The sequence below is a fragment of the Cricetulus griseus genome, chromosome 4, assembly GCF_003668045.3.
Source record: "Cricetulus griseus strain 17A/GY chromosome 4, alternate assembly CriGri-PICRH-1.0, whole genome shotgun sequence".
NCBI lineage: Eukaryota > Metazoa > Chordata > Mammalia > Rodentia > Cricetidae > Cricetulus > Cricetulus griseus.
The window spans coordinates 205006059-205077351 of record NC_048597.1 but is presented as its reverse complement, the minus strand read 5'-3'; the positions used below and the strand labels follow the sequence as shown (position 1 = coordinate 205077351).

The window sequence follows — 71293 nt, the reverse complement described above, 5'->3', positions numbered from 1 at the left end:
GTGGTGGTGGTGCACCCCTTTAATCCCAGCACTCGGAAGGCAAAGGCAGGTGGATCTCTGTGAATTCAAGGCCAGCCTGGTCTACAAGAGCAAGTTCCAGGACACCTAAGTCTACACAGAGAAGCCCTGTCTCTACAAACAATAAAAAATTGTTTTAATTAATTAATTTTAAGACAGGCACTCACTATATAGTCCTAGCTGGCCTGGAACTCACTATGTAGAGCAGGCTGACCTCAAGCTCACAGAGGTCGTCTGCCTCTGCCCCCACAAGTTCTAGAGTTAAAGGTTGGATCCACCATGCCCAGCCTTTATTATTTTCTTAACTCATGATTTCCTATCCATTATTTCACAGGTAAAAAATTGAATGCAGATGCCATTTTTCCAAATGGATGTCACCTATCTCCATGGTCAGACAGACTATCTAGAAAGACACTGCTCAGTGTGCTCAAACATTTTTTGTTGCCATCAATCCCCTTTTCAGGTTCTAAAATTCATTAAGGCCACTTAGCAATGCCTATCCTGTCACATAAATCAGCTTCTTTTCTCTTTTTAGTTTTACGAGTCAGGGTTTCTCTGTGTAGCCCTGGCTGTCCTGGAACTAGCTCTATAGACCAGGCTGGCCTCGAATTCACAACAATCCACCTGCCTCTGCCTCCTGAGTGCTGGGATTAAAGGCGAGCACCATCACCACTGCCTGGCATAAATCAGTTTCTAAATTATGGGTTTCATTCTGTCCCTGATGCCACTAAATCACCAAGGTTTCACTGGTAGCATCATGACTAAGGAGGTCATTGCTGCTGGATACCCCCTTATCTGAAATGGCCTAAGACGAGGAAAAAGCTACCATGCCCAACTTTCTCAGTAATATCCAACTGTGATGAGCCTATCCATGTCAAGATGGTGGGGTCCCCTTGTGCTGGGCACCAACTTGATTGAGGGCTGATAACATCAAGAAGTGGAGGAATGAGCATCTGCAAAACTGATGAATGGGAAAATGCAAAAGTGGTTGGTTGTGAAAGTGTAGTAGGCTAAGGACTGTTGAAACAGACCTAAAATCATAGGCCCTAAAGCTTTTCAAACCTAGTGTGGTGGTATAGGCCTGTAATCCCAACACTGGAGAGGCAGGAGGATTGTTGCAAGTCCAAAGCAAGCCTCACCTATAGTGAGTCCAGGCCAAGCAGGGCTACACACCAAGACCCTTTCTGAACCGCAAGTCCCCATAGGAAAAAAAACAGAATTAAAATTGGCCCAGGGCATGGGTGATGGAATTGCCTGGTGCCAGTGGAGGAGGCTCCAGCACAGGAAGCTTCACAGGACTCATTGAGTCACCGTTCTTCACATTTCCTGACCTCTGCTTCATCAAGTTCAGAACTATAGCACTGCTACAGAATGGACAGAGAAAAAAAACAGGAGTTGTTCTCGCCCCGTTTGGCCAAACTGTAAATAAACCCATTTTCCTCCACCAGTTTCTGTTTCAAATTTTCTTTGGAAAATGAGGTAATAGATTTATGGGGTTCCATTTATCTTAAATTTCCTATAGCACCCTGTGGTGGTTAGTTTTTTGTCAATTTGACACAAGGGTCATCTTGGAGGAGGGAACCTCAATTGAGAAAATGCCTCCATTGATTGTAGGCAAGTCTGTGGGGGCATTTTCTTGACTAACTATTGGTATGGGAGAGCCCAGGCCACTGAGGGTGGTGGTGGATCTGGGCAGGTGGTCCTAACTTGAATAACTAAACCAAGGGCTCTCGCCAGTAAGCAGCATTCCTCCATGGTCCCTGCCTCAGTTGCTGCCTCCAGGTTCCTTCCCAACCTGAGTTCCCTCGGTGATGGACTGTAATCTAGATGTATGAACCAGTTCCTCCCAAAGTTGCTTTTGATCATGGTTTTCAAAGCAAACTAAGACATCCCCCCTTCACCTTTTCTTAACCTTCCTTTTCCTTATACAGCTGGTATACAAACTCTAAATCTAGACTGCCTTTTGTCTTTTCTGTGAATTCTACTTATACAAATAAAAACCCGCCTTTTCTCTTGCTAGCCTTCTTGTCTGTGTGACTCACAAGCCAACAAGAACTGAATTTAAGAGGGCTTGGAGAGTGTTTCCTCTTTAACCACAGGAAAGACTGTTTTCATAAAGATGAATGGCATGAAGGAATGAGAAAATGAGGACCAAAGAAATAAACAATGGAAACATTCACTTGTGATGGGAATAAGATTCTTCCCGAAGGGCTTAAACGTGTTTGCATTAAAGGGAAGTCTCTGAAGCAAACCCAAGCATCTTTTCAATGTTTGGAACAAAGACTCTCCTACAGAGGAGGAGAAGTGATCATAGTAATGCCATCCTGTCCTGACTGTATTCCCTTAGACAGTTCTCAGCCCTCTACCCAAACCCACTCCCACAATGGTCACATCTACCCTGCTGACACACTTGAATTTCCATGGCCTTGCCCATGGTCCAGATGTGTTAACCAAAATAATTGACATAAACTAGAATAATTGAAGAAGATCTAAGTCAAAAATAATTTTTGTGTTGTGTCTGAAGTAAACTTCTGCCAGGAATGAATGTTTCAAGGTTACTTTGTCATGTGAATTATGGTCTTTGTGATTTTTGCATTTAAAAACACTATAACCCTCCCTGAGCTTTGAGACCAAGTGACTCTAAGGCATGAGGTTAATCTTAATTGTAAGAGGGCCCCCAAGACCTTAGCACAACTGACTCCATGATGGAAGTACCATTCAGGCTACATAATGAGTCCTAGGCCAACTTGGTTTAAAAGATGAAACTGCCTCAAAGCAAGCAAATAAACGGATTTGGATTTCAGCTATCTTTTCCATAAACAAAAGCCTTTGCAGATCCCAATACCCACGGCTGGTGGTGCACACTTTTAATCTGAGCAGCAGAGGCAGATGGACCTCTGTGAATACAAAGCCAGCCTGGTTTAAACTGTGAGTTCCAGACCAGGTGGAGCTACATAGTGAGACCCTGTCTCAAAACAACAAACAAAAGCCCGGGGTGGTGGCCCACACCTTTAGTCCCAGGTTTGGGAGGCAGAGGCTGTCGGAACTCTCTGAGTTCTAGGCCAGCCTGGTCTACACAGCTAGTTCCAGGATGGCCAGGACTACACAGAGAGGCCCTGTGTGGGAAAACCAAAACAAGGCAACAATAAACAAAACCATGACGAAAAAGTTAAGGTCCTAATAAATTTGAAGTGTAAAGAAATCCAACAAATAAAGAAATAAAGAAATAAAGAAATCCAAGATGCGGGGCATAGGGGTACACACCCTTAATCCCAACACTCCGGAGGCAGAGACAAATGAGTCTGTGAGTTCAAGTCCAACCTAGTCTTCAGAGAGTTCCAGGCCAGCCAGGGTTACATAGTGAGAAAAACCTTATTAAAAATAAATAAATAAAAAAGCAGAAGGAAGATAAAGAGAAGAAAATGGAAGGAAGGAAAGAAAAAGAAAGAAATAGAAATCCAAGACTCCCATGCCCAAATTGAGACCCACTGAACCGGATTCCTGGATCTCTAAAGTCGTGACTTGTACCAAGTCACACACACCTCCTGTGGCCAGGCTTTTTGTAAGATATGGAGGTTACGGTGATGGAAGAGCCTTTTCTCCCTACTCTGATAGTTCACATTTCGGAGAGAGGAGTCTAATGAAGGCAGAAACAAGGTGATTTCCGAGAGCTCCGGGTTTGGTAAAGAAGGACGCAGGGCAAGGCTCTCTCACTGTCCTCTGCCAGCTCTGCAGTAAACGCCCGAGGCCACCACGGACGATCAGCAGGCCCCGCCCCTCCCGCGTGACGTCAGCGGGCCGCGCCAGGCCATCAGCGCCGCCTTCCTCTGGCTGCGCGGCGGGACCTGCGGGAGGCGCTGTGGCGTGCATTTGGGCCCTAGTGAGCCGCCATACCTCCCGCCTCAGCGCCCAACGTCCGCGTCGCCGTTCTGCGCCGCCGCCATGGCCGACGTGGAGGAGGGCGAGGAAACCTGCGTCTTGTCCTCACACAGCGGGACTGCGGGCTCCAAGTCGGGGGGCGACAAGATGTTCTCCCTCAAGAAGTGGAACGCGGTAGCCATGTGGAGCTGGGACGTTGAGTGCGATACCTGCGCCATTTGCAGGGTCCAGGTGATGGGTAAGCAAAGCGCTGCACGCGAGGCCGGGGCCGTGACGCGGCCTGCTGGGCGAGCTTCGCGGGCGACGGGGGGGGGGGGGGGCGAGCTGCCCGCGCTGGGTGAGTCCTGCGGGGAGGGGCGGGGGGCGTGGCCGAGGAGACAGCTGGACCGTCTCTCGGAACCCGTGGGAACCTCCGGGGTTGTGTTGGTAGCCCAGCGGCCCGCAGACCTCACAGCCGAGCCCTCTCGTGGATCTAAGCGTTCATTTAATTAATTAACTAATTAATTGATTAGTTAATGATTTTGGGGGGGAGAGACGCTCATGTTTCCCAGGCTGGCTTGGAACTTGCCCATTTAGCCGAGGTTGGCCCTGAACTCCTGGTGCCCCTGCCCGCACCTTCCAAATTCTGGAGATGACGAGCCTGCGCCACCGTGCGGATCTTGTTTCATGGCTCTGTCGCCACCGAAATGATGCGCAGCCATTTGTATGGGTTCTCTGCAGCTATTTGGCTGGCTTTTAAAATTTACATTGACCGAGTCAGATAGAGCTCGCATGTCTTGAGGCGAGGGACAAAAGAGTATTTTAGATTTATGGGAATCCAAGGATAGAAAAGCCTTTGCTTGATTCAGAAACATGAAACTTAATTATGTCCCCTTCCCACCCTTTTGTGCCCTTTCGAAGAACCTTCTTTCATTAGTAGTCCATTTTTTTGTTTGCCTGTTTTTTCGAGACAGGGATCCTCTGTATTATTTTGGAGGCTGTCCTGGAACTTGCTCTGTAGACCAGGCTGACCTTGAACTCACAGAGATCCTCCTGCCTCTGCCTCCCAAGGTGTGCACCACCAACGCCTGGCCTCATTAGTAGTCCAACATTTTAGTATTTTGAACGAAAATGTTGGACCAAATGAAACGTATCAAAAAATCGTAATCTCGTTGAGTTTTACATAGTTTAAGAGCTCAGCCCACCTTGAAAAGAACCCTGTTTCTGTCAGTTTCTCTTGGGGGGGGGGGGGCCTGGTGGTTGTTGACAGGGTTTCTCTGTGCTGACCAGGCTGGTCTCAAACTCAGATAACCGCCTGCCTCTGCGTTTCTAGTGCTGGGATCAAAGGCGTGTGCCACCATCGCAGCTCTTATTTATTTCTCTTTTAGACTCATTCAGTCTTGTATAGTCCAGGGTGGCCTTGGACTCCAGATCTTCCTGCTTCCTCCCAAGCGATGAAATTTGTAGAAATGTCTGTGGCATGATGGGGATTGAATTCCTTCAGGCTAGGCAAACTACCAACTGAGCTGCATCCCAGCTTAACATAGGTTTCCAAAGTGTCGGTTAACACCTGTAATGCTCTGGAGGCCGAAGCAGGAGAGTTTGAGACCAGCTTCCAGCAAAAACAAAAAAACAAAAAACCAGGGGCTGGAGAGATGTTTCCGAAGAGTGAAGATTGTCCATACAGATTTCCCACACCCACATGGCAGTTCACAACCCTCTGTAACTTCAGTTCCAGTTTATCCAACACTATTCTGGCTTCAGAGGGCACTAGACACATACGGTGCATAAATGTATGCAAGTAACATAAATTATGTGAGAGTTTATTAAATTGCTGTGGGCTGCAGAGATGGCTCAGTGGTTAAGAGCATTGACTGCTCTTCCAATTCCAGGGAATTGGACTTGAGTTTAATTCCCAGCACCCACATGGTGGCTCACAACCATTTGTAATGCCAGTCTTAGAGACCTGAGGCCCTTCTCTGTGGGCATTGCATAAACATGGTACACAGACACACAGGCAGGCACAACATGCATACACATAAACTATTAACTGGGAGTTGGTGGTGCGGGCCTTTAGTCCCACCACTCGGGAGGTGAGGCAGGATCTCTGCCTTCGACAATTCTAGCATTAGAGTTCAGAGACCACCAGAGCTGGAGCCAGGCACAGGTGTGTCATGTGCTTGAGCCAGTGTGAGAAGAGGGAGGGAGTAGTTTCAATCCACACTAGATGTTTATTTTTATTATTATTTTTTTTAACCTTTTGAATGCCTCTAGCCCTGGTACTAGCAACACATTGTAACAAAGCTAGTTGTGAACTCACAGGGGTCCTCCTGCCTCGGCCTCTTTCTTTCTGGATCTGGAGAAATGGCTCAGTGGTGAAGAGCACATACTGCTCTTAACATACTTAGCACCAAAGTTGTGCAACTCACAAACTGCTAGTAACTCCAGCTCCATCGGTATCCAGAACCTCAAGGGCACTTGCATGTATATACCCACATTTAGGCACACATACATAATTAAAAACAAGCCTTTTCTGTCAGTGTGAGCCTCCTTTTACCTGATTTGCACTGCTTATACATTTAAAGAATGAATCAGTTTCATTGGTCCCTAAAGTATTGTACAGATTGAATTTTAGAAACTTGTAGCATACTCTTAGGTTTCCATTTCTAGTGTTTACACTTAAGTAATTTATTTAAGTACTTTGGCATTGTGTGAATACATTGAGGATTGGGGGTTCGGGCCTTCCTAGGCTACATAGTTTGAGGCCAGCCTGAGCAACATGAAACCCAGTCTCAAAACAAAGGAAAGGAATTTTGCTTACAAAAAAAAAAAGAAAAAAGAAAAGAAAAAAAAAAAACCGGCACATGCCTGTAATCCCAAACTTTGAGTAGAGGCAGGATTTTAAGGTCATCGTCTGCAGTGTGGCAGTTCAGGTTAGGGCTAGCAGGGGCTGTGTGAGACCCTATCTCCAAAACAAAAACCTTTATTGATTCCTCAGCGGATTCTAGATCTTTATGTGTGTATGAACAAATAATGAATGAGTATAATCACAATTGTGTCTAACGGTTGGTCTGTGTGAGTGAGCAAGCTGGTGAGCTTACAATAATTTGTTATGGTATAGTTGGCATCTTTGAGTGACTTTCTCTAATGCCACTGCCAAACTATCCTGACATATGAACTTGTAAAAATCATCATTAGCCCTTGTGAAACATTGGTCATAAGTGAATTAGTAGAATGCCATGTATTTTATTTCTCTTTAAGTAGTTATTTTTAGATGAGAAACTAATAATACGAGACTCTTATCTTCATCTCTGATCCTCGGGGCTTTTGTTTGACTTTGAAGATCTGGGTTTCCAGTGTTGCCTCCTGTACCTCAGATGAGATTTGCTTTGTTTGCTTTTAGATGCCTGCCTCAGATGTCAAGCCGAAAACAAACAAGAGGACTGTGTTGGTATGTGGTAATTCTTCCTCCTGCCTTTTCAATTGGAGGTTTTCTTCCATCTCTGTGGGAATATTTGAATTTAGAATTAAAATTGACTTTATTAAACTGGCCTCGATAACCCAGGCCTGTAAACCCAGAACTGGGAAGGCTGAGGCCAGCTTTCGCTATGTAGTGAGATCTGTTTTCCAAAAAAGAAAAGAAAGAAATGGCTTTGTCAGTACATAAAAAACCATAAAGCAGTAATTAATTATTATTACACATACTCAGACATTTTAGAGGCTGGTAAGATGGCTCGAGGGTAAAGGTCCTTGACTCTTAGACCTGATGACCTAAATTTGATCTCTAGAACCCACTTAAAAATGAAGAGAGCTGACTCCACAGAGGTCCTCTGACCTCCATGGGAAGCTGTGGCATGCATGCCCTATCCTATACACTCAATTAGAAATAAAAACAAAATCAGAATTAAAACTAAAAGGGAAAGAATTCACCCATCTTTCTAATAAATGTTTTAGTTCCCAAAAAACTTAAATGAGATCAATTTACTAAGCAGAAAGAAATACATTTTCTGCTAAGAAAACCACAGGGCCAGGAGTGGTGGCACACACCTGTATTCCCAGTGGATTGCAGGAAGGTCACTGCAAGTTGGACACCAGCCTGTTCTATCTTATTGAATTCCAGGCAAGTCATGGCTGTGGAGTGAGACCCTGTCTCAAAAACAAAAAGAAAAGGAGGAAGTAGCACAGAAGGGAGGGAAAAAAGAAAGAAAGACAGATTTCAAGACTTGAGCATGTTGCCTACATCTGTAATCCCAGCACCTTGCAAGCCTGAAACAGGGCAATTACCATAGCCTACATAGTGAATTCCAGGCCAGCCTGGGCTGTATAGCAAGGCCCTATCTCAGCAAAGAACCCTGATCACAAGGGGATGCCTCTCCAGCCACTCTGCAAATCCAGCTGTCAGGTGAGGAGCTGCACTGCCTGCTGGCATGGTAACTTTTGGATTGGTTGACTGCTTTTGGGTTTTGGTTTCCATGTGTGGTCCTGACTTGACACTTGCTATATAGTCAAGTCTGGCCTTTCACTGATCCATTCCCTGTGTTGGGACTTCAGGACCACACCCAGCTGGAAGCATAATTCATCACTTCTAGAAAAACAGCTCAGTAGATGTGCCATCAATATCTGATGATGCTTCCATGCCTACTATCTGTTCATAACAGCCCCTATAAGCTGAGAGCTTATAAAATGTTGTATCTTGGTAAATAAAAACAAGGAGGATGTTATAAAGAAAGGAAAGCACAAATGATCCCTAAGTGCACCCCATGGTTGAGGAGGTCTGGGATCTACAACAGACTCAAATCCTTTAATCTCCTAACTTCAGAACACAACAAGCAGAGCTGTTTAGGAACTAGGGGTTGTGACTTCACTCCCAAAACACAGTGGTACTTTTTATTTGTTTGTTTTGATTTTTTGAGATAGGATTTCTCTGTGTAACAGCTCTGGCTGTCACAAGAGAGAGATCCATCTGCCTCTGTCTCCCAAGTGCTGGGATTAAAGGCAAATTTCACCACACCCAGCCAGTGCCATCCATCTATCCATCCGTCCGTCCATCCATCTATCTTCCCTCCCTCCTTCCTTTAATTTTCTTCTCATTCATTTGTCTTTCACATCATTCCTCCTGATCCCACCCATCTCCCCCCCATTTTTTTTTTATTTTTTATTTTTTTTTAGAAAAAAGGAGAGGGGAAAAAGGGAAATCTCCTCATGGAAGCTGCAGTGTGGTATAGTGAGTCGTGCAGTAAACTTTATAATTTTACATGCAGGGTTCATCCCAAAGAATAATTGGTCTGGTTTGAGGCCCCTGGACTCTGCTACATACCATCAATGCTGGGCTCTCATTAGGATTCTTCCTGGACATCCCATTGCTGTCCTGTGTCATGGAGATCCTCCAGCCCCGGGTCCACAGGACCGGTGTGTGTGTACACACAGACACACCCAGGTCATAGACGGGATGGGTATTAGGTAGACCAACACATAGCCCTGGTTCTGGGCTTCAGTAGTTGGCAGGGATGGTCAGCCCACCAGCTCGCCCTCGTCTTCACCACCAGGGTGAGCTCTCCTGCATTCAGTGGCATATTTCTTAAGTTCAACCTCACTCTACTTGTAAATATTTTTGTAGATAGAAAAAAAAAATGACCACTTAGCCAGTTTTTTTCAGGATTATAAGCCATGGCTATTTTATTGTTTTTTTTTTTAACTATAATTTTGAACTTAGTAATTTAATTTTTAAGAATATTTCAAAATTTTGCTTCCATTTCATACATTCATACAGTGTATGTTGATTATGTTCACCCTGCCTATCCCTCCCATGAACTCCCCCTCCATGTGTCCCCTCCCACCTGCATGTCCTCCTGAGCTTAACCATTTAAATTGAACTATGTCATGTCAGTTGATTGGGGGAGGTTGTTTAATTGATTGATTGGTTATTTTTGAGACAAGGTCTTGCTTTGTAACCACATTGACCTAGAACTGGCAGCACTTCTGCCTCAGTACTCAGATTACAGGCATGCACTGCATACCCACCTACTCAGCTGTTGTTTTTTATTCTTCTTCCAGTGGTCTGGGGAGAATGTAATCATTCCTTTCACAACTGCTGCATGTCTCTGTGGGTGAAACAGAACAATCGCTGTCCTCTCTGCCAGCAGGACTGGGTGGTCCAAAGAATTGGCAAATGAGAGGTAGTAGAAGGCTTTCCTGGTGTGGTTGTGACCCTGGATGATCTTGCTGCCAAGTGACCGGACGAAGGCTATAACACTCCAGCGGATCAGTTCTTCAGATAGAAAGGGTGCAGTCTTTTGAGACTCATCCAGGGCATGGCTTAGCATTTTGTCAGTTTAATTTTGAGAAGTTGTCTACAAGAAAGATAATTTATTAAAAATGGCCTTTCCTACCTCTGTGGTGTGTGTCATACATACTGCTTAGAAGAGCTATAAGAGAGAATGCCAAAAAAGGTCTGTGAGAGAGAGCATTGCATCTACTTTACAGAAGAGAGTTTCTGTGTTTATGTCTGATTGGTTTTGTTATAGTAACAAATAAAATGCATTTCGAAAATCCAACTTCTATCCTCTGCTCCTAATACTTTTTGTTAGGAGAGGGCAGCCCATGGTATCTTTATTTGCTGTAAGTGGCGATTTTGATTTTAGATCAGTGAAGAATATAAATAAAATGTAACTTTCAGTAAATGGGCCTTTGTCTCCTAAGTTCTCCATCTTTGACTCATCAAGGAAGCTTGGATCTGCACTTGCCTCACTTTTCAATCACTTAGGGTTTCTTGTTTGTTTTCCCTCGAGGCTGGGTTTCTCTGTGTTACAGCTCTGGCTGTCCTGAAACTTACTGTGTAGACCAGGCTGGCTTCAGACTCACAGAACTCCATCTGCCTCTGCCTCCAAAGTGCTGGGATTACAGGTGTGCACCCAGTTCAATCACTTAAAGAGGTATTTTCTGTAAGTTTGTGTTGTGTATTTTAATCAAAATATTAGTGGAAAAACACCAGCACAACACTGGCATTTATTATACAATATCTTAATAAATGAAATATTTTGTTTTGGGTTATTAAATTTTTATCTATGCCCTTAAACTTATTTGTTAAGTAAATTGAAAACATTGATACACTCTTTATTTGGCATTAAAACTTAATTACTTGGAAATACACAACACTTAAATTTTATCAAACTCATCCAATGAGACTGGTAAGATGTCTCAGTGTGCAGAGTGCTTGCTGTGCGAGCCTGAGAACAGACTTCTTCTGTTCCTAGAACTCTTGTGAAAACCTGGGTGTGGCAGCCCAGCCCTGGTACTTGGGAGGTGGACACTGGTAGGTGGATCCTTGGGGGCTTGCTAGCCAGCTAGCAGCCAAATTGATGAGCTCCTGAGTTCAGTGAGAGACCCTGTCTCAAAAAGGTAAGATGAGAACAGTGGGAGAAGATGAGTCATTAGCCTCTGGCCTGTGGACACACCGTACACACAAACATGTACACACAGAATCTCATTCAAAGGTGATTTGGGCCATTAAGGTTTTTTATTTTGAAGTGGTGGTTACAAATAGGAACTTCAAAGAGTCAGGCTGAAGAGATGGTTTAGTGGTTAAGAGAACTTGCTACTCTTGCAGAGGACCCAGATTTGGGTGCTAGCACCCATGTTGCAGCTCATAAGGAACCAGCACCCTCCCTCATCTGAGCCTCTGGGCACTATATTGCATATAAAATGTGGGGATGCACATACATGAAGGCAAGCACTCATGCTCTTAAAAAGTTTTTAAATGTGTTTAGAACAAAAATCCAGAGTTAACAGAGGGTTTCCTCAGTGGGTGACAGTTTGAGATAGGGTCTCACTAGAGCCCTGGCTGGACTGGAAGTGAATGGAGGTGGGCCTCAGACTATGACAAACCTCTGCCTGTACTAGGGTTACAAGTGTGCACCTCTATGCCTGGTTGAGTTATGGTTTCTTTTATATTGGCTCTGGTTTCTCTGAGACTTTATTTTTTTCAGCAGGCCCCTGAAAAAGAATGGGTAAAATTTTTCTAAAATTTCTAGGTATTAGAAGTCTACACATTTTTGGTCATTAGTAGCTACTAGTAGCTTTTTTGACCCTTTTTGTTCTTGTTTTTTGAGACAGTTTCTCTAGTTCTGGCTGTCCTGGAACTCACCCTGTAGACTTGAACTCACAGAGATTCGCCTGCCTGCCTTTCTCTGCCTCCTGAGTGCTGGGGTTAAAGGTGTGTGCCACCACTACCCAGCTTGACACTTTTTAAAGCTTGGAGTCATGAAGTGTGAAGAAGAGTGACTCAGGTCACTTTGACAGTTTGTAAGTAAAATCTGGAGGATGATGGTAATGACTTGGTGTTCACCCAGCAAAACTCTTAACAAAGCCCTATTTATGCTACACATCAGCATCTGAGGGTAGAGAGGAGGAGGGACTGAGACAAAGTTCAGCTCCTAGGCCCATGCTGGCCTCTTACCACTCATCTACACAGCCAGCCAAGAGTTCCCGTACATACTGTTCTACCAGAAAAAAACATGGTGAGGCATTTTAGTTGTTAGTCCAAAACCAAGCAGTATTTTCTCTCCAAATGATTAAATGATATTTAATGTCTTTAATTGCATATTAGTAGACATTTAAAACTACAAAAAAATATAAATAGTGGTTAGGTTCTTTGGCTGAAGTCATTGTAAAGTTTTGTACTGTAGGGTGGTAAATAAAGTCTGAGGTATTGGCCTGTGTATCCCATGGTACCATCTCAACATCATAAGCCTCCGAATCCCTGCACTCAACTTGTTCAGTCTCAAAAGTTCAGTTTCTAAAACTCTGGAGGCAGGACTGACTTCCTTGGAAGAATCTTGGGTGTTTGGCAGATGGGGCTGCTTGCATTTTGCTGCCACAGCCTCACAGAGACACCCTAATGGCACAGGAATGAAAGAATTTCTTTAAAAGGTAAGGTTCACTTTGTGCTGGGAATTGAATCCAAGACCTTGTACTTTCTATCTGCCCAAGTGACTGCCATCCTCCTGTTGCTCTCTGTGAAGTTCAGACAGTGAACAACTCCAGCTAATACTAAGAGCCCTGAGCTGGTAAAACTCCCTTGACAGGCTTTTAGGCCTAAATAACAAATTTAAAGTTGTCTTTATTTTTTTTATTTGAAAAAGGGGTAGAAATGCTTTGTCTTTGTTTTTCAAGACAGGGTTTCTCTGTGCAACCCTAGCTAATCAGGTCCTAGCTCTAGACCAGACTAAACTCCAGAGATCTATCTGCCTCTGCCTCCCAAGTGCTGGCATTAAAGGTGTGTGCCACCAATGCCCAGGCTTTGTCATTTTTTTTAAGTTATTTTTGAAGAAGAAATAATCCTGTGGTTCTGACATGAAAATGGCGAGTCTTCTGTGTTCAGTAAGACCATGTGTAGATAATGTTTAAGAAAATTGTGTGTGATGGCACGTACCTATAGCCACAGCAACTGGGAGGCTGACGCAGGAGGATCACAAGCATGGACTATATAGAGAGACTGTTAAACCAAGAAAAAGGTTATAGATTGGAATATAAAGAAAGTAGCACCGTGCTGGGCGTTGGTGGTACACAGCTTCAATCCCAGCACTTGGGAGGCAGATCTCTGTGAGTTTGTGGACAGCCAGAGCTACATACATAAAAACCCTGTCTTTGGGGTGGGGGAGAGAATAGAAAGCAAAATGCTTGGATTCTAAACTACTCCATGTTGATAATGTTAAAGATTTATTTATTATGTGTACAGTGTTCTGCCATCATGATGCCAGAAGAGGGCAACAGATCTCTTTATAGATGGTTGTGAGCTACCATGTGGTTGCTGGGAATTGAACTCAGGACCTCTGGAAGGGCAGCCTGTGCTCTTAACCTCTCCAGCCCCTGTACAGAACAATTTAATGGTATACCAAAATACTGAAAATGCTTAATGTTTGCATGAAGTTACTCTTAGCACTTTTTACTTGTTCCGTAGCTCAGACTAGCCCCTAAGTCTTGATCCTCCTGCCTTGAAGCCTTGAATCACACAACAGTCATACCATCCCATTCTCTCATGGGTAGGTTTTGTTCAGCAGAGTATGTCCCCCAGGGAAAAGATTCTGTTTTGGTTTTTCCAGACAGAGTTTCTCTGTGGCTTTGGAGGCTGTCCTGGAACTAGCTCTGTAGACCAGGCTGTTATCAAACTCACAGAAATCCGCCTGCCTCTGCCTCCCAAGTGCTGGGATTAAAGGCGTGGGCCGCCACCACTCAGTGATTTTTCTGTATTTTGACATTCATAATTGTTGTGGTATATTATTTTAACTATGTAAAGATGTTATATTTATTTATGCAGTGGAATATTACTTCAACTGTAAAAGTGTGTTACTTGGGCTGGAGAGATAGCTCAGAGGTTAAGAGCACCGACTGCTCTTCCATAGGTCCTGAGTTCAATTCCCAGCAACCACATGGTGGCTCACAACCATCCGTTATGAGATCTGGTGCCCTCTTCTGGTGTGCAGATATACATGGAAGCAGAATGTTGTATACATAATAAATAAATAAAATCTTTTAAAAAAAACAGACCACATTCTAGGTCATAAAGTCTTAATAAATACAAAAGAATTTAAATAATTTCAAAAAAAGTGTTACTTTTGTTTATGTTGCATTTGTTTAATTTGTAAAGATGTATCTGTTTCACCTTGCCTGCCCAAGACACCTGATTGATCTAATAAACTGAGCAGCCAATAGCTAGGCAGGAGAAAGGCTAGGCAGGGCTGGCAGGCAGAAAGAATAAATAAGAGGAGAAATCTAGTCATTAGAGAAGGAGGAGGAGAAAACGAGGGAGCCACCAGCCACAAGAAGCAGTGAAAGTAAGATATACAGAAAGAAGGTAATAAGCCCCAAGGCAAAAGGGAGACAAAGAGAAACAGATTAAGTTAAAAGAGCTAGCCAGAAATGAGCCTAAGCTAGGCCAAGCATTCAAAGCTAGTAAGTCACAATGTCATGATTTGGGAGCCAGTTGGTGGCCCAAAAAGAAAAAGCCTGGTCCACACAACAGCTGAGACTTCCCAGGGGGACTGATTTTGACTAGTTATTTCAAATCTTTATACCTCAGTTTCCGTGTGTATTGTAATCCGGCCTCATTGGATTATTGAGGATCCAGGACAGTTACTTTTCTCCTGGGTGTGATTAAATACTTGACAAAGCAGTGTAAGGAAGGAAGGGTTTGTGTAGCTCAGTCTGAGGAGATATTTCATCATGGCAGGCAGGGGAGGCAGCCTGAAGCCTGAAGCAGAGATAAATGTCACTGCCCAGGTTGCTTTCTGCTTTCTGTTCAGTTCAGCACCCTAGCACATGGAGTGATATTGTCACAGTTAGTGTGGGTCCTTCCACCTTAGTCAACCCTGTCTGGAGACTCCCTCACAGGCTCTGAGGTGATTCTAGAACCTGTCAGATTGACAGTATAAACATCACAGGGATTAAGTAGGTAAACTAAGGAGCTGTCTGGTGCTGATGAGGGCTGCCGATCCTTGGCATCTGTGAGAGCTTTAGTAGAAGTGTGTTCTGTGACAGGCAAAGCCCTAAGTAAATAAATAAATAAATAAAGGCAAAAGGCAGAGGAGGAAGTAAACAGTGTGGATGCAACAAGGAGCTAGGACTTAACTACTTTCCAAATAGTTACCGCAATTTTCGGATTTATATGAAGAAAAGATTCTGTAAATATTGAAAGTTTGATTTTAGCTAGACAGTGATCATGCATCCCTTTAGTCACAGCCCTGTCTCAAAAAAGCAAAAGTTTAGTTTAGATTTTCCATTTCTGTAGAGCCTTAAGTCTTTTTTGTTTATTTTGATTGAGACAGGGTCTTGTGTACACTGAGTTGGACTTGACTTGCTGTCCTTCTGTCTCCACTTTCCAAGTGCTGCACCATCACCCAATTCATCCTAGCTGCCTTCTGCTAGAATGAAGAGTGTGGCTGTGGTGCTCTTGATGGAAACCAGGGTGGACAAGAAGCTTCCAAGTGCTGGTCTTTGCAGTGTTTGTATTCCTAAGTGTTTGACGGCAACAGCAGGAGGTGCCCTCTACTGTCACAGCTCAAGCAGGCCCCTCTTATTGGACCCCTTAGCTTTACAAGTGTTTGCAGTTCTTGTGTGTGCCTAGCAGGTCGGGATTCCTTAGCCCTTGGTGGCAGCTGGCATTGCCACTTCCAGGTAGGCCTGGGTGACAAGATTGCTCAGCCTCTGAAGCCTTTGGCAGCAGCCAGCGGTACAGTTCCTAGGTGGCATGTCCCTTTGCCCTGAAGACATGGAGCTCTCTGGAACTCTTCCAGCAACCAGAGCCTACAGTTTCCTTTTGGGGGTTCTTTATGGCCTTCTGTCCTTCAACCTGGGGTGCATTCTCTCTATTTCCCTCTATTTCCACCTTCCTTCTCTGGCTGGCTGCTGGCTCCAGCTGTCACCTCTGCCTCGGGCTGCTGCTTTGTGTTATCAGCTTGGCCCATACTGCAAAAGCAGGCAAGAAAAAAAAAAAAAAAACAGTTGAGAAAAAACAGCCTTTTATTACTAGAACTAGTGACAGTACTGGAGGAAAAGCACAGGGACATGTCTTCCAGCCAACTCACCGAGTGAGCTGGGCAAGCTGCGTACAGTATAGAGAAAAGGAGTTTCCACCAATCACACACACATCACAGGTGAACATGGAGGTTTGTGTTTGCACCAGTCCCATCTGTCTGCTAGGCCACCCCTGTGGCCTAGGTAGAAACGGTTGTAGAGTCAGCTCTGTTTCACCAAGGTTGTATGACACCAAAAACATCTGGAATTGACTTTTGAAAGGCCCTGGTTGAGGCTGAGCCTTGAGCTAGAACAGCCAACTGCAGTTCTCTAGTTCCTCATGGTGTCTGCAGTATGCAAACCGTGGATGCTGGCAGGAGGGTAGACCAGCTGGCTGTTGACTACCAACCCTTGACTCAAGGCAGCCAGGGCAGCTAGAGTCCAGCCACAGCTGATTACGGCGTCAAATTGCCCCACCATCCAAGTCTGCTTACAGGAAAGTGTGTGTGGGGGTGGGGGGGTGCAGTAAGACCATAGGAACTTACATCAACATTAATAGTTTGTTGTTTAACAAATTTTAACATGGTTTAGTACCTGCTGGGTGCCATAGGGAACATGTGCTCTGCTTCTCTGTTCCAGTCTACAGCTGTGCAAATGTATTGAGGTTTAAATTATCTTTTTAATGATGTATATCCTTGTGTGGATGTGTGTGAATGTGTGCCTCTGAGTGCCTTTGCAGGTGCCTGCAAAGCCCAGAAGAGGGTGTCAGATCCTAAGGGTGTGGGTGTTGGGAACCAAACTCAGGTCCTCTGGGAGAGTGGCAGGCACACTTAACCACTGAGCCATCTCACCTGCCTGAATTTATCTTTATTTGTTTGTTTCGAGTCAGGGTTTCTCTGTAGCTTTGGAGCCTGTCTCTGTAGAACCAGGCTGGGCTTGAACTCACAGATCTGCCTGCCTCTACCTCCCAAGTGCTGGGATTAAGGGCATTTGCCACCACTGCCTGTCTCTGAATTTACATTCTTTTGGTAAATCTTGAACTGTTACTGTGCGTCTCTTCTTATAACTCTCACTCTGCCTTTTCTATGATTACAGATACTCGTAATGTGTATTTATTGTATGCCATCTATCTGTATATGTAATAAATAAGTAAATCTTAAAAAAAATCATTTGTGTGTGTATTATGAAAACCTGTTCCTAAATCAGATGTGGTTGTGAATACCTGTAATCCCATCACTCAGGAGACTGAGGCAGGAGAGTTGCTATCAGTTCAAGACCAGGCTGGATTAAGTAATTCCAGACTAGCCTGAGCTCCAGAGTAAAGCCTGTCTCAAAATAATAATAATAATAATAATAATAATAACAACAACAACAACAACAACAACAACAGCCAGGTAGGAGTGGCTCGTGACTTTAATCCCAGCAGAGACAGGCAAATCTCTGTGAGTTCAAGTCCAGCATGGTCTACAGAGTGAGTTCCAGGACAGCCAGGGCTACACAGAGAAACCCTGTCTCAGAAAAACAGACAGACACAAATGAAAGAATAACAGAAAATAAAAGAGAATGAGGAGAGAAGGGATGGGGTGGAGATGAAGAGGAGTAGAAGGAGGAGGAAACTTGTAAAATACTGTCCGAAGTGTCAAGTCCTTGCAGCATCTTTCAGGGCCGGTTCTCTTCTGAGAGCTTTGCATAGTAACTCACTTGATCCTCTAAACCCTTTTAGGACTGGGGCTTGGCTCAGTTTGATCCCTAGAACCCAGGAAACTAAGCCATTGGTTGTCTGCGCTTACCTCAGAGCCATAGAGGCAGAGCCAAGGTGCCCAAGTTGACCTCTGACCTACACATGAATGCATTTGTACTTACATGCCACTTCCACTTTGCTGAAATCAGCTATTTTTAAAGCTTAAAAAATACATAGGAACTGAAACCAAGTGTGGTGGCTCATGCCCCTGATACAAAAGCAAGAGGATTGCCACAAGTTTAGGAACAGTCTGGCCTATATATTGAGACCCTGTCTAAAAAAACAAAAAAACTACAAGAAAAGCGAGAGGCCAGAGAGATGGCTCAGCAGATGAAAGCCCCAGTTGGTAAGTCTGCTGCTGATGGCAGTCTGAGTTCAAGCCTGGGACTCACATTGTGGAAGGAGAGAACTGATTCCAGCAGAGGTACTCTGACCTCCATAGATGCGCCAGGGCATGCATACCCCTACACACACACACACACACACACACACACACACACACACACACACACACACACCCAAATAAAATTAACTAAAAAAAAATGAAAATGCACAGCCCTACAGTTTACCACAGTTGCTACATGGACTAAACTCTCTCATTGAGCTCTAACCCAGGGTGGTTAGAGCTAGGGTAGGTGGGAGCCTTTTTTTAAAACCTGTGGACACATCCCAGACAGCCACATCAAGTCACTGAGAAGCAGCCTGCTGGGACCCACGAAGCAGATCCTCACTAGAGTGAGTGCACACTCACTCACCTTAGACTTTATCTACAGAATGGTGAGAAAGAAGGTAAACGAGCTGTTGAAGCGCCCAGTCCATGGGCATTTGCCCTAGCAGGCCAAGGTGCCCAGCCCCACCTGGGGTCATAAAGCTAGGACTGTAGGGTGGGTGTCGGCAGTCTGGCTCAGGACACGTCCTCCTTTCCAATGGCCTGCACTGCCTCATGAAAGTGCCTTCCTCCAGAATCACCTGGCTGACTTGTTTTCCATACTTCAGCTGAGTCTGGAAAGCCAGCACTCGGGAAGCTGAGGTAGCAGGAACTTGAGATCAGGACCATCTTAGGGTACATAGGAAGACAAAATCAACGAACAAAAGAGCTGCACAGATTTCTTCACTTACAGGTGTGTTTCTAGAGCTCCATATCATGTTTTTTCATCGATTAGCCAAAGCTTCCATGTGTTCTATGCCATTTGTAATGATTAGCTTTGTGTTATGATAAAGTTTAGGAGACGATTAACTTAAAAGGAGAAAAATGCAGGCCAGCAGGATGGCCCAGTGGATAAAGGCACCACTGCCAGGCCTGATAACCAAGTTCAGCCCCTTTATCCTGTCCATCCCCCCACCCAGCGACACAGAATGGAAGGAGAGCTGACTCTGGCAGGTTGTCCTCTGATCTCCAAAGGCACACTGTGGCCTGTTCACATACTCTAACAGATTTTAAGAGGAAAAAAAAAAAGTTATTTATCTCACAGTTCTAAGAGTAAGCAATCACATAGCTTTGGATTTCTCATCAAGGCACGAGATGGCAGTGGCAGACACAACAATCAAAGGAAGACAGAGGGGCTGGAGAGATGGCTCAGTGGTTAAGAACACTGGCTGTGGAATATGCTTGCAGAGGACCCTGGTTCGGTTCCCAGCACCTACCTGGTGGCTCACAACCATCTGTAGTTCCAGACCCCCTTCTTCTGGCCTCCACAGGCACCAGACATGTATATGGTATATAGACATACAAACAGGCAAAACACTCATACACATAAAATAAAAATAAGGAATTCTTTAGCTGGGCATTGGTGGTGCACGCCTTTAATCCCAGCACTCAGGAGGCAGAGGCAGGGGGATCTCTGTGAGTTTGAGGCCATCCTGGTCTCCAGAGCGAGTGCCAGGATAGGCTCCAAAGCTATACAGAGAAACCCTGTCTCAAAGAAACCAAAGAAGAAGAAGAAGAAGAAGAAGAAGAAGAAGAAGAAGAAGAAGAAGAAGAAGAAGAAGAAGAAGAAGAAGACTGAAAGGGACCAGGCCCCCACTGACCAAAGAAACTTCTAGGAGGCTCTGCCTCCTGAGGATCCATGACACCTCCTAGTAGCATGACCCTGGGAACTAAGAAGCCAGGATAGAGGCAGGAGGATTGTCAGAAATTCAAGGCCAGCCTGATCTACATACCAAGTTCCAGGCCAGCCAGGGATACATAGCAAAGCCCTGTCTCACAACTAATTAATTAAAACATCTGGTTCATTTTTTAGAATTGCTAAAACAGAATTAAAGCATGTTATCCTGGCATCAACATTTTTAATTTGGTTTCCAAGATAATTCACTAAAAAGCTAAAATACAATTGTCTCAAGAGTTCCTTTAAAATCAGTGCCGAATAAAGAGGATGTTGGTGTGTGATGCAAGTGGCTGACTTCACGGCAACATTCAAACACGAGTCAATCAGCTGACACATGCTTGGCAGCAAAGCTCAGAAACCCAGCTCTACCGCCACAGAGGCTTCTTTATTGTCCCACACCATGACGAGTCAGTCAGACGGGAAGTCCAGAGTTGGCCCAGCAAGTCATCAGTGCCATCCTGAACCAGGCTCCCAGCCTCCTGCTCTGGGCATGGTCAGCATGAGGCCTTATTCTCGGGTCCTCTTTCTCGGGCTCTGAGGTGACACCATTCCTGAACAGACCTGTGTTCTCTATCTCGAGCAAACGGAGGGCAAAACGGAGGGCAAAAGGACTGTTTTTCTTTGCCCAGACTTTGACTTTTTGACTGGGTGGGTGTGCCTCCTTTGTACCAAGAATCTATCTGATGGGCCAGAACTATGTCACACTGCTGCTTTGCAACATAAAGGAAAACCAGAAATAAAGGCTTTATTTTGTTTAAATCATTTTTAGCCAGGCATGGTGACTTAACACCTTTAATTCTAGCGCATGAGAGAAGAAGCAGGAGAATCTCATGAGTTCAGGGCCAGTCTGGTTTACATAGAGAGTTCTAGGCCTGCCAGGATGACACAGAGAGAACCTGTCTCAAAATAATAATAAATGTTACTATTATTATTAATAGTTGTTGTTTTTATTGGCTGGAGAGTTGGCTCAGTGATTAAGAGAGCATGTACTGCTCTTCCAGAGGACCTGAGTTCAATCCCCAGCTCCCACATCAAATAGCTCACAGCCACCTATAATTCCATATCTAGGGAAAATCTGATTCCTCTGGCCACTGCAGGCACATGTACTCATCACACACACACACACACACACACACACACACACACACACACACACACACACACATTTTATGTGAATGAGATTGGGCATGACTATGATACAGCCTGTGGAGGTCCCAGGATATTTTTCTGGAGCTAGTTTTCACACCTGGTTTTTAAGGCAAGGCCCCTTGTTTCTGCCATGCTGGCTGCTCCAGGCTAGCTTCCTGTTCTTGCCTGACATCTTGCCCTAGAAATGCTAGGATCCTAGATGTACTCCACCTAATCCAGGTTCTGGGACAGGACTAGGATCAACAGGTTTGCATGCAATTGCTGTTACCAAGAGCTCTTAGCCCTGTGCTTTTGGGGATTTTGGTTTTTTTTTGTTGCTTGATAGGTTTTGTTGTTTGTTTGAGACAATGTTTCTTGTAGCCCAGGATGGCCTGGAACTCACTATATCCTCAAGGATGACCTTGAACTCCTGATCTTCCTGCTTTTATTTCCCAAGTGCTGGGGTTACAGATGTACACAACTACAGCTGGCTCCAGAGATGCAGGTTGTTGTTTTTGTTTTTAATTTACTAAATAGAGGGGGAAACAGAGGGTGTGGGGGCGGGGATAAAAGGGAAAGCAATTGGGAATGGATGCTGCTGAATCAACTGGATAATTATGTTACAGACTGGACATCTGGCTTAATGGTAGAGCACTCTTCCCTAGCTTATTGAAACGTTGAGTGAGATTCCCGAACGACAATCAAAACACAAATCCAATTAACAATCACGAATACTTTGTTGATGTTTCAATGTGGACTTTGTTTGCATTGACAGAATCTGGAAGGAATCTAGAGATCATTTTTTCTCTCTGAAACAAGTGTCTTTATGTTTTGAATGTACTGGCTTGTGAAGGAAAAAATAATGAGTAGACCTTTAAGACATATCTGTTACAATACAAGCTTGATAACCCTCGAATAAGATGTCATGCCTGAAAACGTAACTCTATATTAAGGAAATATGTGCTGGGCAGTGGTGGTGCATGCCTTTAATCCCAGCTTTTGCGAGGCAAAGGCAGGTGGATCTCTGAGAGTTCGAGCCTAGCCTGGTCTAAAGATTGAGTTCCAGGACAGCCAAGGCTATTACACAGAGAAACCCTGTCTCAGCAAAAAAAAAAAAAAAAAAGAAAGAAAGGAAGGAAAGAAGGAAGGAAGGAAGCTGCTATGTAGGCTGTGATAACTTTAAATCTTTTCCAAGACCTTGGTTTTATGCAGAGTTTCAAAACTACAGCTTTTAAAATTCTTCCATTTATTTTTTTAAAGATGTATTTATGATGTATACAGTGTCCTGCCCACATATATGCCTGCAGGCCAGAAGAGGGCACCAGATCTCATTACAGATGGTTGTGAGCCACCATATGGTTGCTGGGAATTGAACTCAGGTCCTCTGGAAGAGTAGGCAGTGCTCTTAACCTCTGAGCCATCTCTCCAGCCCTCTTCCATTTATTTTTATATGCTTTGCCTGCATGTATAGTGTATGCCTTGAGGCCAGAAGAGGGTGACAGATCCCTGGAACTGGAGATACAGATGGTTATAAAATGTCATGTGGGTGCTGGGAATTGAACCCAGGTCCTCTGTAAGATCATTCCATGCTCTTATCTCCTGAGCCATCTCTCTAGCCCTGTAAATACAGTCATTTTTCAAACTTCAAGCTGAACTAATACTTGGATGTTCAGTTGGAACCTCCACCTCGCCCCTGCATGATCTGGAAAGCCCCATTCCTGTCTGTCTCTCTCCAAACTGCCCTCTCAAAGAATCTCCAACAAAGAAAAGGAGCCAAAAAGCCCAGTTCCACATTCTTGGTGACTATTGCAACTCCCTCCCCTGTTACCATCAGCAGCCTAAGACCCCACCTAAGCATTCCAGCTTTTGACCATGCTTGGACACAAACCCAGCTTGTGGTGGACACACCATCGCCCTTCGCCTACAACCTATATAATCCCCACACACACTTTAGTTCGGGTGTGTGGCTTCTCCAGCCTCAATCACTGGGACTGGAGAACTCGCACGAGAGGTGCTTTGCTCAAGCAAACCTTGTATTTTTTTTTTTTTTTTTTCTGTTAGGCTTGATCTGACTCACTATGTTGGTGAGGAAACCTGTTATGGGGAGGAGGGACAGAAACCCTATTAATGGAGCCTTTTACAAGTAAAACAATCACTTTAAAAACAAAACAAAACCAACAATCACTTTTATAATTGTCCTAAGAAAATTTTAACCATTTGGAAAGATCCAAATCCACTGCTTTTATCCAGCTGTCCCTTCCTCCCATAGCTGCCTCAGCTTCTGTATGTAGTTAATCTTCTACTGACTAGAGAGGCAGAACTGGGGGTCCAGCTCAGCTGGTAGAATACTTGCTGAGCCTGAAGAAGGCCCAGGTGCCATCCCTGTCATGGAATTCACTGGCCTTGGTGGTTATACCTGCAATCCCAGCACTCAGGAAGTGGAAGCAGAAAGATCAGAAGGAAATCCAAGGTCATCCTCAACATTTAGTGAAGCCAGTTAAAGGTTAGTCTGTGCCCAGGTCCTTATCTCAGAAACAACAAAAGAATGTGACAGGCGAGTTGGGCATGGGGTGCATGCACGCCTTTAATCCCAGCAGAGGCAGGTGGATCTCTGAGTTCAAGGCTCTCCTGGTCTACACAGTGAGTTCCCCAGGGAACATATACTTAAAATACTTAAATACTTAAAATAAGTATATGCAAAATACTTAAAAATAAGTAACAGATAACCCCCCCCATCTTTAAAATGGTACAGCCCCTCTGCTAAGCACACACACAAAAGCTCTTGTTTAAAAGACTGGTAACACAGCCTTGATGACATTACAGACACTGGGGAATCGCCACTTGGAAAACAGTGGACAGTAGTCGTGACAGTTGACATAGGCATTAGTGACATAGGCTGGCAGGAAAGGGCATTTTCTGTCAAAACTGACAAGCTGAGTTTGGTCCCCAGGACCCACATAATGGGAGAAGAGCATCAACTCCTGTTTTCTGTCCTTTAATCTCATGTGTGTGCTACGGCAGGAATCCACATGCATGCAATAATGCAAGAAAAAAAAGTTCAGTATGCATGTATGCTATGACCTGGCAATTCTTTCCATGGGCATTTGCCAAAAAGCAGTGAAGACTTGGGACCACAAAAAGACTTTTAAGGGATTACTCGATGCTGTACTTTCATGTTTCTATTAGTAATAATAGCCCTGTCCTAGTTAACTTTGGCTGTCAACTAGAACAAGCCCCAAACTAGAAACAGCACAAATGTCAAACGATAGGATGGTATAAAATAGAGGTAAATCAGAGAAGGAAAGAACAACCAACAGCTAAAAAGAAGAGGCGACAGGCCAGCAGTAAAGCAGCCGGTGTGTAATGGAAACCTCGCCTTCATTCGGGTGACGGTTGCCTGAGTGTGTACATTTGCCCAAAGCCATCGCCCTCTGTGCTTAAGGATCTTTGCATTTCTCTCTACAGGAAATAGACTTGAGGAGCTGGGCGTGTAGCTCAGTGACAGAGCATTTGTCTAGCAAGCAAGTAGGTTTGATTCCTCTCGCCAGGAAAAGCCGGAATGTTTTAAAACTCAGAAGTGCTTGCTTAAGAGCGCAAGTGTGGGAACCTGCTAATGGTTCCATTTGTCTTAATGCTCAACTCTTCAAGAAAGCACTTGAATCAAGGTAATTGCGCTTCTCTCCTTGCTCTGGTCCCCTGTGGAGGCAATCTGAGAAAGCACCAGGGAGTTCATTAGAAGCCTGCACTTCCAGAGGCTTATCAAAATGGACAAGAAATAAGAAATGGAAGAAGTATTTCTTGGGGGAAATATTTTATTCATGCCATGTGACTTTGGGAATGTGTCTCAGGGACTTAAGTGAGACATGTGTTGGTGTGGCCTGAAGTTTTCCCTGCTTCTGGCTTCTCTAACAAGAAGCTTGGAGTATCTTCGACATTTTGAGTTTTAAGTCTTTTTATTTTGGGGGACAGAGTCTCACTCTGCAGCCCCGGTTGACCTCTTTGTCAGCCTCCCGATTTGGAGAGCTAACATGTTACACCCACCCCACCCCACTCCCGCTCACTCTAGCTCTTGCTCTCTCTTTCCAGTAAAGTGCCGGGGGACTAGCCAGAGCCTCATGAATGCTAGTAAGCTCTCTCCCACACCACATGCTGCACACAGCCATGACGAGCCTACCCGGAACCAGAAATGGCTTCACCGTGAGCAAACAGTTGCCCAGGTAAAGCAAATATCTATCTATAATCTGTGCAGACATGTACATTTTGTGAAATGAATGCAAAGATTGAATAGATACATGGAAAACATTGGTGAGATTAATACGGGAAAAAGTAATGTTGTCAGGTATGGCCCTGACATGACTACACCATCACCAACAATGGACCAGTGATAACTTTGGCCCAGGAATGGTAAGAAGGAACGAGGAAATAAGCAGAACACAGTGATAGCTGGGTCTGTGGCGGGGGTGATGGACTGTTAGCACTCCCTATCTGGGGGGACCACAGGGGGACTAAGGGGAGAAGATCCCACCCTCCCCTCCCTCTTGCTACGCAGCTGCAGGTGGTCTCGGGGGCATCTAGAGTACAGCATTCAAGACACAAAAAGTTAGCTGTAGGACCCCATGATAAATGTGCTGTGAGGAGTCAGCCCTGATGGAGTAGGACTTTTGGTGATTCATCTGTCTGGGGTGTCACCTATAGTCTTGTAAGCAGCCTTCACCCATACTCTTAGAAAGCCCAAGCCGGACTTGGATGGCATCGTCTGTCCGTCATGGTACCCTGTGTAGTAACTGGATGCTTGTTCATGTGCCCGAGGAAAAGTAATGTATCACATGGGACGTGGTTGCTGTGCCATAGTGGTGCCCACGTGGCTAATTTTTTTTTTTGTTTTGTTTGTTTTTTCGAGACAGGGTTTCTCTGTGTAGCTTTGGAGCCTTATCCTGGCACTCCCTCTGGAGACCAGGCTGGCCTTGAACTCACAGAGATCTGCCTGCCTCTGCCTCCTGAGTGCTGGGATTAAAGGTGTGCACCACCAGTGCCCGGCCACTAATTTCTTCTTATGCATCACAAGTATTTCTTGAGATGCAGTGTGGTGATAAAGCAAGATGTCACCACAATGCAATGTCAGGAGTGAGGTGGTAAAGTGCCACTGAGTTGGGGTAGTACTTGCCAGGAGTCCAGCCTTCTGCCGTGGCCACTGCCTAGGGACATAAAGACTTTAATTATGAAGCTTGGGTTTGATATATTTCTTAACATAACCTCCCCCCCCCAGCTTTGTGGTCCAAATGCTTAAATTTTTCACTCTTTTTTTTTAAATAATACCTTCATTCTTGCAATTCTCAAATATTTTAATTTTCCACTGGATGAGGAAGGGAGACTTTTACAGAGTTGACTTGCTAAAATTTATAGCAAAGCCTTCCCATCTCCTGATTCCAGAAGACAAAGTGTTTCATATTCTGCTAAAAATAAGCTGAACTCTGGTGCCCTTGTTTCGTTCTTAAAACCACAAAGCTTTTTCCTACACAGTTCCCACGGATTTCCCCACAGATGAAATAAATGTCTTGTGGAATTGACTTTGCTGTGCTTGCTAACATGGCCGTGTTTAGTTTCTTCTGATCTCTTCCTTCCAGAGCGGTAATAGAACTCTGAAATCTCACTGTGTGAATATATGCACAATTCATCTTAGATTTCATAATCATCATAACTCACTTACTCATTCCAAAAGGGCCATGTTCATGTTATGTCAGACCGTAGATCCTGAAGGGCAATGTTTATGTTACAGATGTAATTTGTGGTAGAAATAAACTTGGAGCAGGGCTACAGAATTCTTCTTGCTTCCCTGGAGCATGTAACATTTCTATGTGAAGGAGCTTCGACGAGCACAAGCTCTCACTCTGTTCTTGGTGTGAACTGTGAAGCAGGTCAGGCTTCCTGTGGAAAGGGGTTTTCTTTTAGACGCACAGAACCCGTTGTCTGGAGGAGTTGGGGACTCAGTCGCTAGCTCTCTACCATTGTACCTTGAGGCCTTAAATGAAAGTCCTGCCATTACCTAGAAGCCAGAATTCCATACCATTTGTAAATGCAACCCCAGCATTCTTCTTGGTGTCAGACTGTGTTTATCTCAAGCTGCTCTCTGCCAGGGAGGATACACCATGAAATTGGATTGGAAAGTAACACCCTGAGCTCCTAGCACAAGTCTAAGGCTAATGTTTTTCTGATCTCAGTTTTTATCACATGCAGTAAGACTGCAGACTGGGTCCATGCTAGGGCTACTGGCATTTGACAAGCAAGTGTGTGATGGGCAGACATAGGAAAATACGTGGGGGTTTTGGTTTGGTTGTTTGGTTTGGTTGTGGTTTTTGGAGGGGTTGTTGTTGGTTTTTTTTTTTTTAGGGTTTTTGTTTGTTTGTTTGTTTGTTTGTTTGTTTGTTTCTGAGACAGGATTTCTCTGTGTAGCCCTAGCTGTCCTGGAATTTGCTCTATAGACTAGGGTGGCCTAGATTATCTGCCCGCCTACTGAGATTAAAGACATGCACGGCCACCACTTGGCTGAAAACACTTAGTTGGTTTTAAACTGACATTCCCTGCAGACTGGAGCATTAATTGCTCTCTCCCTCATTACACTTGGTGCCTGCCTGTATAATAGCTTTTAAGCACACTGTATCGTGGTTTTTACATAATTGAGTTCCCAGTCATCAAGCGGTTACAGCCAGACTCCCTCCTCTTCTTTCCTTGTGATTGCAGAGGAGCCCTCCTGGGCTTCCAAGGCCCCTGCTAACTTCCCAGGAAGCTTGAGTCATTTGTCTTATACTTCAGCATTGTTCGGTTTATCAGTTAGCAGTTTTCAGCATGCTTAGGAAGCTTGGCTTGTTTATCTCCCCTCCACGGGTCTACTTGCTTTTTCACGGGCAAGGGTCTGCTACAGCTACGCTTTTTTCTCTCCCACCTGCCCCTTCAGCTATAACCATGCATTGAAAGCCAGGCATAGTGGTGCATGCTTTTGATCCCAGCACTCCGGAGGCAGAGGCAGAGGCAGAGGCAGGGGAATCTCTATGAGTTTGAGGCTGGTCTGATCTACATAGTGAGTTCTAGGATAGCCAGAGCTATACAGTAAGACCCTGTCTTCTTTGAAGAAAAAAGGGAGGCTTGTATTCTAGGATCCCACACTCTTGCTGACATTTTTCTGCTATTCCAGGAGTCAGCCATTCGCCTTAGCTTTTTTTTTTTCCTTCGAGACAGGGTTTCTCTGTAGCTTTGGAGGCTGTCTTGGAACTCACCCAGTAGACCACCAGGCTGGCCTCGAATTCACAGAGATCCGCCTGTCTCTGCCCCCCAAGTGTTGAGATTGAAGACTGCACCACCACTACTGGCTACATCTTAGCTTTTGTGGTATCGGCTTTTCCTGGCCATTCCTTGAATGGGCCGGTCCCCCTTCCCCTGACTTTTAAATGTTGATGACCCCCAAGGCTCAGCTCCTGTCCCACTTTGTGTCTCTAAGTAGTTTGTCTTTGGATGGGTACAGCGCTTGCCTCATACCACTGGGACTGGATATTGTTTGACTTACCAGGATCTCCTCGGAGCTTCAGATCCTCCAGCTCCCCACTCAGCGCCCCATCTGGCTGTCTCCCAGGCACCCCAAATCTGAAGACAAACTGCACCTGTTCTCAGGACTTTCCCGTCTTAGTGGATGACGGCACCAAACCAGAACCGCCAGAGTCTCCCTTCGCTACCATCTTCCTTCATTGTCATAGCCCTTACCCTCTATGTCAACAGATGCTGTCCATTTTGTCTTCAGAGTAACTTAAGAACCCTGATTTCTGTTTGTTTTATCCAGGTTGGTCTTGAACTTAAGACTCTCCTGTCTTGAACTCTGAGTGCTGGCACAGCAACCCTGCTAAACTGAACTTGCCAGGATCTTTTGGTTTTTTGTTTGTTTGAGAGTTCTCTCTATCTCTTTTACAGGCATGTGCACGCATGCACACGCACTGCGCACGTGTGCGCCCACAATCACACACACACACACACACACACACACACACACACACAATTATATTTATCCCCATTTCTCCCAACACTAGGGGTGTTTGAAACACAAATGTAACCATGTTGCAGCTAAGCCCCAGTGGCCTCCAGTTGTTCTCAGATGACAGATAAAATCCTTAGAAGGCTACCTCTCCATGGATGATGGCATGGGAATTGTGCTGGCTAGGCTCCTATCGACTCTAGGTATTTCTCTGATATGTACTGAAGGAGAAGGCTTGTCGATTCAAGATACCTTTATTCAGATAAATACCAGCCAAACGCAAGCCAGAGCGTGCCCAGAGGCAGCAAGGCAGGGAGGCCAGAGTGAAGGGGCTCCCACGTGTCTGCCACCCCTTAAGAACCTAACATCCTGACCTCACTTTGGCCATGCCTTGACATGGTCAAACACACCTGTAGCCAGCCCTTAGGAGGCTTGTATCTCCCTACAATGTACCCCCGGGGCTTATGCAACCTTAAACTCTCCATTTCCTGGCCTCCCCTCCTCTCTACCTGCTGAGCAGAATTTGCCAGTGTAGATAGATACCAGAGCCTCTATCCCTCCTTAGCTTGGTAGATGAGGTCTCTGGTGGATGCGGCCTCTCCTCCACTACTTCGGCTCCTGCCTCAGCTTCTGTGTTGCTGCAGATGCTGGAATGGATTAGCACAGGCTGAGTGGCACAGACTGTCCCCACCATCCCAAAACCGATCCTCTCATAGTTTGGCATCAGCACTCTAAAATCCAGCTGTTGGGCTGGCTCCTTCTGAGGAACCTGAGGAAGACTCCCATGGCCCCGCCCAGCTGCTGAAGGCTGCCAGCCACCCTGAACTTCTCTGGCTTGTCAAAGAATCACCTTCAACCCTACCTCTCATTCAAGCTACTTTTTTTTTTTTTTTTCTGTTTCCTGTGTTTTTGCTCTGTCCTTTGTCTTATGAACACGCCATTCATTGGATTTAGGGTCCCCTCTACTCCAGAATGATTTCAATTAAATTTTATTACATCTACAGAGTTCCTGTTGTTAAGCAAGGTCACATTCACTGGTACCTGGTGTTAGGATTTTATTGCATCTGGTTTGGGGGGCACATAGTAGGAGGGACACACATATACTCATCAAGACACACACACACACACACACACACACACACACACACACACACACGTGCATATATTGTTTTATTTTACTATACTTCAGGGCAGGTGAGATGTCTGGATGGATAAAGACACTTGCCATAGATCCCCCTGGAACTGGAGTTATGGATGGTTGTTAGCCATCAAGAGAGTACTGGGAACCAAGCCTGGTTGTTCTGCAAGACCAACAAGTGTTCTTAATGGTTGAGCCACCTCTCCAGCCCTTGTCAGGCATTTTTTAATTAATAAAAGTAAGACTTTTTGTGGTTTGTTTGTTTGTTTATTTTGAGACAGAGTCTCATGTAGCCCAGGTGACTTCAAACTTGCTATGTGGTTGGGTAATGATCTTGAACTTCAGATCCTACCTCCACTCCCTAGTGCTGGAGTTACAGGCTTATGCCACCACACTTGGGTTTATGCCTGTAACTCCAGTTTTGAGGGACCCAGTACCCTCTCCTGTCCTCTGTAGGCACTGCACAAATAAGGTGCACATAGAATCAGATGCAGGCACATACACACACACACACACACACACACACACACACACACACACACACACACACAAGTAAATAAATCTTTTTTTTTTTTTTAAGTCCAGCCTGCTGAGCAATGGTGGTACATGCCTTTAATCCCAGCACTTGGGAGGAAGAGGCAAGTGGATCTCTGAGTTGGAGACCAGCCTGGTCTACAGTGAGTTCCAGGACAGCTAGGGCTACACAGAAAGACTCTTGAAAAACCCAAAAGAAAAAAATGTCCAGCATGTGCTGTACAGGAAGTGGCCATTGAGCACTGCTCTGTGGCTACTTTGAATTGAGAAATGTTATAAACATAAATATAAACCAGAACGTAGGCAGGCTTTTCTGTCCCACCAGCCTACTCCCAAATAACCACATGGAGATGACTTATTAATTATATATGCTCAGCCCATAGCTTAGGCTTATTACTAACTAGCTCTTACAACTTGAATTAACTCATATTTCTTATCTACGTCATACCATATGGCAGTACCTTTTTTCAGCACAGCATGCTCATCTCCTGCTTCCTCTGTGTCTGGCTGGTGACCTCTGCCCTCCTTCCCAGTGTTCTCTTAGTCTGGCTTTCCTGCCCAAACTCTTTCTGCCTAGCTACTGACCAGTTGGCTCTTTATTAAATCAATGGGAGCAAAACATCTTCACAAAATATAAAAGGATTATTCCATACCATTTCCCCCTTTTTGTCTAATTAAAAAGGAAAGTTTTAACTTTAACATAGTAAAATTATATACAATAAAAACAGTTCTCAAGTTAAGAATTGTGGTTACAATATCTAGTCCATTTGTATTTGGCAAATTTAGAGAAAAAACTCTATTATCTATCTTTGTGTGCCTGAAGTGTTATACCTAATTTACTTTTTATCATATTAAGGAAAACTATAAATCTATTTATAGTATTTAACTCCATCAAAGACCCCAAAAGGATGTAATATTACTTAGCAACAGAGACATCTGGCCACCTGGACAGTCACCCAAAGTTCTTCTGTAATGTTGGGGCATCCATCTTTGGCCTACAAGCCTAGTATTTCTGACAGACTTTTCTGAGAAACAGGGAATTTTGAAGGCCTGTCCTACCTTGTCTTGGCAAAGTTTAGCAGTGGCTTTCTTTTACGTCTCCTGGTCCAGTTTGGACAGTGTAGTGTCAGCAATTGAGGCAAAGGCAGTTTTGTTTGTTTGTTTGTTTGTTTTTGCTCAGTGGCTATATTCTAAGAGAGGGAGGGGCCTAGTGAATCTCATCAGATTCAGGGACTTCCTGAAGCTGTTTGCGTAATTTACTTCCTGAACTTCCTCCCTGCTGGATGGGAGTGTCTCACCTCCTTGTAAAATCCTATCCTAAAATACCCTGTTGTCTCATTTCCGCTTTCACATCCTATGACTTAAGTTTCCTCCAAGATGGAAAGATTTTGATCAGAGGAAACTGCTGCAAAATAATTGGCAACCTTGTATCAAAGGATGGTTCTGGGTTAAATGACTCACCAATTTAAAAAGGACCTACAGAAGCCCACAGCACATGCCCTAGTCAGTGAGGTACTTTTCCACTGATAATCTCACCAGATGTCCAAGTGGGAGTAAAGCTACTTTTTCTCAAGTTTCTGCCCTGTGGGTTGCTGTTGCATTCCTAAGAATCGTGGGAAAGGGCATTTCCTCAGTGGAAGACATTCTCATGACTGATTTTTCACTACTTAGAAATATGTATCTGGGATAATAGATTAAGAACAACAAAGGGGGGCTGGAGAGGTGCTCAGTGGTTAAGAGCACACTTGCTATTCATCCAGAGGACACAAGTTCAGTTCCCAGCACCCTGTAAATCCAGGTCCAGGGGATCCGATGCCCTGGACTTTGTAGGTACCTGTACACACATACATGTACATACACGTACACACACACACACACACACACACACACACACACACACACACACACCTTTTAAAGACCCTATAATAAAAAAGAAAAAAACAAAGTTTGGTCCTTCCTCCTGGTGTCACAGCAGATGGCATGATGCTGAGCGAGCAGTGGCCTCTGGTGTCCACCACCCACCTCTGTAACACAGGGATTGCAGGTCATCAGGAAAAGCCAAAGGGCTGCCTCAAGTTCATTACATAATTCTCCAAGCTGCATCTGCTCTTGGAAATAGTCAGGGGCTGGTGGGCAGTCACAACAATGTTTTGACAGTGTAAGAGAGGCTGTTTGTTTAGGAAAAATCTTTCTGTCTCTGTCTGTTTCTCTCTCTCCCTCCTTTCCTCTACTGTGCCTTCATACTGAATGATTTTATTTTTAAGCTGCTTTAGCCTTGATGTGTAAAGGCCTGGCTATTCTTCCCCTCCGGACACAGTTGTTATTTTTGGATCAGAGGTGCTTAGCCTGATCTTCTAAAACAATCTCTGCCCTTTGTGAGCTCTCAGGCCCTGTGAGAGTCTCCCCTGTCCTTCAGCCTTGCTTCTGGATGCAGGGATGTGGACCAGCCCCCTGGAAAGTCACCAATCTGGAGTCCTACAGACTCCTTGGCATCCACAATCCGTTTGTTAGACTGTGTCCTTGGAATAGCCAGACCACAATCTGTAGGGTGGCCTGCTTCCTGTCTTTGGAGTCATGGAAAATTCCTGCCTAATTCAGAGCCCACACTCTAAGCTGATTCCCTTGTCTCTTTGTTTTAGGAATTTGGCCTTTTCTGTTTATATGACTTAATGTGTAGGGTCAGGATGACCCTCTCTGTTTTGTTTTAATGGAAGGTGTGCCAGGTCACTGCATCCTCAGACCCAACTCAGCTTTTGATGGAGGATGTGTGAAGGCTGCTCAGACGCACCTTGTATGGTAGAGCCATAACGCTGCCCCAATGTCCACAGTAGCCAAGTGTGATGGCTTAAAAGAAAATGACCCCCAAAGAGAGTAGCACTCTTAGGAGGTGTGGCTATGTTGGAGTAGGTGTGGTCTTGTTAGAGGAAGTGTGTCACTGTGGAGATGGGCTTTGAGGTTTATATATGCTCAGGATACCATCTAGTGTCTCATACCACTTCCTGTTGCCTGTAAGATGTAAGACATTACTTGTCCAGCACCATGTCTACCTGCACACCACCATGTTGCACTGTGATGATAATGGACTAAACCTCTGAAAATATAAGCCACCACAATGAAATGTTTTTCCTTTATGAGAGTTACCATGGTCACGTTGTCTCCTCACAGCAATGGAAACCCTAAGACACCAGGCTTCTTGCTGGAAACCTGCATGTTAGTTGAACTCGGGAGCACACGGATCAGCTGGTACATAGCCATGGTGGACATGGGAACTTGGACATGCTGCTCAGCCTCCTTTACTGACCTGTAGGGCTGTGGAAAGGAACCCTCAGGAAGAGGAACAGCTCTGGTGGCCTAGCCAAGGTCTGTGCCACAATTCCAGGACTTTCTGGCCAATCCCCTCTATGACAAGTGTCTGCAGTGGAAACTCTTGGAGAGGTGAGTAGTAGCGTCTTGCCTTGCCAGTGAATTTGTGTTCGTGGCCACACCCCTTTGGGCGTGGCTTCCGGTGCTGGGAAGGGCGGGGAAGGTGGGGAAGTGGGAGGCAGGCGCGCTCTCTGTCTCTGTCTCTGTCTCTCTCTCAGATCTCGGACTGCATTTTCTGGAGCAGGAAAGCTGAGGCAGTTCTTTATTATTATCTGTATAAGTTGTTCCCCAATAAAACACCCATTTATCATTTATCTTGGGTCTAGCGAACTCATTACTACCCCGCCTGCCTTCAGAGGTGAACCGAGTTAGACAGTACCTCACCCAGTTCTGTGTGCTGGGGAAAGGTGGTTGGAGCCAGATAAATGTCCCTGATAGCAGGCTGGAGGAGGAACCTCCATGTCCCAAAGCCACTTATCTATATATTGGTCTCAAAGATGGCACAAGAGACAAACAAAATGTGAATTTTCTAAACTCTTGCCACATGTCCTTGACACCTAGGTAAATGACATAGCATGAGATTGAACTCCTTTGTGGTTAGCAAATACACATCTTGAAGAGTGCTGTGGCCAGCTCATCAGTGTAGAAAGCCATACTGATGGGAAGTCCATTAAGATGTAAAATTACCCCCCCACACACCTGCCAGTTCTAAAGTGCCTAGTCCGGTGAGACTTAGCATCTATAACACAGTAAGCCATTCCCTCTAAATTTCAAGACATTTTCAGCACTCTGTAGACACTAAAAACTGCTCCCCACTTTCCTCTTTTAGGCCCTGCCCATCACTACTCTGCTTTCCGTCACCATACCCTTGGCTCTTTGGGACTGTTTTCATGCTACTATGACAAAATGTTTGACATAAGCAACTTGAAGGAGGGAAAGTTTCTTTTGGCTCGTGGTTTCAAAGGCTTCAGTTATGCTAAATTAGCTCCACTGTTACTGGGCCTCCAGAAGACAAGAGCATCCTACAGAGGATATACTAAAACAGGGCTGCTCAGGCTCGAGAGATGGCTTAGTGGTTAAAGGCACTGACTATTCTTCCCAGGGACCTGAGTTCAATTCCCAGCACCCACATGGCAGCTCACAGCTGTCAGTAACTCCAGTTCCAGGGTCTGACACCCTCACACAGACACACTGCAGGCAAAACACCAATGCACAAAAATTACAAATAAACAAAGAACAGAACTAACTGCCCAAGGAAGGCAGAAAGTGAGGGAACAGGTAGGGGGTTGGAAGAAGGAGGAGAAGAGACAGGATGCTGGGGAGGAGGAGGAGGAAGAGAAGTTCAGGTAAGGGATGAGGGGGAGAAGAGAAGGGGAAGGGGAGGGGCTGGGTACCAACAGCAGTTTTCATTGTCCTACTCCTTTGTGCAGGCCCAGTTCCTAGTCCTGCCACTTCCTGATAAAGACATTAAATTATAAACCCACCAAAGGACTACTTTCCAATTAGATCAGAGTCCTGTGATCCAATCACTTTCCAAAAGTCCACCAGTTGGCAACCACGCCTTTACCACCCAAGCCATCAGGAGACAGTTCAGAGCCAAACCGGAATGTGAATTTTCCTCCAACATGTGGCCCTTTGCATTTTGTTGTCTGACTGCGCTGTGTGTCACCTATCCATTCACCTGTTGGTGGGCACTGGGCTGCAACCACCTTTGGGCTGTTGTGTGTATCAACACTCTGAACATTCATGGGCAGGCATTGTTTGAAGTGTCACTCTCGTTCTCTGATGTGTACACTTAGTAAGGGTGCAGGGGAATTTTGAGTCACGCGGGGATTCTAAACCTTTGAGGAGCCTCTGAACTCTCTTCCACATTGCTATCCCCACCAGCATTTCTTCATGTCCTTGCCAACACTTGGCATTTTCTGTTTTGAGTTGTTTTGTGTCTGGGGATGGAATGCTGGCCATCCAACCTAGATCAAGGCAAGCCCTCCACCCCCCAGATCTTCCCTTTTCTTTTCCAATTATGGCCAAGCAAGCAGTTGTTCTCCTGGACTGATTTCCTCACTCTTTTCCTCTCTCCTGTGCCATCTATTTTCATTTCTCCCTGTTTGTTTCTCTCCTTTTAAGGTCTTTATGGTTCAGGTGAGAAATAACTGGTAAGATGTATGCCCATAAAAACCTGGACACGGAGCCGGGTGGTGGTGATGCTCACCTTTAATCCCAGCACTCAGGAGCAGAGGCAGGCAGATCTCTGTGAGTTCAAGGACAGCCTGGTCTACAGAGTGAGTGTCAGGATAGGCTCCAAAGCTACACAGAGAAACCCTGTCTCAAAGACAAGGAAGAAAGGAAGGAAAGAAGAAAGAGAGGAGGGAGGGAGGAGGGAGGGAGGGAGGGAGGGAGAAGGAAGGAAGGAAGGAAGGAAGGAAGGAAGGAAGGAAGGAAGGAAGACTGGTCAAAGAAAAGGAAGGAAGGGAGGGAGAGAAGAAGGGAGAGGAAGAGGAAGGGAGAGAGAGAGGGGGAAACTGGACAAGAAATGGATGAAGCAGAGAAATGGGGAGAATATGGCTGTCTTAGAAAAGAAAATATTAGCTGTGCGATGGTGGCACACAAAGTCTTTTTATTAGAGTGGCTTGAGGCTGTTGTCATATCAGTCAAACAAGGCTGTTCTCCTGACAGAAAGACCAAGAATCCAGTAGTTGTTCAGTCCACGAGGCCAGGCAATCCCAGTCAGGTGCTGGAGTCCCATTTCTAGAGAGCTGCTGGTCATTAGTCTATGGTGGAATCCCAAAGAAGAGCTCTAACACTTTAGCAACAGGACAGAGGAACTTGCCACCAATAATGAGGGCATGGCCAGGCCTAGTGGTGTATGTGTGCCTTTAATCCCAGCACTTGGGAGGCAGAGCTGAGTTCAAGGCCAATCTAGTCTACCTAGAGAGTTCCAGGAAAGGCTCTGTCAAAAAAAAAAAAAAAAAAACAAAGCCAGGGCTGGAGAGATGGCTCAGGGGTTAAGAGCACTGCCCGTTCTTAGTCCTGAGTTCAATTCCCAGCAAACACATGGTGGTTCACAACCATCTATAATGCAGTCTGGTGGCCTCTTCTGGCCTTCAGGGATACATGCAGGCAGAACACTGTATACATAACAAATAAATAAATCTTTAAAAAAAAAGCATTAGAATATAAACAAACAGGGCTTAACAGCCCTTCTACCAGAAGATTCTAGATTGTGCTACAGTGGCTATAAAAAAACAAAAAAACAAAAAAACAGGTAAAAAGCAAAAGCTTCTTTCTCCCATGTCCTTTTATGTGGGCCCAGATTTAGGGGAGCCCTTCCCGCTTCCGGTGATCCAATCAAGGAAATCCCTCACATGTACCCAGCAGGTTGAGTTTTAGTTGATTCCAGATGTAGCCAAGTTAACAACTAAGATTAGCTATCATCTACATTAAAAATAAAACATCACCTTTCTCTTAAACATAAAATAAGGGAACATTTTTCATGGAGGGAAAGTGAAATTTTATTTTATTTATTAAGACAGAGTCTCAGCAAGGCAGTGGTGGCACATGCCTTTAATTCCAGCCAGCACTTGGGAGGCAGAGGCAGGCAGATCTCTGAATCTGAGGCCAGCCTGGTTTACAGAGTGAGTTCTAGGACAGCCAAGGCTACACAGAGAAACCCTGTCTCAAAAAACAAAAACAAAACAAAAAAGGAGGAGGAAGAGGAAGAAGAAGCTAGCTGAGAACAATTTGGAAGGTGGGTAGGTATCAAGGAAACGAGTTGGGAGGTTACAGCAGAGGCCCAGGCAAGAGACCACGGGCCTGTCTGGGACAGTAGGACTGAAGGAGACCATAGGGCCTGTACAGGGCAGTGGGACTGAAGGAGTGGCAGCAAGTTTCAGCCTTTGAGAAGAGATCCTATGGGACTTAGAGACTTGCTTTGTGTGAGAGGGTTTGTAGCTCCAGGGGTCAGGGGAGAGTTGCAGGAAAGCACACACGTGCAGCAGATTGTTCTGTCCCTCTTAGAGAGGAGGTAGGAGGAGAAGGTCTCTGGGGCTCTTAGAGAGGAGGTAGGAGGAGAAGGTCTCTGGCATCTAAACCTGTAGTTCTGGTATTGTGGAGAGGGAACAGGGCCAGACATAGAGATCTGGGGTCATCGTGGGAAGCTTCGAGCACCACTAAATCACTTAGGAAACACTGAGGGAGGGAAGAAGACAGCCAAGAAACACTGAGAGCTGGGTCAGGGCTGTGTGTCACAGGGCCAATGGGGTAAACAAGACAGGATTTAGATTCCTGTGGAACAAGGTGAGGCACTGGACCGTTGTTTGATTAGTTCATCAGCTAAAGGGTGACAAGGTCAACTTCAGTCTAATTTTGGCCTTTTCTGTGTGCTGTGGCTCCAGCTATCAGGGTCATCTTCCAGGCAGAAGAAATAAGGAAGCAAAAGGGTATCTGCCAAGAGGGGAAACATGTTCCTGCTTTCCAAGTCCTTGAGAGGCTAAGGAGAGAGAACTGTGAAATTTAGGCTAGCCTGGGCTACATGACCTTTCTTCAAAAAGAAGAGGAGGAGGAAATGGGTACACCTGGAGCTCTAAGTGTGCCTCACTCAGGAGCTTTCTTCAAAGCCCATCCACAGCCTCTACCAGCTGTCACTGGCTGGACCTGCTTCTGATTGATCTGGCCCGCTGGAAACATATCATGGTGTGGTTTTTCACCTTTGTTGTTTTGTTTGGGGGAGCAGAGAGAGGTTCTGGTTAGTGTGGGAGAAGCAAGGCTGGCATCGCACAGTAACTAATGACCTGTCTCTGGGATTCGGTTACTGAGGCAAAACACCAGGACCAAAAGCAAATTGGGGAGGAAAGGGTTTATTCTGCTTACACTTCCTTACTGCTGTGCACTTCCTTACTGCTGTTCATCACCAAAGGAAGTCAGGACAGGAGTTCAAGCAGGGGAGGAACCTGGAGTCAGGTGCTGAGACAGAGGCCATGAAGGGGTGCTGCTTAGTGGCTTGCTCCCCATGCCTACTCAAACTGCTTTCTGCTATAACCCAGGACCACCAGGCCAGGGATGGCCCCACCCACAATGGGCTGGGCCCTCCCCCATCAATGACTAACTGAGAAAGTGCCCTATAGGCTTGTCTACAACCTGATTTTATGGAGGCATTTTCTTTATTTGGGGGTGGGGGTTCAAGACAGAGTTTCTCTGTGTAACAGCTCTGGCTGTCCTGGAACTCCCATTATAGACCAGCTTGGCCTCACAGCGATCTACCTGCCTCTACGTAAAGGCTTGAGCCACCACTCCTGGAGGCATTTTCTTAATTGAGGTTTCCTCCCCTCAGAAGATTTTAGCTTATGTCACCTTGACAGAAACTAGCCAGCATATGGCCTCTGGGAAGAGAACCAGAGCAGAGTTCAGAGAGGAGAGTGGCAGGCAGTACTGACAGGCAGTAGGACTCACAGATAGGGAACCCCAGGATCCCCAGCAAGAGCACTCTCTTTTCATTTGTTTTTATTTATTTCTTTTTTAGTGTGTGTACTTACTCGTGCTTGCATACACTTTCTCTCGAGTGTGCTTGTGAGCCTATGAGCACCACACATATGCAGGAGTCCCCGGAGATCAGAAGAAGGCATCAGACACCCTAGGTTTGGAGTTACAGATGGTTGTAAGGTGCCTTGTAGGTACTGGGAATGGAATCCGGGGTACCTGCAAATGATATCTCTCTCTCTCCCTCCCCCCTGTCTCTGTCTCTCTCTCTCTGATTTTTAGATTTATTTATTTTATTCTACATGTATGAGTATTTTGCTTGTGTGTATTTGGGTGTGTCTGTGACAACATTTTCAGAAAGATTTAACCGAGGAGGGAAGGTTTACCCTGAATTCGGGAGGCTCCATCCCATGGACAGGGTCCCAGGCTGAATAAAAAGGAAGAGGAGACCTGCTGAGAACCAGGATTCTCTGAGTGCTCCGTGGCTGTGGGCGTGGCCAACGGCCTCCTGCACTTGTGGACACAGCAGGAGTTGCTCTTACTGCCTTCCCCACTGTGCAGCCTAGCTTCTATCAACTTGACACAAACTAAAGTCATTGAGAGGAGGGACCCTCAATCAAGAGTGGACTGTAGGCAAACCCTGGTTTTTCAAGACAGAGTTTCTCTGTGTAACAGCCCCAGCTGCCCTGGAACTCACTCTGTAGACCACACACTGGTCTCGAACTCTGAGATCTGCAAGAAAGCAGACTGAGGAGCCATGAAAAGCAAGCCAGTAAGCAGCACTCCTCCATGATCTCTACATCAGTTCTGCCTCTAGGTTCCGCCCCTGCCTGAGTTCCTCAGCTGCTTTTCATAATGAACCCTGAGTGAAATAAACCCTTGCCTCCCCCAGATTGCTTTGGTCGTGGTGTTTCGTTACAGCAACAGTCACCCTAAGACTCTAACCATGATACAGCCTCTTTTACTCTTTTTGGTTTTTTGAGACAGGGTCCTTCTATGTAGTTCTGGTTGTCCTGGAACTCTCTATGTAGACCAGGCTGGCCTCAAACTCATGGAGATCTGTCTCCCTCTGACTTTGGGGTTCTGGGATTAAAGGCATGTGCCACTATAACTTAGCCACACTGCCACCACCAAGTCTGACAAGCCTGAGTTCCAAGAACCTACGTGGTCAAAGGAATGACTCCTGCAAATGGTACTCTGATGGACACATACACACCACCCTCAACACACACACAATAAAAGCAAACTCAAAAGACTCCCAATGCCTGGATGAAAGCCAAGTGGAAGAAGCAGGAACGTGGGCCGAAGCACAAGAGAGAGAGGAGGCAGATGTCCAAGTCATTTGCTTGTGTGTGCAAGAGCTCTCGGGCGCCCACAGCACAGAGGGGCTGAGACAGGAATCCAGGAGGTAGGAATGCTGGAACAAGTTGTTAAACTGCAGACTACTGGTCTAGAGCTGGCCTCTTGCTTGACCTTAACAGAGGAGAGCACTTCCCAGAGACTCACCGTGCCTTTACCAAACACTCCAGCTGCTCTGTCTCTGCACGCACTTTTCTCGCACTTTTCTCGGTTGGCTGAGAATGGAGTGCACGTATTATATCAGCTGGTCTCTTCTCTCCCCCTCTCCTTCCTCCTCACTCCCTCCCTCTGACCTTCTCCCTTTCCTTCCCCCTCCCTCTTCATAAGGCTTAACTATGTAGTACAGGGTGATTTTGAATTTGGGACCCTTCTATTTTGGCTGCTTCTACAGCTATAATAATAATAATAATAATAATAATAATAATAATAATAATAATAATATAAAGAGCCAGGCAGTTGGTGACACCCGCCTTTGATCCCAGCACTTGGGAGACAGAGGAAGGCGTATTTCTGTGAGTTCAAGTCCAGCCTGGTCTACAGAGTTCCAGGATAGGCTCCAAAGCTACACAGAGAAACCCTGTCTCAAAAAACAAAAAACAAAAAACAAAACAAAAAAACAAAACAAAAAGCCAAACCTCAGATAAGAAGGCTAGATATGGTGACACATGCATGCCATCCTAGCACTTAGGAAACTGGTCAAGGGTTCAAGGCCAGCCTCAGCTATTGGAGACTGTCTCAAAAAACAAACCGAGATGGTGGGCACACCTTCAATCCCAGGCAGAGGCAAAGGTATCTCTGTGAGCTTGAGGCCAGCCTGGTCTACAGAGTGAGTTCCAGGACAGCCAGGTCTACACAGACAGACCTGATGTAAAAACACCAAAAGAAAACAAAACAACTCAGGTAAGTATGTGATGATGTTAGAATATTGTGCCAGGCTGGTCTGATGTAAACCAAAAGTTTAAGTGAACCTCCAAGCAGAGGAGGCCCTCAGCAAAGAATACCCTGACCACACAGGGAATGATGGTACTGCCGACTCAGAGCCAGCCTCCCACACGTAGCCATGACACAGTAAAATGTGGCCCTGGCCATTGTCCTTTTTTGTTTTGTTTTGTTTGAGACAGTGCCATACTTTGTAGCCCAGGCTGGAAAAGGATTCTCCTGTCTCAGTCTCCTAAGTGCTCTGATGACAGGCATGAGCCACCGTGCCCAGCTGGCATTCGCTCTTAATATCTTTGAGCTGCCACTGTCTGGGCCCACCAGTGAAACTGACACATATTAGTTTTCAGTGACTCTGGAGAAATGTAATTGGTTAAGTGGATGAGGTAGGAGACACTGGGAGTTTTCAAACTCAGCGTTCTATTTAGGGAACAATGACCTTCAGATTTTATGAAACATGAGTCATTAAAACTTGATATTTTGTCAGCAATGGGAGTGAAGTTGGAGCAGGAACTTGGCAGCTTGCTCCCTCTTTGTGGCCTAAAGCAGGGAACTGACTTCTCATATACTGAAGGACCATGGGAGGCAGAGGTGGGCCATTCTGCTTGTTCTGAAGCCTCTAGATACAGTGTCAAAGATGTTAGAGAAAGTCCTTGTAAGAGGCTTGGAATGTTTCCTTTGAAACATCCACTCACATTTCAGTCCCTGGGAGGCCAAGAATGAAGGATGGGGAATGAAAGGTCACCTTTAGCTAAACAGAAAGTTGGAGGCCAGCCTGGGCTACATGAGAATCTGGTTCAAGAAAAACCAAAGAAGAATTTGCCACTATTGCCAGGTACGGTGTTGCAGTTGCTGAGGCTCAAACATAGAGCCTCACACTTGCTAGACAAGCATGCTACCATCAAGCTACACTTGGATTGGTCTTAATGCTCTTTCAATCAAGAGGCATCCATTGGTTCATTCACTCACACATCCAACATGTAGCATCTCCCGCCTGACAAGAGTATGCTAGGTACCAAGCAGGATGCTAGAACGAAGCACCTACCTGCTGATGCCCGTGGTGCTTCCCTCTGACACGAGAGGTAGAACTTACTAAATAAGTTCTACTAAATAAGTACTACTAGGCTGGGCACCATGTCTGAGGCAGCAGGACTATAACAACTTAGCCTTGGTTACAAAGTAAGATCCTGCCTCAAAATAAAAATAAAACACACAACAACAAAGAAGCACATGCAATGGGTATATGATAAAACAAAAGCAAACATCAAGTGAACATGTGGTTTCAGTTACAACAAACAAGAGAGAGTTGTATGTTGTAGAATGATCTTTTTATATACTGTAAGATGTCACTGGTTGGTTTAATAAAAAGCTGATCCGTCAGTAGCTAGGCAGGATTTCCAGTCACAGAGGATGCTGGGAAGAAGAAGGAAGGAGACACCAGGGAGGCAAGCATCATGGACATTACAAAGTAAAGGTAACTAAGCCACATGAAGAAACCTTGATTCAAAGATAAGGGCTAATTTAAGTTATAAGAGCTAGTTAGAAACAAGCCTAAGCTATCAGCAAAGCTTTCATAATTAATAATAAGCTTCTATGTCATTATTGGTAGCTGATGGTCCAGACAAAAAAGTCCAGCTACAGTTGTAGAGCTTGGCTTTCTTAGGAGGGGTTGATTTGATATGTAGTCATCAGAAAGTCAGTCATACAGAAATCTTTGCTGCCAGGGTCAGAATGGATAGTGTCGTTTTACCTATGTTGTTCCATTTACCAATAAAGACTTGGGAGTCAGATATTGGGGTGAAAACCTGATCAGAGAAGCTAAGAAGCAACCAAATGACCTGATACAAGAAATCTATCTCTCCACTCTGTCCCAAACGAGAGGCCCTTGAATCTCTAAGTCCCTCCCTTCTCCTTTTAATGTGTCTATCAGTCTTCCCAGGTCCTCTGAATTCTTTATGGCCAATTCTTGTCAACTAGTTGGTGGCTCTGTCCCCTGATCCAAGGTTAATTTTATTAACACAGTCTTGGAGTTTCACAGTGCACTCAAATATCCCACAATAGTATAGGCTTTCTTTGTTGGTTGGCTAGGTTTTGAGAGAAGGGTCTTATTTTGTTGTTTGTCTGAGACAGGGTCTCTTTATATAGCCCTGGCTGTCTTGAAACTATGTTGACCAGGCTGACCTCAAACTCATGGAGAACCACCTATCTCTACCCCCTCCCACTACCCTACTGCCCAGCAAGAGAGAGTCTTACCATGTGGGCCAGGCTGTCCTTGAATTTGTGGTCCTCCAGCCTGGTCTCCCAAGTGTTGGAACTACAGAGATGTACACCCCCCAACCCCAGCAACAGGTGGGATTTCACTTGGTACAGTGCATGAGTTTGTGTCTCCCATAGGGTTGCCTAAATCAGACTCTGAATCAGATTCTTCACAGGTTTTTTGGGAAGCAGTATTCTTCTGTGTTACAGCCAAGGCAGGCTTGGGCAGAGGGAGAAGGTGACCCCTAAAGAGGGTCAACAATTCAGGGAACTTGAACTGGATGACTGTTCTGAGCTGCCTTAAACTGAAATGGGGTCCAGGACTCCAGATCTCTATAAGACCCAGTCAATGACCTTGAACAGTCTCAAGAAAGAGGTGGAAGTCCAGGAGACAATTTCCTTCTACAGATGGATGCAGATGACAGGCATGGACAGCTAGCAGCCTCACCCGAACTGACAACATAATTTGCAGGGCAAAGTATGAAAAGAAAATGGGGTTCTCCTTATGGGAATATCAAGGAAATATCCAAGCTCTAGTTGTCACCTGGCCATAGTGTCTATCTCTCTCCCTCTCTCTCTCTCTTTTTTTTCTTTTTTTTTTTTTTTGGTTTTTTTGAGACAGGGTTTCTCTGTGGCTTTGGAGGCTGTCCTGGAACTATCTCTTGTAGACCAGGCTGGTCTTGAACTCACAGAGATCCACCTGCCTCTGCCTCCCAAGTGCTGCCACTACCACTTGGCATTTTTTTTTTAATGTAGCATCTTGCTTTTGTAGCTCAGTCTTCCAGCATCAGCCTCACTGAGTGCCAGGATTACAGGTCCGTATCCCCATGTCTGGTGTGTCACTTTGAATGTAATTGGCCACCATAAGCTCAGAGGGAATGGCATTATTAGGAGGTATGGCCTTGTTGGAGGAAGAGTATCACTGTGGGGGTGGGCTTTGAGGTCTCTTATGCTCAAGCTATACCTGTCACAGTTCACCTCCTGTTGCCTGCAGATCAAGATGAAGAACTCTCAGCTACCTCTTCAGCTTCATGTCTGTCTGCATGCTTCCATGTCCCACCATGATGATAAAGGGCTAAACCTCTAAAACTGTAAGCTAGCCCAATTTAATGTTTTCCTTGATAAGAGCTGCTGTGGTCATGGTGTCTCTTCACAGCAACAAAAGCCCTAACTAAGAAGTTTGTACGAGGGATTGGGGCATGAATGTGATAGGCCTGCCATGCTTTTGTTTGGAGGAATTTGGACTTTGGTACGTTAGAGGGTTAGGAAAGCAGTGGAATGCTTTAAGTGCTGCCTAATGGGCCATAGTAGTAGGAACATGGAAGATAGTGGTGCTGAGTATGATTTGATGAACTGTGTGTGGGGTCCTGGCTCTAGCGGTATCAGAGGAGAAGAATATTAATATGTGGCTTAAAGATTTTTCTGAAGAATGTGGCTGCTTTTTGCCGTTTGTCCAAAAAGTTTGCCTGATGCTAAAGTGAAGAGTTTTGGATTAATTCTGTTGGCAGAGGAAATTTCAAAAGAGCCTCGTATTGACTCTATTGTGTGGTTATTAGGGTTAATGCTAATTTGAAATTTTATAATGAAAAGAAGCAAGCTGAGAAAGAAAAAATATACAATGTACAATTTGAGGAGAAAAGAAGCAACAGGAAGTGAAATGGAGCTAATTCCTGTGTTAAAGTAGATAAACAAATTAAGAAATGAAATAAAGGAAGTGATGACCTCAGGGCAAGATCCCATCCAGTGAAGTTTCCAACTTGTGAAAAGGAATTAAAGAAAAGTTCAGAGCTAGGTGTGGTGGTGCACACCTTAAACACTAGCACTCTGGAGGCAGAAGCAGGCAGATCTCTGAGATTGAGGCCAGCCTGGTCTACAGAGCAAGTTCCAGGACAGTAAAGCTTAGATAGTGAAGGTAGCCATGGAACAGAAAGCTGATGAAGAAGCAATTGAATGAGGGGACTATGGTTCAGCCCCACCAAGCAATAGAACTTGGCAGCTTTGGCCACATGGTTCTGGGTTTAGAGTCAAGGATAAAGAAAGGGGTGATGGAACCTTCCTTTGTGACTAAGGAAAACAGCCGAGGCCAGGCATGTGTCAGGGGTGTCTCTGAATGGAGACCCAGAGACGCTATTGTGTGACGCTGTGAAGATGAAGCCTGTAATGCCTTGGAGACCCCAACATGTTGATGATGCCAGATCCATGGGATACCTGCTGAGGAGAGCTGCTAACAAGGGGAACTAGCATGAGAGAAAGAAGTATGTTGCAGTCAACAAAGCTGAAAAGAGTTGGAGATCTGAAGAGCACTTTTTTTTTTTTTAAGATTTATTTATTATGTATACAGTGTTCTGTCTGCATATATTCCTGCACACCAGAAGAGGGCACCAGATCTCATTATAGATGGCTGTGAGCCACCATGTGGTTGCTGGCAATTGAACTCAGGACCTCTGGAAAAGCAGCCAGTGCTCTTAACCTCTGAGCCATCTCTCCAGCCCCTGAAGGGCACTTTGTTACCAGATATGGAGATACAGAGTTTGGAGTTTGCCCAGCTGGTTTTCAGTTTTGCTTTGGTCCAGTATTTCCTCACTATGCTCCCTTCCCCATGAGCTTACATGAATCTTAGAAGAGACTCTGATAGACTGTGATAGACTATGGGACTTTTGAAATTGGACTACATGTTTTTTGTATTATCATATAGTTACAAGCTTATGAGGGCCAGGAAGTGGAGTGTGATAGTTTGAATCTAATTGCCCCCCCCCATAAGCTCACATGGAGTGGTACTATTAGGAGGTGTGGATATTAGGGGTTATTTAATGTTATACTCCCTCAGACTCTGGAATTCCCTACCAAATGGATGGAAGAAGCTCTCTCAGACACACAGTTCCTGTGTACCTGCCCCCAACTCCCACTGTACATGACTTTAGGGCCAATACTAGTAAAAGTCATTGTGAAGGGAAACTAGACAACCCAGAACTCTTCCTTGGAAGCCAGGCTAGCAGGTGGTACTATGTGTGCTGAGACTCTAAGTTCTGGGCCCTGTGCTTCATGTCTCACCGTTAAGAAACATAAATTCAGGCAGTGGTGGCACACCCCTTTAATACCAGCACCCTGGAGGCAGAGGCAAGCAGATCTCTGAGTTCAAGGCTAGCCTGGTCTACAAAGTGAGTTCCAGGACAGCCAAGGCTACACAGAGAACCCCTGTTTTGGAAAAAACAAACAAATAAACAAATACCAAACAAACAAACAGAAAACCATAAATTCAAAGAAAAATTATTACAGATGCCAACAATCACTACACAGCTTGAAGCTTGAGTATAAGGATGTTGCTAAATTCAGGGACCTGTTCAAGATTACCAGAAGCTGTTCTGGGCTGAACCACTGGGTGGAAGAGGCTGAGAAGGTCCCAGAGTGAGGGTGTGGGTCCAGTATCCACTACAGTGGGGATCTTGCGTGACCCGGACAGCTAGAAAAGTTGTCTCTGCTCTGGGGAAATAAGGAAACCCACGTAGTAAAAAGCATCATGGACAGAACAAAGCCTGTGAGTGTGTGTCTGTGTGTGTATGGGTGGGGCATGCTGATCCTGGCACTGCAGGCCATGAAAAGGATTTCTATTGTTATTGCCTTGGAGCCCTGTAAAGCCTTTAAAAAGATTTAGCCAGGGGAGCAATCTGCTTAGCATTTTGCTTCAAAAAGGTTATCCCCAGCTGACGACGTGAGAACTGATTAAAGGGACTTAAGGAATGTGGTCATTTGAAATCCACAGGAGAGATGGCATGGATCAAGAGGTAATGGTGTAGGCAGAACACAGTGGGTACAACTGGGGATTAACTGAATGGCTGTGGGGTCACGGGGGAGTGTTCAGGATGGTCCATCACATGTGTCTGGCTGTCTCACTGGCATCGATTTAGGCCCCCAGTAGACAACAGAGAGCCAGGGAACAGTCTGGAAGAACCCGGCAAGCCAGTGGGCAGTGACCACACCGTTTCTGTTTATTGATAGAAAGCACTGAATTGAAAACATAAGAAAGTCTCCCAACCGGCCATGGGGACATGGGGTCACAGGATCTGGAAGGGCTTACAGGAGGAAATGACAACCATGCAGAAATGCCAAAACCACAAGCTAGACAGAAAGGCCAGAGTGAGCGAGGCGAAGAAGGCATAGGTGAACCACCTGCCACTACCACAACAAGGCCAACCCTTCAGAAGGTGTGTGGCAATGTCTGAAGACAGTTTCGGTTGTCCCTACGGGGAATGTGCTATCAACATCTACTGAATGGGGGCAGAACAGCCCATCCCTAGTAACAAAAAGGAGCCATCAGGGACAGCTGAAATACCGAGTGTGAGGCCTCCAGCCCAGCCATAGGACAAAGAGCTCTGCACCTGCCTAGAGCATAGAGTCACAAGGGGGTGACAAGGATTCAATCAGAGAGCCAAATGGATGCCAGGCCTTAAAAGGGCTGAAGGCATTGGACAAGGGCATTTGAACCCAATGCCAAGGATGCTGAGGAGCCAATGAAGGCTTCTACACCATGAAATGGGGGAAACAGGCAATCACCAAGCTTAGACTCAGGACTTAGTTTTTTCCTGCTATGTGCTCACAACACAGGCACTTCTTGTCCAGATGTATTTCACATAGATCAAGCAAGCAAGCAGCTTCACAGTGGACCTCAGCTGGGTCCCCCAATTTAACTCAATTCTGTTCAGTTTATTTATTTATGCTCATTTTGAGACAGGGTCTCGTATAACTTAGTTGGGCCTTGAATTACATGTATAACTGAGAATGACCTTGAACTCTGATTCTCCTGCCTCCACCTCCAGAGTGCTGGTATTACAGGCATGTACAACCACACCTGGCCCTCATTTAACTCAACTCCTACTCTGTACCTGGAGACAGCATCAGATCCCACAGACTGAGGGTGGAGTCCCCAGGACTTTACCCCTCCCTACTTACATTTCAGATGTCAATTAAGCCTCAGTTTGTTACTTTCTTTGGTGTGGGGTGTGTGTGTGTGTGTGTGTGTGTGCGCGCGCCTGAGCCTTTGCATACCCTACATGGAGGCCAGCAAGGGTAACAGGTATCCTACTCCACCTCTGTCCACCTTTTCCCTGAGGCAGGTAAACCTGGATCTAGGCTGGCAGCAAGCCCGGGGAGTCTCCAGTTCCAGCCATTCACAGCACTGATGTTACAAGCATACATGGCCACACCCAGCTTATTACATTGCTGGGCTCTGAACTCAGATCCTCTTGCTTGCTCAGTGAGCACCTTACCCATTGAGTCGTTTACCTCACCCAACCTAGTAGACTTATCTGTGGTCCTGACCTGTCTACTAGAAGTTCAGTTCCCATCACCCCTCTTTGGTGTTGATTGATATGCTCAAGTAGCTCACAGAACCTGGGGAAGCACACTTACTGGTTTATTAGTACAGATTTATAAAAGGTACAAACTAAGAGCTGCCTGGGGCAAGGAATGAGGAATAAGGGCATTGAGAAACTTCCATGCCCTGTCCTGTCCTGCTACCTTCATGAGCCTCCATGTATTCAGCTGGCTCAAAGCTCTGAACTCTGCCCTTGGGGCTTTATAGATTTCACTTAAGTATGGATGGAAATATAATTGGACAAAGGGTGTAACAGAATGCTGACAGATGAGGTGGGGAAGTCAGTGAGGCCTGCTTACGTAAATTCTTCCCTCAGTGTTCCTTCCTCTGTGAATGGGGCCCAATCTACTATCAGATACAGTAGACCTGAGAGCTGGGGGGATGTGTGTGTGTGTGTGTGTGTGTGTGTGTGTGTGTGTGTGTGTGTGTGTATCTTCTTCTTTGCAGAAGAGGTTTTGAATCGAGAGGTATCGAGGAAAGGGAAAGCAGAGAGGTAACAAAACCACCCTCAAAGGAAAAGCAGAAAGAGGGAGCTGGGAAGAGACTAAAAAGGAGGGAATGAAGCAGAGGCCTGGGGACCTGGATGTACAAGGAAGTTCCCTAGGAAACTGTGGGAGTTTGGATGGAGAGGCTTGCAGGGAATGACAGGAGAGGGCTGTCATTGTGACATAAGGGTCTAGGAGATGACATCTGATTTGACACAGACTCAGGCTGGAAGCCCAAAGTATCCACTTTGCTCACACACATGCTGAGTGGAATGGGATCCTGGAGCAAGTTGGAGGAGTAGAACCCTGCGTACAGATGGGTGGGCGGACTTCTCATGAGGGATGCCAGGCTATGGGACAAGGAAGGGGGCCTAGTATCCAGCCAGTGCCCCACACCCCAGACCCATCAGAGTGTCTTTAATGGCCATAGATATGCCACCCAGGATGGTCACAGACCTTCATGTGGTCCCAGGCAGTTCAGACATCCTCTCTAAGCCTGGTCAGTAAAGCTCATCTGTCTAGTCAGACTGAGGGGATGATTAAGAAATAAGGGAGAGCTGGGTGGTGGTGGTGCACGCCTTTAATCCCAGAGCTTGGGAGGAAGAGGCAGGCAGATCTCTGTGAGTCTGTGAGTTCGAGACCAGCCTAGTCTACAAGAGCTAGTTCCAGGACAGCCTCCAAAACCACAGAGAAACCCTGCCTCAAAAAAAAAAAAAAAGAAAGAAAGAAAGAAAGAAAGAAAAGAAAGAAAGAAGGGAGGGAGGGACCCAACTGAGGTGGCAAAAGCCTATAAACCCAGTATTTGGGAGGCTGAGACAGGGGAATTGTGTGGTCCAGGCCAGCCAGAGCTACTTAAGTGTGGCTCCTGTTTCAAAAGGGAGGAGAGGGAATCATTGCTCAATAGGAAGAGTGTATACCTAGGTCATACAAAACCTTGGGTTCGATCTTGAGAACTTCATGATCTTGGTATAGTGGACACACCAGTGATCCCAGCACTTAGGAAACAGAGGGATATCCTTGGCTACATCTTGGATTTGAAGCAAGTCTGAGCTACCTGAAACACTGTCTCAAAACAAACAAAAATAAAGAGGCCAGCCCCTTGGCCACAGTTGCCACTGCTGCAGATTTTCCTGTTAGTGGACACTGCAGTTGCATCTCTGGGAGGGGTCATGGTCTTCCAGGTCCTCAATGCCTTGTCTGGGTGAATGTAGTTAGCCTAGCCTTTGTCGTTTGGCTGAACACCTGCAGTTGTCTTACCTCCTCAGCCAGAAAATGCAACCACATGGGGTCCCACTTGCAGTTTTATTCAGCCGAATTAGAGGCACAGTCGGAAATCTGCCACATCCTGCGGGAGGGAGTGTGTGTGGAAGGAGTAGGGGTGTGTGTGTGGCGGGGGGTGGGGGGGTGGTGTTGAGCCACAGATCTTGAAAACACTGAAGAAGGCTCCAGTGAAAGCCCAGCTGCTGAGCTCTTGAATGTGCCACGCCCTCTCCTTCAAAAGGATAACATCTTAAAGGGTTCTGTTTGGTTTTCCTGTGTCGCTGAAAAGTAACAAAAAACCCAGGCATAGTGACAATTGGCTAACACCTGTTGAGGGCCCCCTGTGGGCCAAGATTTGGGAAGGCATCCAAATCTCTGTTAGCGCTTTAATCTTCCCTAGGTGGCTATTGAGGCTCAGAGAGGGTGAGCAGCTGGCTGGGGGTGTGACCGGTGAGAACCCTCTAGAGCTAGGATCTGAACCAGGGCAAACGGGTGCCCAGGACGAACAGATTCCACCACCAATCACGGCATGAAGCATTACTATGGGCACCCCTCTGTGGACTCCTTGTGAGACTCTCTGAAACCGTGTCCTCCCAGGATTGTCAAAGAAAACAGGAAGCCCCTCCTGGGGAGGCTCACCCCCGCCCCATCCCCACAAGCCAGGAAGTGACTGGCAGAAAGATAGACACCTAGCAAGGCCAGGAGCACCCGGGCTGGGAGCCTGGAGCCATCATCGGGCGGAGCCCGGAGCCAAGTCCCCTGGGGTCCAAGGGCTGCATTCCTCCCAGGTCTGCAGAGGCCACCGCTTAAAGGCGCAGAGGAGCAGCTGGGAACGAGAACAAAGCGGCCAGGCCCCCCTCGGAGGAAGGAAGGAGCGAGCCCCAGGAAGCAGCTGATAACGCTAAGCTCAGCTTGTTTTTTCCTCTGCTCAACAGTTCTCCTGCCACGGCAAACAAAAGATGTACGTTCTGATTCCCTCCCGTGTTTGGATTGCGCCGCTTCTGCTTTCTGATGAGCTGGGGGAGAGGCATCCCGGGCAGCTTCTGGCTCGCCTTGCCAGATGATGGCAGAGTCCGCCCTGCCTGTCCCCAGCCTAGACGCCTAGCTGCACCAGGCAGGGCATCGCTTTTGACGATGGAATGTGATGTAGTGAGTGCTGCGGGTTGACTCGTGACCTAGGCTTTGAAGGAACTGCAGCTCAGGACATGTAAAACTGTTTAGATGGGAACCCTGGCCTTTCTCAGCTCTATCGAGAGGCCCCGCCCCGCTATCGTCTCAGCCAAAGTCACAACCCACTATTGTGCAAGGGCCGCCTGGGAACACACAAGGTGCAGTCTGCCCTTCCCGGATCGTGCCACCTTTCTCCCGTGGTTTAGGGCAATAGTAATAGAGGACAGGCGAAGAACACCTTCAGGGTCAACTGTGTGTGACAGGTGGGTCTGAGCAATCCTCCCAGTTTGCTGAACTACAGTGACTTCCTACTGGGGACGGTGAGGGAGGGAGTAGACCTTGCCAGCGTCCTAAACCCTGGTCCCAGGCAGACTGAGGTGCGATGGCAATGCTGGGTATGCTTTGTTTTGCCTGAGCAGGCGTGGAACGTGTGGCTATGCCAAATGGCAGCTGTAAAGCCAACAGCAAATACACACAAGGCTTCCACTGAGGTCTGTGGGGCCGCTGACTCTAGCGGGATCCCTACAGCCCGGGACAATGACAGTTCTGGTCTCTCGGACCAAGGGACTGTTTTGATGCCAGAGACTAACGAGCAGGAAGATTTGTCACCACAGGAGTTAAGAGAGCAGCAAGAGACCAGCGTGGTTGGACCCTGCTCCCTGCTGCCTGGCGTTCACTCCGCCCACCCCACTCTGAGGAGGTAGTTCACATGCAAAAGACAAATGTCTTAAAAGGCAGCCAACTAATTTTTTCAGCTGGAGGCTGTAATGGAATGTGGGTGTCTGGCATGCGCCTTTGCCTCTGCTTCCATTTTCCTCAGGGAAATACCTCCTGGAGGGCTCTTCAGATCCCACATTTGAATGACTCTAAGGCTACCCCAAAGGTGATCTTGTGCTCCTTTTGCTACACCAAGGGCCCAAGGACTGCACAGAACAACTCGTTTGTTTGTGGTTTTTGTTTTCTGACACAAGGTTTCATGTAGCTCAGGCTGGCCCCAAACTCACTATGTAGACAAGGCTGGTCTTGAAATTCTGGTTCTCCCAGGTGCTAGGATAACAGGTGTGTATCACCATGCCTGGCTGAGGGGACAATTATTCATGTGTTTCCTTGGGGAGGGAGAAAGTTTGTCTCAGAGTGTACCTCAGGGTCTAGTTTCCACGTCCCTGGGTGGGACAGGAGAGCCAGCCTAGTGAGCAAAGACAGGCAAATCGCAGTAGAATGCAGGGAATCGTTTCTGGCAGTGGTAGCACACACCTTTAATCCCAGCACTGAGAGGCAGGTGCAGGCAGATCTCTGAGTTCAAGGCCAGCCTGGTGTACAGAGGGAGTTCCAGGACAGCCAAGGCTACACAGAGAAACCCTGTCTTGGGGAGGAGAAGAAGAACGCAGGGAAGCATCTTACAATAAAAATGGATGGGTCTTGGGACTGAAGAAGAGCTACTTTACCCATTTCCACAGGTATTGTAATGTAGGGGTTAACCATGCAGGCTCAGGGCTGGGGATAAAACTCCAAAGTCAAACTTGAGGGCCTGGGTTCAAAGTCCAGTGTTGCTGCTGCTGCTGCTGAGATATATGTCTGTTGGGATGGAGTGTAGCTCAGTGTTAAAGCATGTGCTCAGCCTTACATTTGATTCCCAGAACCATATTAATATAACAGACAGGTGTGGCGGCACACGTAGGCATTTGGGAAGAAAAGTCAGGAGGATCAGGAATTCAAGACCAGGCCAGCCTGGGCTACATAAGACCCTTTATTAAAAAAAAAAAAAAAAAAAAAAGTAAAAAACACCAAATAAGCAAAATACAGGCTTGTGTTGGAAATTTAGGGGGGTGACTTTCAATATTTAACATCCTTTTTTTGTGGCAGGGGACTCCTAGTTTTTCAAGACAGGATCTGTCTTGGAACTTGCTCTGTACACCAGGCTGGCCTTGAATTCACAGAGATCCACCTGCCTCTGCCTCCTGAGTGCTGGAATTAAAGGTGTGTGCCACCACACCCAGCTAATATTTAATATATTTTGATTCTGTTTTCTGAGCTGCAAAATGAGGAGAAATGGCTGTCTCATAGGGTCATTGTGAAGAATAAATAAGAAATGAGTTTCATATAAGCACTTAAACTATTTAGCAAGTAATAAGTGCTAAGTATTATTTTCATTTTCCCTCTTAGCTTGCTTCATAATTACTTGTGCATGGTAGCCAGTGCTCTGTGAGACACCAATGGGATAATGACTAGTGAGTGTCAGGTAGGGGAGAGTAAGGCCCTAGAAGGAACAGGATTGCCTGTGCTTGATATTCTTGAAGCTAGGTGAAAGGTACAGTCTATTTTAGACAGGCTTCTTCTGGAATGTTTGAAATTTCCCATAATTCCTTTTTTGTTTGTTTTTTAAATAGAAGAGTTGTATAAAAAGTAGAGGAAGGAGGGCTGGAGAGACAGCTTAGTGTTTACGAGCACTGGCTGTTCTTCCAGAAGACCCAGCTTCAATTCCCAGCACCCACATGGCAGCTCACAACTGTCTGCAACTCCAGTTCCAGGGGATCTGACACCCTCACACAGACATATATACAGGGAGGCAAAACACCAATGCACATAAATTTAAAACCTATAAATAAAAATCTCAAAACGGTGTCACGGTGACCTGAGTATAAAGCTTAGGACTCAGCATTATTAAAAAAAAAAAAGTAGAGTATAGGCATTAAAGAGATGAGCTTGGGACTTTGTTTTTTTAATGGGACCTGACTATTAGACCAGGCTGGCCTCAGACTCAAAGAGATCTGTCTGCCTCTGCATCCTGAGTGCTGCCATTAAATTTGGGGACATCAACAAGGTGAAAATGATGAAGCACATTCACTCTGCTAAATTAAAAATAATAAAAGGAAAAAAATAATAAAAGGTTTAAAAGTTTAAGAAGCAGGGGAAAATGGAAGACAGGATGTAACCAAATTATATAAAGCAATTGGTTTCTGGTTTGAGGAGTCCATTCAAAACCATCACACGGGATGCCAAGAGCAATGCCTCAGTCCACCACTGGAGAAACTTCATCTTGCCAGGTACTGTCCCACTGGCCTCAAAGCCTCCATACAGCCTCTCCCTTGGGCCACCCCTGCCACAACTCATCAAGGCCAAGGCACCTTACCTTCCTCAGCAGTATGAAACATGTGTGCAGTGGTTGAATGCTAAGTCTAGAAATGCAGGTGGGTTAGCTTTGGGGAGAAATGTTTGACTGTTTGGGAGGTGGGAGTGACTTAGATTCTCACTCCCGTCTCTCTTGTGACCAGTCCCTCATTGTGTCCTTTTCAGAAGAGTCTATGAAGTCTGATGAATCAGCAGCCAGGGTACAGTCTATTTTCCAAATAACACAAGAAAGTTGAGATATTTTCATACCCAGGACCTGTGAAATACTCACTCTCCAGAGTTTTATCATTGACACTTTGGTTACTTCATTGAGCTGAAATTTAAAAGAAAATCTGCCCATGGAAAGTTTGTTGTTTTTTGTTTTTTTTTTAATTAAAGATTTTTAAATGTATGTAAATGGGTGTTTTGCCTGGATATATGTCTGTGCACCACATGATTGCCTGGTACTCAGGGAGGCCAGAAGAGGACATTCCCTGGGACTGGAGTTGTGGAGGGTTGTGAGTCACCTTGTGGGTACTGGGAATTAAACCCGGGTCCTCTGGAAGAATAACCAGTGTTCTTAGTCGCTGAGCTATCTTTCCAGCTCCAAGTTGACTGCTTTCAACACTCATGGAGATGCACAAATGCTACCAAAGTCAATCCCAGGACATTTCTTTGCCCTGCCACCAAGAAACCTCGTGCCTTTAGCAGTCGCTTTCATTCCCTTCCCCTCCTAAGCAGCTAACAGTCTATTTCCTGTCTGGGATTGTCTATTTTGGACATTTGGTATGAATATTCTTATATAAAATATAGTCATTTGCGACTGGCTTCCTTTGTTGAACATCAGGTTTTCAAGGTCCATCAATGTCATAGTAATTGCTGATACTTTGTATAACCATTCAACATCCAATTGTCTGTCATTAATAGACAACTAGATTTGTTTATCATATGTGTATCTATGTAGCCATCTTCCATCCATTTAATCCATTATGTGTCAGTTCTGTTTCCAAGCAAGCCTCTTCCCCTTTTCCCAACTCCTAGCATCTTCTGCTTGCTCACCTGTCACGCCACACTACTACTCAAAGGTACATCAAATGTGGAAAGCTGGTATCTTAGACGTCTGGCTTCTACATAGGGGAAGGCAGGGAAAGGGAGAGACGAGGAATGGATTTTACTACATTGGCACAGAATTTCTCAATCTCATCCACACCTCTAACTGTAACATTCCCCCACCCAGACCTTAGCACAATGGACTCTGTGATGGAAGCACCATTCACGCCATAAGAGCACCACCTGCCAAAACAGAAAAAAAAAAAAAAGAAAGATGTAATCCATCAAAATCTATAGACCTGAGGCAGTCTCTAAATGTACTAATGTTGCTTTCTGGCTTCTGTAGTTTCACTGCTGGCTAACTGTTCTTGCTCACTGAAGTATGACAACCCAGGATATGGATTTTGTGCTTAAAAGTTCACTCTGAGAAAGGCTCAGGGCTACACCCAGTGTAGTCACTAAACAAGACTTTCTATTTGCTTAAACCTATGTCAGAACAGTCTTCTCTAGTGAATGCCCTTCTTCATAACTCCAGATCCCACATCGGTGATAACATGTCACAGACTCACAGATTTTACATTCCAGAAATACAGATTCCTCAAAAGTCCCTGGATATTTTTCCACATTTCCCTGATCCTATGTCTTGCAATGCTGCTTACATGGATGGCCTTTCACGTGTGACAGATCCACTCTCTCACCATGATACGTCTCTGAGGGTTACCCACAACACACACACACACACACACACACACACACACACACACACACACACACTTACTTTATCCTTGCTCCACATTCCATTTTACCATTTACTGTGTTGAATTGACCTTTTGACCTGCCTGGCTCCCCAGTCTGAATTATCAAGGGCCGAGCGAACTTCCAATGCCTTGATATCCTGGGAACTCATTGCAGAGTATGGCTTAATAAGTGCCTGCTGCACACTGACCTGGAAAATATCTGCTTGCTGTTGTTCACTTTACAATCACTGAGTTGGATGTGCACCAAGGAAAACTCTGTGCTAAGTGTCTGGGTTTGGATACAAAGATGAATGAGGCCATTCCGAGCCTCAGAGACGCCCACAGAACCCTCTTGTCTGGACAAATGCAAAATCAGACGGGATGCCAGGATGACAAATGTAAACTGGGACTGTCCCAGGCAAACTGGACTACATGGACACTCAAATGATATGCTAGCTGTGGTGACAACAGCAATGTTATGCTGATTCATGCCTGCTTTTAGACTCAGCCATTGCCAGATTTTTTTTTTTTTTTTTTTTTTTTTTTTTTTTTTTTTTTTTTAATAAGGGTCTCACTATGTAGCCCTGGCTGGCCTGGAACTCTGTGTACATCTGGCTGGTCCCAAACTCACAGAGATCTGCTGTTCCTCTGCTTCCCAAGAGCTGTGTGTACATCACTATATCTGGTTTGTGTGATGCTGGGAATCATACATGGTCTTAATACATGCTAGGCAAGCTACATACTCAGATTTCTGAGTTATTTAAAATATTTTCATTGATTTGTTGAGAATTTCATGCAATCTATTGTGGTCATATTCACCTCCCTCTGTTCTTCTTAACTCCTCCCAAATACAGCATAACTCCTGGTCCCCTCCTTTATGTCCTCTTTGTTATTTTTTGAGACAAGGTCTCACTATGTAGTCCTGGTTAGCCTGGAACTTGGTATGTAGACCAGGCTGGTCTTAAACTGGAGAGATCTACCTGCCTCTGCCTTCTGGATTCTGGAATTAAAGGTGTGAACAGCCATATCTGACTTTCTTTTATCTTTTTTCCATTCTTCTTTCCCTCCCTTCCTTCCTTTCTTTCTGTTATTTTTCTAATCCACTGTCTCAGTTGCCAGGGTTTTTGTTGTAGTTGTTGCTGTTATGGTGAGGAGACATCATAACTTGTAGAAAGCATATAATGGGGGGGGGCGTGCTTACAACTTCAGAGGGTTAGTCTATCATCATCACGGTGGGGAACATGGTGGCAGGCACGATGCTCTAGAGAAGTACCCGAGAGATATGTCCTGGTTCACAGACAGCAGGCAGAGAGACACTGGGTCAGACATGGGCTTTTGAAACCTCAAAGCTCATCCCCAGTGACACACTTTCTCTCACAAGGTCACACCTCCTACTTATTCTAATCCTCAAACAACAGTTCCACTACCTGGTGACTAAGCATTCAAATATATGAGCCTATGGGGGCCATTCTCATTCAAACCACCATACCCACCAAGTTTAGTGTGTTGCCCCTACACTCCTGGGTGTCAGGCTGTTCACTGGGGCCCGGTCTACCTTGCAGGGGCCACACCTTTGAAGAAAACTGACTCTCCGCCCACGAAGCTGTCAACTGCCCATAGCTCCTCAGCTAGCAGCAGAGCATTAGAACTGTTCTGGAAGTTGAGTGCTAGAATGTTGAGTGGCTGGATCTTGTGCAGGTGTTATGCAGGCAGCCATAGCTACTGTGAGGTCATGAGAGCAGCAACCTTGTCACGTCTGCAAGACACTGTTTTGCTTCAGTCCTCCCTGACTCTAACTCTCAGCTTTAAGAATTTTAAGATGAGAAGAAGCATAGAGAAAGAAAAGAATGCATCTCAGAAGCTTGTGGACACAGGAGGTAGAGGAGGCTCAGCTCAGCTCTGGGTAACACTGTCCAGGCATCTGCCTTGGCTTAGGAGGACACTACTCCATACAGCCAACATCATCTCATTCAAATGATTTCTTACAAAACACAGCGTTGGAATGGGAGTGTTGGCAGGCTTTCTCTTTCACAGAGCAGCTGTTCCCTGTAAGCTTTTCCTGCAATGTCACAGTTTTATTTGAAACAGTCACAACAACAGATGCTTTCCAAGGGGGCTTTACTGGGTGAAGCCGCTGCTGGCAATGGCCCAAGATAGCATTTTTTTTCCCCTGAGGAAGTTTGTCAATATTTCATCTTGTAGGACCAAAGTGTACTGGCTTGCTTTCTCTTTTCTTCCTTCCTTCCTTCTCTGATTGGGCTAAATTGGCTGGCTAGCAATTTAGTATTCTGGTTTGCATCAGTGGGCTCAGAGTTATATTATTATTATTATCTGTTGTGTTTGTTTCTGTTTTTCAAGACAGGTTTTTGGAAAGTTTCTACACCCCATAAGTCTCTCCGCCCATGCAGCAATCCAAATCAGACCAAATCAAACTGAATTAGAAAAAGCCCATGTTTAATGGATACAGCACTCCTGGATGGCCTTCCAGCCCCCCAGAGAGGAGACAGAAAATGGAAGATCAAGAAAACCACAAGTTCGTTTCTGGGGGACAGTTTAAATACCCTTGGGAGAGGTCTTGAGTATCTCTGGGGGAGGAGCCATCATTTGGCAGGCTTTCTGAGATGCAGCAGAGTTTGGAGGGAGATAGAGGAGGGGTTTGGGTGGAACCTCCACCATAACATCCCAGACTCTGTGGGTATATGGATACCAGGGGCTGGGGTGGAGCTTTCACCCATAACAGTTTTCTCTGTGTAGACCTGGCTGTCCTGTAGAGTCACTGGCCTTGAACTCACAGGGATCCACTGTCTCTGCCTCCCGAGTGCAAGTGCTGGGATTAAAGGCTTGAGTCACCACCACCAGGCTTCATTGTTGTTGTTGAGACAGGTCTCACACTACCCAGTTTATTAATTACCTTTCTGTTGTTGTGATAAAATACTATGACCAAAAGCAATGGCAGTAAGAAAAGGTTTGTTTTGGCTTATGGTTCCAGGGAGATAGAGCCCATCATGGCCCAGAAGGCAGAGCAAAAATCAGGAGAATCATATTTCATCTGCACTAAATGGCAAGGTTATAGATCTTCAAAGCGGACTCCACTGACATACTTCCTAAAGGTTCCAAAACCTCTTCTAAACAGCACCACCAACTGGAGACAAACAGTAACTACAGAAACCTATGGGGGAGCATTGCTCATTCAAACCATCATACCCAGGCTGGTCTGGGACTCCATGTAGCCAAGAATGACTTTGATCCTTCTACTTGTACCTCTCCAGTGCTGGGATTACAGTGTGCCTCACCAGTCTGTGGCTATAGGTTCTGGGGACTGAGCAGTGCCTCATACCTACTAGGCAAGAGCATTAACTGAGCCACTCCCAGTTTCCCCAAGGAATCCTACTCCTTTAATCCTAGAACTTGTGAGGCAGAGACAGGGAGTCTTCATGAGTTTGAGGTCAGCCTGATCTACATAGTGGGTTCTAGGCCAGCCAGGGCTATATAGTGACACTTTGTCTCAACAAGAACAACAACAAGATACATTTTAAATTGTGTCTGTGTCTGTGTCTGTGTAGGTGACTTCCCATACATGCAGAGACCAGAAGAGGAAGCTGGGTACCCTGCAACTGAAGACACTGGTTCTTGGGAGCTAGGAGTCAAAGTTAGGTGCTCTGGGAGTGCCTGTGTGCTCTTATGACTCAGCCATTCTCCAGCCCTCAGAGCCATTCTTTATGTCATTAAATTGTCTTTGCAACTGAACTGGAATGTGTGAAGGGTTGCCACATACTTCATATTGTTAGGAGGCTTCTTGCTAATGTTTCCCGGCTGCCTGTACTACCATCTCCTTTCCCACAGAGAAAAGTCCGAGGGCCTAGCAAACACCCTTTCTTCAAAACTATCAATCTCCCTGGCCCAGGGGGCCAGTGTAGTGGACAATCCTGATTGTGTCAGGTCCTTCAGTGGATTATGCTGGGCATAAATGATATTGATGTAGTCAAGGATTCCTCCAGAGGTCTGGGTGATGGGATTCCATGTCCAAGCTAAGTTCTTCCAAAGATTTGCATGAGTGGGTGCTTCCCCCATGGAACGGCAGGAAAAAACGGTAGAAATGGTCTCTCTGCAGAACCGAATGACCCCAATGGGCCAACAGGATTGTGGGAAGAGGAACCCACTGAACTGGAGTGTATTTGTTATTGTAGATTGTTCTCTGCCAGATGGCAGCAGGCAGTGGGAGCAGGGAGTCTCCGCTGTCTCGGTTCTCCATGGTGCCTAGCTTCTTCTTGATGAAGGGCCCCAGTGACAGCCTCCTCAAAGAGAAGTGATAATCCGAAGGGACATTCCTCTCACAGACAGTTTCAAAGGCAGGTGAGCTCACAGCCTGGACACATTTTCTTTACCCCATGGTAATCAGTGGGGTCACGGTTTTCACTGGGGCAAGGAGAAGGAACACTGGTTTATTTTGATAAAGGAAGGCAGGAGTCTGCCATTACCGTGTCTTTTGTGAGTTACACAAAGCCCCCATCCTACCGCTGCTCAGTGAGCAGAGAATGGGACCTTTGTGGTATGCCCAGAAAATGAGCGTTTCAAATTCTTAGTAAATACTCATTTTAGTGTCCTTTGTTTGTATTCCTCTTTCCCTTGTCTTCCAGCATTGTCTGCTTCTTTGGGGTGGGGGCTAGATATTTTTGTTTTGTTTTGTTTTGTTTTTTGTTTTTCGAGACTGGGTTTCTCTGTGGCTTTTTGAGGGGGGGCTGGATTTAAAGCTGGAAATAGAAGTTCTCCCCTTTCCCCTAAATAGTGTTTCAGGGGTTGACAGCCTCAGTGGGAAGCTCCCCTCATGGTCTACTTGAGACCCCACCTCCTGTTTTCCTGGTAATGCTAGACAAATAAATATCAGCTTTGCCACTCCTTGGATTCAAATTGCCAAATAAAAAGTGGAGAGGTGGGGGTGGGTGGGGCTGGTGTTAAACTCCCCTCTCAGCTCTCAGCCTTAGGTGAGACTAGCTGTGAGCTTGAGGCTAGCCAGGGCTACACAGTGTGACCCTGACTCAATAAATAAAGAAGTAAGAAGGAAAGTTGAAAGGATCTGAGCTTTGTTGAGATCCAGTGATCTCAACTACCACTCTGTTTTTCTTTTTGGTTTTTTAAGACAAGGTTTCTCTCTGTAGCGCTGGCTGTCCTGAAACTCGCTCTGTAGACCAGACTGGCCTCAAACTCACCGAGATCCATCCACCTGTCTCTGCCTCACAGAGATCCATCTGCCTCTGCCTCCGGAGTGCTGGGATCAAAGGTACTAGCCATCATGCCAGGCTGAGAAAGCTACTTCTTAGTCTACGCTCTCTAAGCTCCAGCTTTGTCCCTGACATGCTAAATTACCCAAAACACAACACAGGACTGTCCTCTCCTTTTGAAGGTAAATCCTGCTGCACCTATCACCTGGTAAGGGACTGCCCACCCAACCCGCTCCACAAAGCTGGTTGCCCTGAATCATGTTAGGGAAATGAGAGGAATAGGATATCCTTTTTTTTTTTTTTTTTGGTGGGGGGGTGTTTTGAGACATGGTTTCTCTGGGGCTTTGAAGGCTGTCCTGGAACTAGCTCTTGTAGACCAGGCTGGTCTTGAACTCACAGAGATCTGCCTGCCTCTGCCTCCCCAGTGCTGGGACTAAAGGCGTGTGTCACCACTGCCCAGCGGAATAATTACCCTTAATGGGACTTCCCGTCCCAGGAAGCTCTTCATGCAGACCCTTGTGGAGCTTCCATCATGAGGTATGGAGGCACTTTCCTGCTTTCCTGAGATATGCAGAAAATGTGACTCCTTCTTTTTCATCTTTGTCTTTCGGATGCTGGCCAAAGCCTGGGCATGCTTTCCCAGACAGCTGTGCTTTCTCACTTCCTCTCTGAAGTTCTCCATCTGCCACCATTTCTGCCATGCAGCAGCCCGCCCACTAGATAGTGCTGCTTGGACCAGATGGCTGCTTGGACCAAACTGCAACAGGCATGGCTTTCTCTCCTCGCCTTCTCTAGCTCCCTTCTGCTGAGATGCACAGCTTGCCTGCCCTGTTGTTTTTTCTTTCAAACTCTGGAATAATTGTTCTTGAATGTTTTAGTTTGCTCTCTGTTGCTGTACTAAACACTCTGAATAAAAGTAACTAGAGACAGGGCAGGGAACGGGAGGAGAAGAGGGAGGGGAAACTCTGGTCGGGTTATAAAATAAATGGAAAACATTTAATCAAAAAAAAAAAGGGTAACTTGGGAAAGAAAGAGTTTTATTTCTACTCACAGTCTGTCATTGAGGGAAGTCAGGGCAAGAACTCAAGCAGACAGCATGGAGGAACTCTGCTTGCTCTTGGGCTTCTGCTTTCTTAGATAACCCAGGCCCACCAATCCCAGCGGTGGTACCGCCCACAGTGAGGCTAACCCCACCTACATCAATTAACAATCAAGACTTCTAGCTAGGCACCAGTGGTGACACATACCTGTAATCCCTGCAGAGGCAGGTTATCTCTGTGAGTTCAAGGCCAGTCTGGTCCCTAGAACAAGTTCCAGAACAGCCAAGGCTACACAGAGAAACCCTGTCTCAAAAAACCAAAATAAATAAATAACATAACATAAAACAACCAAGACGTCTCCACAGACATACTCACAGGACAATCTGATCTAGAAATTTCTCTGCTGAGACTTTCCTCTTAGAGAACTCCAGAAATGGACTAAGAAGGAAGGTTGATGATCTCATTAGTTTTAATTGTTAATTTATCACAGCTTAAATCCTTCTGTTGGTGAGACTGAGAATCCAAAAAAGGAATTCCTATTTCTCTGGTAACAAAAGGGATGGATTATAATATTTTAGCGATATTTCAGATTACCGACTAATTTTCAATTTAACCAACAGTTTCTTTTCCCTCTTTGGGGATGATTTATTGTCACAATATTCAAACATTTAAAACTCACTTGTTATTTAGATTTAGGCTCGCATTCAGTCCAGACCGGCTTCAAACTATCACCAAGGATGACTTGAACTTCTGACCCTCCTGATTCCATCTCTGGAATTCTGGAACTCTAGGCCTTCACCATCAAGCCTGTCCTTGTCCGTTATGTCTTTCCTTTTATTATTGTGGTGTGTGTGTGTGTGTGATCTACGAATTGTGTATTTGTATGTGTCAGTGAGTGGGTGCATGTGAATGCCACAGAAGGGTGGGAGGTGCCCTGCTCTATCATGCCCCACCTTGTTCCCTGGGGACAGGGTCTCTCACAGATCTTAGAGTCCCTGTTTTTCAGCTAGGCTGGCTGGCCAACAAGCCCCATGGATCCTCCTGTCTTTCCTTGCCCCTGCTCTGTAATTGGAAGTTTCTGTCCTACCAACCTGCTTCCAAATAACCACACTGAGTCTTAATATTAATTATAAATGCTCAGCCGATAGCTCAGGCTTGTTACTAGCTAAATTTTACACTTACATTAACCCATCTTTCTTATATTTGCTTTGTCACGTGGCTCATGGCTTGTTACCTCATTTTCTACACATTCTGCTTTCTTGGGGGCTGGCTGACTGGTGTCTCCCCGACTCTGCACTTCCTCATCCCATCATTCCCAGTTTGGCTTTCCTGCCTAGCTACTGGCCTGTCAGCTTTGTATTAAGCAATGAGAGTAATATATATTCACAGTGTACAGAAGGACTATTGCACAGCACTGCTCCACCCCAGCACTGAAGTCATAGCCATTCCCTGCCTCTGTATGAATGTTGGGGATCTGAACTCGGGTCCTCATGCCTCTGTAGCAAGGTTTCTTGCCCAGTGAGCCATCATCCCAGCCCCAGTTATGTCTTAATAAAGCTGGATGGTAGGGAGAAATTAATACAAATAATTTAATTTAATAATAATTTAATACAAAGAAATTAATACAAATAAAGACAAGCAGCCCAATTTATAAAATGAATGAAAGAGGACCAAGGATGAGGCACATTTGATGGAGTGCTTGCTTAGCTCACAGATTTGAGCCCCAGTACCTACCATGTTGACGGGGATCAAACTGGTTAGGTTTTTGTCAGTGTGACCCAACTAGAGTTACCTGGGAAGAGGAAACCTCAGTTGAGGAATTACCTCCATCAGAGGTGTGGGTATCACTGTACAGCATTTTCTTGATTAATGATTAATACGGGAGGCCCCCAGTCCACGATGGACAGTGCTAACCCTGGGCAGGCAGTTCTGGGGTTCTATATGAAAGCAGGCTGAGCAAGCTATAAGGAGCAAGCCAATCAGCAGCACTCCTTTGTGGCTTCTGCTTCAGTTCTTGTCTTGAGTTCTTGCCTTGGCTTCTCTTGATGAGGCCCAGTGTCTTAGTTAGGGTTCTATTGCTGTGAAGAGACACCATGACCATGACAACTCTTATAAAGGAAAATATTTAACTGAGGTGGCAGCTTACAGTTTCAGAGGTTTACATGGAGTTGAGGGTTCTACATCTTTTTTTTTTTTTTTTTTTTTTTTTTTTCTTTGCGGAGGGTAAGGGGAGGTTTTCAAGACATGATTTCTCTGTGTAGCCCTGGCTGTCCTGGAACTTGCTCTGTAGACCAGGCTGGCCTCAGATTCACAGAGATCCGCCTGCCTCTGCCTCCTGAGTGCTGGGATTAAAGGTGATTGCCAGCACCACCTAGCAAGAATTTTTAAATTTGTTTGACCATTTCATACTTGTGTACAATGTAGCATGTTCATGTCACCCACACTGCTTCAAACTCCTCTAACATATCTCCCTTCAGACTTCATATAGTCTTTCCCTCCTCCTCTGCCTCCCCCTCCTTTTAATAAGCTGCTAAGTCTAGGTAGTGTTGCCCGTGTGCTCTTGGAAGTAGAGCCATCCACCAGCACTTGACAATGGTCACACCCCCGAAGAAAAATGAGTCCTCCTCTCCCAGCAGCCACTAACTGCCAACAACTCCTCAGCAAGGGGTGGGCCTCATGAACCCTCCCCTATCCAGACCGGAATGTTGAGTGACTTGATTTTGTATAGGCAACAATTGCTGCAGTGAGTTCACGAGTGTGACGGCGTGTCATGTCCAGATTAGTGCTTCGAGACCCTCCTCCCCAACCCCCAGTTTCCACGTTCTTCTTATCTACCCTCATGAAAGAAATGTTCTCCAGGCCTTGGAGATGTTGATTCGGATTCCCATTTAGGGTTGAGCAGTCAACAGTCATTTATGTCAACCCTTTTGAACATTTACGGGTCTGAACATTAATCACTGTCTGCCCAGGTCTATGGATAAAAACATAAATATTTAGAAGAAAGTTTGATGGGATGTCCATTTAGCAAAGCAACAGTAGGAAGTCTCTCCTAGGGTCTCTGACCTCCACAGCCACATGTTTTTTGGTTTGTTTGTTTGTTTGTTTAATCAAGTTTACAGTGCTAGACCTGAATTCCTGCCTGTGGAGAATGGCTCAAATGCAATCAGAAGTGGTTGGTTGCTCTAATAGTCAAGCCACTGTTGCACTAGTGAACACATCTTGCCTAGCAGGTCAGTAGTGTAGCATGCAGGTCTACCATCAGCCTGCATAGCACTTCCTTGCACTACAAAGGGTAACAGAGAGGAAGTTTCCAAGTCAGCTCCAGTTTGATTCTCAGTGTTCTACAACTAAAATGTGTGATGCCTACAACAGTAAGACCTTACCATCTTGATATGGTGGCTAATCAAAAGCAATGGCAATAGCAGGGCATAGTGGTGCGTGCCTTTTGTCCCCGCATTCCAGAGACAGAGGCAAGCATATTTTTGTGAGTTGGAGTCCAGTCTGGTCTACACAGTGAGTTCCAGGACAGCCAGAGCTACATAGTGAGACCCTGTCTCAAAAACAAAAACAAAGAAAAATAAAAGCAATGGCAATAACTTGTGCTGTTTTAGGGGTCTCCAGAGCCTTCCTGACCAATAACTTTCAGGAGGCATCCCATACCTGGCATCTAGATTTCTCATTTAATAATGCATGTCTTCTGAGAGAAGCATTGTACATCCAAGTAGGGTACTTCTCTTCAAACTCCTTTAATTTTTTTTAAATTAGCATACAAAGCAGTAGATTTCCATAAGCCTTTTTCATACATTCTTAGTTTGGTTAAATCATCCTTGCCCCTTCTGTGTCCCATCCATTGCCCCATCCTCTTCTATCTTTGTGTGTATGTGTGTGTGTGTGTGTGTGTGTGTGTGTGTGTGTGTGTGTGTGTACTCACACATGCTGCTAGTAATTGAAACTAAGGCCATATGTATGCTAAGTAGGCTCCCTACTCCCAAGTTAATTAGCAGGGAAGAAGTAAATTTTTGTTTTGTTTTGTTTTGTTTTGTTTTTTTGAGACAGGGTTTCTCTGTGGCTTTGGAGGCTGTCCTGGAATTAGCTCTTGTATACCAGGCTGGCTTTGAACTCACAGAGATCCCCCTGCCTCTGCCTCCCAAGTGCTGGGACTAAAGGCATTCGCCACCACCACCCGGGGAGAAGTAAATTTTATTCTTCCAGTTTTTCAGGATTATTTTGAGTATTTGCTCTGGGAATCAAACCCAGGGCCTAAAGCATGCTAAGCACTCTCCAGAGCTGATTCATATGCCTATCCGCAAGAAGACAGATTTGATGGACTGTTTGAAGGGTCTTAGGATGTCTTTGCAGATCAGAAGACATCGACAACATTTTCATAGAAAAGAGTAATGAGGCTGGGCATTGGTGGCACACACCTTTAGTTCCAGCACTCAGGAGGCAGAGGTAGGTGGATCTCTGTGAGTTTGAGACCAGCCTGGTCTACAAGAGCTAATTCCAGGACAGCCTCCAAAGCCATAGAGAAACACAAAAAGAGTGATGAGCCCTTAATTTTGGATGCTGCAAGTCACAGATTAAAATTTGTCTCAATTTAAAATTACTATTCATTTACCTGAGGTGGGGTTTTGTGTTGCTTAGGCTTGTCTCAAAGTCAATATGTGATGTAGGCAGGCCCTGAATTCCAGATTTTCCTGCCTCTACCACCCAAATACTGGAATTACAAATTTGTACCACCATGCCCAGCTCCTCAGTCACTTTGTAGAAATTATTGTACTGTATGCATCACTGGGTTAGCTAAATAATAAGACTTAATTCTTATAAAATCTTGGACAGTAAAATATGCTGATAAAAATTAATTAGTAAAAACAAATAGCCCTTGTTTCTTCAATAGTTGTTCTTAGCAACATGATACCAGGAATTTAAGGAAAAATGTACCTGAAATATTAGAAGATTTACTATAATGATTTTCAATATCTTAAAATACATATACTTTGTTGAATTATTATATTATCTGGGGAAACAATTACAGAGATTTCTATTTAGTCATCCTTTCAATAAATCTGGGTTCCTGTCATATGTCCTCCATTTTGGTTTGGGGAGGTATGCTGGGTTGTGTCTCTTTGAGAACCATAGATTGGAAAATCTTTTAATGTCCCCCCCCATGGAGCAGTAAATCTTTATAACTCTGGGAATGCATATGTGTTCTATAATTTGCACATTTCAGCAAATTTCTACATGGAACATGTCTTTATATATAAAAATGTGATCTGAAGCAAGAAGGGACCCATCAAAACTGGAGTGGGGTGAGGCACATGCCTGGGCTGACTGTGGCCATAGCCAGTCCCCACCCCCAGAAACCCTCCTTCCCCTAGAGGGCATGGGCATGGGTTCTGGGCATAAGACCAAGACTCCAGATCCAAGCCAGCAGTCTCCCTGGACACAGCTAGCAGATAGCACCCAAGTTTGGGCCAAGCAGTGATTGCACAATCTGGACCATAAATTATCAGGTCAGAGGTAAAGTTTTTTACTACAACTGAGAGAAATAAAAGAAAGGACAATGTGGTCAGCCTTCTACACACTTTAGAATATTTTATTTTATGGGCAGTTAAAATGTTCCTTTTAATGAACTAGTTGCTATTTGACACAAGTGGACATTGGAGACTGTATGGCTAGCCCTCAAAAATTTTTATTTTGAAGATGTACTGACTCATGTAATCTCACAATAAAATCCTTAGGCTGAATGACTTTGAACTACATTACAATGGTAGGGAAACATTTGTGCTTCAACAGAAAACAATGCATGGTCTTATAGGAACTTCTACACTTTCCTTTAAAAGGCTAGATCACAGGGCGGGGAGATGGCTGATTTGGTAACGTGAGTGCTGGTATGAGGTTTTTGAATTGTTGCTGTTTTTCCAAGACAGGGTTACTCTGTGTAGCCCTGGCTGTCCTGGGCCTCTCTCTGTAGAAGAGGCTGGCCTTGAACACACAGAGATCCCCTGCCTCTGCCTCTTGAATGCTGGGATTAAAGGTGTGTGCCACCACTGGCTGGCAGGACCTGCCCTGAGTTTTATCCTGAGCATCCATATAAAAAGACATCTATAGCAGGATGCATATAATCCAGCCTTGGGGAAGACAGGATGATCCAAGACAGGGAAGCCTACTTGTCAGCGAGCTCCATGTTCAGTGAGAGACCCCGACTCAAAAAAACTAAGGTGGAGAGTGATTGGGGAAGATAGTAGATGCCAACTTCTGGTCTCCACTTGTATGAGTGCACACACACACACACACACACACACACACACACACACACACACAGAGTAAATATTTGAATCTCTATCTTTGTAGTGTGAAAATGGCCATGAGCAATGTGTGAAAGACTGAGGGTGGCCGTGTTCCAATAAAACTTTATTTACAAAACCAAGCAGTGTGTCTGGATTTGGCCCATACAGTAGTTTACTAATTCTAGTTAGAAATTAACTTGTATTGGGTTAATTCTTTAGTTTCATGGCAGATAGATTGTCTAGCATAGGTGATGATCTGGGTTCAATTCCCGGAACAAAGAAAGAAAGGAGAGAGGGAGAGAGGGGAGGGACATTATTAAGCTGACTGGGGTATCTGATTCTCTGGGATACATTCTACAGCTCTGTAAACTGCAGACAGCTAATGGAAACAAATGATTCTCATCCCAAGCTTGTCTCTGTGTCAACCAGCTTGGGCTTTCCTAACAGACTACCAGACTGCGCTGCTTAAACAACAGAAATGAGGAGGCAGGCATGGTGGTACATGCCTGTGTCCTAGTTCCATTCTGTGGCTGTGACAAAAAATCTGACCAGAAGCAGCTTGAGAAGGAAAGGGTTTTTTAATCTCCCCTCCCAGGTCACAGTCCATCCCTGAGGCAAGTCAGAGAGCAGGAAGAGCTCCAGACAGGAACCTGGAGGGATGCTTTTGCTGACTTTCTCTGGCTGGTGTTCAGGTAGTTTTCTTTTTTTCTTTTTCTTTTTTTTTTTTTCTTTTTTTTCCAGAGACAGGGTTTCTCTGTGTAGCTTTGGAGCCTATCCTGACACTCTCTCTGGAGACCAGACTGGTCTCTGAACTCACAGAGATCCGCCTGCCTCTGCCTCCCGAGTGCTGGGATTAAAGCCGTGCACCACCAATGCCGGGCTCAGATGGTTTTCTTATACAGCCCAATAACACTGCCCAGGAAACAGTACTGCTCTTAGTGGGCTGAGCCCTCCTACAATTCTCAATCAAGATAATCAGAGGGACCGATGAAGACAGTTCCTCCAAGTTGGCTTTCCACTCAGACAACGTTAGGCTCTATCACGTTGACAGTTAAAGCTAAGTAGGACTGTTTCTAACCCCAGCTCCTGGAAGGTGAAGGCAGAAAGAACAGGAGTCCCAGGACA

General features: G+C 45.5%; 1 protein-coding gene and 1 long non-coding RNA gene across 5 annotated transcripts; both read left to right on the top strand.

The window, feature by feature from the left end:
• The first annotated feature begins 3831 nt into the window (after positions 1–3831).
• Positions 3832–10430, top strand: Rnf7 (ring finger protein 7). 2 transcript variants are annotated; one of them, XM_027410914.2, is made up of 3 exons: positions 3832–4128; positions 7280–7327; positions 9931–9987. In XM_027410914.2, exons 1-3 carry the CDS (start codon positions 3961–3963, stop codon positions 9985–9987), a joined length of 273 nt encoding a protein of 90 aa, XP_027266715.1. In that variant the 5' UTR covers positions 3832–3960. The 2 variants fall into 2 exon arrangements, with proteins under 2 accessions (XP_027266715.1, XP_027266714.1); XM_027410913.2 differs by having other exon boundaries at positions 3867–4135; positions 9931–10430.
• A 14408-nt stretch (positions 10431–24838) lies between these two features.
• LOC107978652 lies at positions 24839–61366 on the top strand. 3 transcript variants are annotated; one of them, XR_004769720.1, is made up of 5 exons: positions 24839–25025; positions 25447–25577; positions 34215–34484; positions 59978–60152; positions 61183–61366. It is a non-coding gene; the product is annotated as an uncharacterized LOC107978652 (long non-coding RNA). The 3 variants fall into 3 exon arrangements; XR_004769721.1 differs by lacking the exons at positions 24839–25025; positions 25447–25577; positions 34215–34484 and adding an exon at positions 51983–52987; XR_003484479.2 differs by lacking the exons at positions 24839–25025; positions 25447–25577; positions 34215–34484 and adding an exon at positions 51991–52987 and having other exon boundaries at positions 59982–60152.
• Positions 61367–71293: the final 9927 nt, after the last annotated feature.

Excerpts from the sequence above, each read along its gene's own strand:
- Rnf7 (XM_027410913.2), top strand. The coding sequence starts at position 3,961 with ATGGCCGACGTGGAGGAGGGCGAGGAAACCTGCGTCTTGTCCTCACAC. Across the intron at positions 4,136-7,279 it reads TTGCAGGGTCCAGGTGATGG|ATGCCTGCCTCAGATGTCAA; the intron begins GTAAGCAAAGCG and ends GTTTGCTTTTAG. Across the intron at positions 7,328-9,930 it reads CAAACAAGAGGACTGTGTTG|TGGTCTGGGGAGAATGTAAT; the intron begins GTATGTGGTAAT and ends TTCTTCTTCCAG.